Genomic DNA, 52,785 nt, shown 5'->3' with positions numbered 1-52,785 from the left:
TGTAATACCATTACATTTTAAAACCAAACACGATCACAATTGGGTTCAATTTGTTCCCACACTGTCAAATAAAAATTTCATTTCTGCTGTTTGCTGCTCCCCAGAGAAGAAACCCAATCAGCCGGCCTCGTCCAAGAATAATCTATGAAGTTGCCGTGCCGTGTCATTTTTCCTAACAAGTAAACGGACAAGTAGCCATGAACCAAGCGTCCCAGAGTCTGTGCAATAGCAACGAGCAAACTTCATCTCATCTTGGCTTCTCAGTGCACTTCTCATTTTGTTAAAAGAACAATAACCTTGGTTATGACAAAATCATTTCAGATGAATATGGAAAATGGAAACAGAGGGTGCATTTTTTAAAGCTGTTGTCATTTTTTTAATTTTGGCACGTCCTCGGCTTGTTCACCGTGGCCTACGGGGATGAATCAGTCTGAGGGTTGTTTTCTGTGTTAGCGCACAAACTCCTATACGTTTGGAAACGATGTCCCGCGAGCTCCAGAAAATGCATCACCTTACTAGAAACTAGCAGTAGCTTAACACTACGGCGCTGTCTCGTTCACTCTGCACACTCAAAGTCAAGGGAAAATCATATCTGGTTTAAATAGCTTCACAACACTGCGAGGCCTGAGGCCTGATGTTCAAAAAAATGTGTTTAATCAGTGTTTTGGCATCAGACCGCTTCGTCTGGCCAAGTGCAAAACAAACATGCACTTTTTTCTTCTTTTTTTTTAATCACATGAAACTCAGCAAAACTGAATACAAGATGGCATTTGTGTTTGTTTGGCTGCAAACACCTAGATTGATTAAGCCTTTGCATGAGAGTCGAACAACAGGTGTCTTTGTGCATGTGAGACTGCGGCGGGCAGAGCGGCCCGGCGCTTAAGGTTTCACCCTTTGAAACTGATATGGGTGAGCTGCTTTTCTCAGGCCTAAACCCAAATCTGCCGTTGATGGACAGACCACCCATCTCTCAGCTCTTATAGGCGCACAGTGGGGCCACTCACTGCAAAGGCAGCCCCCTGTCATTCTCCTTTGGGAAGGAAATGGATCAGCCGACTGTTTGTCAAGTACACTGTCAGGGTCTCCTCCACAATCAAACAGCCAGCATTACACTAATGAATACCACTGAAGTACACGCAGGGCTTTACAAACCCCGACATCAATGGTTGAAAATGTGACAGGACAAAAAGTCCATTTGTTTTGTCTATTTGTCGGAGAAACGAAATCGGTGACGTAGAATCCCTGTTGATAAATGACATTTTTATGGTGGTCTGTCCCCTCCGCCTCTCCAGCACAGTTCACAGCGTTTCCGCTTAACGTTACTGTGGGACTTTATGGGAGGTTTCTGCCCTGATTTCTGATCAGAGTAAAGATTCCCCCAGGAACTCGCAGTGCCAGAGCTGAGGATGCCAGAGTCATTGGTCAGAGGCGGAGGGCCGGGGGTCAGCCTCAGTGGGCTGCTCAGCTGACAGTGTGATGTGGCCAAGAGTGGACTCAGACTGAGACAAAAGATTCACACCCATCCTCTTCCCTCCAGAAGGATCCCTTCCCTACTTGATTAGTCACGGGGCGAACGAAAAGCCACCAAAAGACACAGGCCGTGATATTTGTTCCCAAAATGATCTTTGTGTATTGACACAAAGCAATCACATACATTGTGAGAGCAAGAAATATGGTCATGGAGGTAGGAATTTACTAACATTTGGCTGTTCTTTAGGAAAAGAACAACAAAGCGTTGCATCAGATCTCGAGCCAAAATGAGCTGCTCTACCTCGTGTCTTGGCACATCAGACTCGGTATCTTCTCACTGTTGGACGCGGCCCCTCCATCTATCTTTCTCCCAGATCTTTTATTTCTGTCAGAAGACATGTTGCTACACATGTACTCACACTGTGTGCCCAGTTAGCTAAAGGATGCAAGTTGTGTTTGGCTGGTGAAGAGGGCAAAGCCTGCACAAGTCCAAATCCTAAACATATGTTCCCCTGCTGGATGAGATCTGAGATATTGATAATTACTTTCATGGCTTTACTGGGGCAAGCTCTATGGGGAACCCCAATTAAAATGGGGCCCCATGTGTCTCTCCAATCAATAAAATGGGAACATATCGAATAGCTCAGCCAACAAACAACACTAAAAAAAAAGAAAAGGCCCACCTCAAGAGGGAACGAGAAACAAAAGTTGGTCTCTCGTTAGCGGGGCTTAGGTCAAAAATAAGTACACAATCCATACTCTTATGTAAGTGTGAAATGTTTCTATTATTTCAGAGCATGTGTTAAGCTTTGATTTGGTGACTTCAGTAAAGTAATCCAGCATCGCTGCCATGAAATAAATCAAAGCGCTGCCACATAAATCATACAGCATATTAAACAATGGGGTTGAGGAGGAATTAAGCCCATGATTAATTTTTCTCTGGACATTTTTGTCAAAACGCTTACTTCATCCTATACTTTGTTCATTACTCAAACACATCTGGCTGACAGGTGCCCCGTCTGTTAAACATTGAGTAATTTCATTCCAGCAAAGAGGAGCAAATGGAGAGAAGAGGAGGGTAAGGTACTCTATCTTCTATCTGTGATGACATCAGGGCTCGGAGAGCTTGTTAGAGATCGAGAGTTAGAGCAGCGTTGCTCGGTTTCTACAGACAGTAATCCAGCCCACCGCTGTCAGTGCCCTTTCGAAGCACTGATTACTCTATTTCCAAGGACCTAATCTCTGTAAACAATCTCTGTTTTCATTATCTTTTAAACTGATTAGCCCTATGAATATAACTTTCCAGCACTGGACTAGACAGAAGAAAGCCCTGCCATATTGATGCCAGCTGTAGCTGCATGACCTTACAAGAGAAATAAAGCTGTGATACAAACACAGATAGAGGAGCGGACAGGGCGGGAAGTTATACACGAAAAGTATGACAGACGTCGGACTAAAAAAGGGTTTTCTGAGGGAAAAAATCCTTCACTTGCTTGCGGTTTGGCACAATTTGCAGCTGAATATTATGGTCAAAGACATGTGATTGATCAATATCTCCATTAGGCTGACACACAATGGAGATTCTGCTTTACTCCAATGTGTTGTTTTTCACTGTAATACTTGGACATAGAACTGTGAAACTGAATAACAACCTGTCCCCTGTTATCTTTTCTTCCTCTCGTTTCCCTCTCTCGTGTCTGTTGTGTTGTTGGAAATTGCGTCTTCTTCTCCGCCCCATCCTTTTTCGCTCTCTTTCTGCACAAAGTGAGGTATCGTTTGCCAGCGCATGTCTCCATCTGTTAACAAACACTTCCAATATGTTGAGAACAACATCTTGGCGCTCGGTCTCCTCCATCAGGATGTGATGAACGCGCTGCACCTGTCTCAGCCTCCAGCCTTGTTTCTGGCACCAGAGTCACTATCTCGGCCTAACAACTGCAACATCAAAGACTGAGGAGTTGAAGACTTCAGATGAAAACAGTGGGTTTTCTCTGCTTTCTTTTTCATTTCAACCTCCCCAACACAAATCATCAACAACAATGCAGCCTCTGCCCCCGGTAGGTCGTTGAGTATTTTATCATTTGCCAAAAATCACTTGGATTTATTTGAAACATTTCTGGTTGAGGAACTCTTTAAAGTCAATGAGCACGCGAAAGACATGACTTCTGTTAATCCTAATTGGTAAACAAACTTGAGGCATTCTCATGCGAGGGCCCACACAGACGCCCTAAACTGTAAATCACTCTGGACAGTAAATTACCTCCACTAATACACCAGATCTGGGTGTTCACTTAAGTCAACAATGGAGGAGAGAATAACAGAGCAACGACGTCAGACGCTAAAGCAGCCTTGATTGCAGAAAACTGAGAAACAACTCATCCAATCACGCCAGGAGAGTCAGAGAGTTGGACTGCGCTCTGCCTTTGCACCGTGACACGGAGGAATGTTCAAGAATGAAAGCAAAAATTTCAAGAAAATGACAACATGCGTCACCGCGCTCTGAACTCCCCACTTAAATTAACTAATGTATCTCCATTTGTCATAGCGTGACATGTCATGATTCTGAGGCAATCTGTGATGTTGGCTGGACTCAGGAAGAAGAAAACATCAGCACCCTCTACTGACGAGCAGGCCGGCTTCAAGGCCCCAGTGGACTTTGGTTTTTTGCTTCCTTTCATTTGCAAGAAGGTTGTTTGTCGGATGACCGTCTTTTGATAAATGCTGCCGCTGATCAGACCAGGTCAGTCCTCTGAGCTGTACTTGTGCTGCCATGACAATGACAATAAAATCTCACTGAGGAGTCGCACTGAAAGCGGCAGCTCAATCTCCCCACACTATTTCTAGCAGCCATATGTTGGCTCGGTTCTCAGGGACTGCACAAAAATACAATAATTACTAACGTTCTCTTATCTGAGATTGATATTTTTATTTTATTCTCCCCCAGTGAGCTTTACACACACACACACACACACACACACACACATAAAACAATAAAGAGGGAAAAAAAATCATGTTAAAATGACATTTTTTCCCCCTCTTGCAAACATAATATATATGTTTGGCCTCGTGACAGAGCACAGAGAAAATACTATTTCTGTGAAGTTTGCTCCAATTTTCTCAAAGACAAAGGAAAATGTATTAACACAGGGGAGGGCCTGTCTACAACACCCAACTCTAATTTGTGCACAGCCCTGTGAGTACTCTCTGAACTTGACAGATGAGTTACATAAATCTAAATAACTCACTTTACAAATGGCTCTACTCCAGCTATGCACATACGAAAGGCCACACAGCCAAAATAGACGTGTAAAGCGGTTTATATCACCCCGCAAGATTAGTGAGAAAGCAAATATAAACTGCTGATTCCAAGAATAGTTATCACTATAACTCCTTCTCTCCCACATCTGTCTGGACCAGAGGGGGGACAATCCGTCAGCGTAGCAGGTAGAGGTTCCTGGGATATATTTGGCTTTTGGGGTGAAAAAAAGAGAATGACTAAATATAAAGTGCATGGGCACAGACTTGCGTCAGCACTGAGATATTCTCAGATATGGGCTGCCTGGCCTTTTTCATGTCAGTGTAACTGGACCTGCATCAGTATGTCACTGTCTCCTCAGCTAAACAAATTAGTGCGTTTGATTGATCAAAGTTTATATGAGAGCGGGTATTTGATTTCAAACAGTGAGGGGAGAGAAGCGGGGGGTGAGGAAGAGAGGGCATGTGAATGTATGGACAGAGGCAGAGAGAGAGAGAGAGGAAAAAAGAGAGAGACTGAGCAGCTGGATTGCCATGTAAATAGCTGTGCAGATAGGTAGGTTTGGGCTCAGAGCCAAAGGCTCTACAAAGGACTGCAAACATCTGTTTGAGGGTAGATTCCTGCTCTGCGTTGTAGTAAGAATAATAGTCTCGCTCTGAGGGCCTGTTCCCTCATCAGACAGGATCATGATCACGCATACACACTCTCTAACGACAGGCCGCAGTACTGCACGGCAAGGCCTTACGCCTGCTATTGCCGTTATTACACTGCACCTCAGTCATCGGCGCGCAGGGACAGGTGGAACATTGCTCAGATAGCGAGAGCTCACACATGAGCCGGCAATTAATTCAACTGGTTCTAGTCAGCATCACTACTGAAAACATCCATCCAAGAGTCCGAGACTGTGTCAAATACCAAAGGAAACAGGGAGAGGAAAAAAAACATTTAAAAGTAGTAATAACATCGCGGATAAGTGGGGAGTTTACCCCAAGACACACAGCGTTTAGTGTTCCAGTTCATACTTAAGTCAGCTGTCTGATGAAAACAGCAAAACCACAAGTTTGGTGTACGGATAATTAACTGCTAAACCAGAACGTTGGAGATGAAGTTAAAATATTCCTACCGAGGTTTTCCCATCGAGTAAAGAGAAAATTGTGGGACATCTCTGCTCGTGTGTCATGACAAGGATCTTTTTTCCTCTCCCAAGAACATATGCGAGCAATTTGTACAACAAATGTTGGTTTTAGGCCGTGTTCCTTGCATACTAGTGGCTTCTCAAAACCTGGAGGGCTCCGTTCGTTAGTGCTTGAAAGCAAAGCAAACAAATTAATTAACACTATCTTTACATGGGGTGGCCAAGGAAAGCAGGCGCTGAAACGTTACACCATTACCTAAATTCGCATGCATCTGTCTGTGTCCCCTCCTCCTCCTCCTCCTCCTCCCCATACAACCCCCCCACCTCCCCTCTCCCACCCCTCCCCAGCGCACACACGGCGCCCTTGAACAAGACCGAAGGACCACCTGCGTGAAAGAGGAGACCCTCTCTGTTATGTCTCTGCTAGGGAATGAAATAACATGGAATCCAGCTCTGCAAATAACTCACAGTGAAGATCATTTTCCACATGCTGCTTGACAAAAGGTAAAATAAGAACAGATGATATCCCCTCTCTCTTCTGCCTCACCAGGAGTTTGTGGCTCTGCTCTGCAGCCGCGCTCAACAGTCCAGTCACTCGTGTTTTGCTTTGCGTGCAGGCAGACGCAGGGGTTTGACCCCTTCGGTGGCCTTGTTGACCTCGCTGTATAAGCTACAAGACCACATTTGCTAATAGCCACCGATATTGACTCAGCCATTTTTTTTTTTCATGCCCTCCTCCCTTGGCCGAGGCTCAGAGGAGTGTGAGGAACCTGAACCGGAACCCGATCTGACGATTATGTGTGCGAGAGCCATCAGGAGCAGCAGGAGGAGGCCGTGAAGAGGAGGACAGTCACGGGCAGAAGATAATGCTTCTGTCCACTTCATCACAACAACATCACAGAACAGACACACACTCACAACCACCTATTCACGCACACCTGCCTTAACTGATTGTTAAATATCCACTCAGCCAATCACATGGTGGCAACTCAGTGTATCTCGGCATCAGAATGAGGAAGAAAGGTGACTTTGAACGTTTGTTGGTGCCAAGTATTTCACAAACCTCTGATCTACTGAGATGTTGGCGCACAACCATCTGTAGTTTTTCCTCACTCGATGTGAGGGTCTAAGGATAGAGGGTGTCCCTTGATGTACAGACTGTAAAGCCTTTGGGAGGCAAATTGTGTTCCTTGACTTGACTTGACTTGGTGTAGCTCTCTTGCCTTTGCTGCAAGAAGACTCAGGTTCACGACCCGGTCAAAACAAGGGCCTTCCTGCATGGAGTTTGCATGTTCTCCACGTGTGTGCGTGGGTTTTCTCCGGGTTCTCCGGTTTCCTGCCACAGTCCAAAAACATGCGACATCGGGATTAGGTAAATTGGACACTCTAAATTGACCATAGGTGATTGGTGTTTGTCCATGTGTGTGGCCCTGTGATGGACTGGACTTTTGCCATATGTCAGCTGAGATTGGCACAGCTCCCCTCGCGACCCTCATGAGGAGGACAAAGCGGTAGAAGACGGATGGACTTTTTCTACAGAAGCAGAAAAAGAGAAAACATCCAGTGAGCGTCAGTTCTCTGGGTGAAAAAAGCCTTGATGCCAGAGGTTAGAGGAGAATGAAGACAAGTCTGAGATGACAGAAGGGCAGCGGTAACTCAAACAATCACTCGTTGCGTCCAAGGTTTGCAGAAGACCAACACAGGTCCCCCTTCTGACCCTTTACTTGTGTTCTGTGAACCTAGTTGAGTTGAAACCGAGGTCATGATTGTGTCACACTGAAGGTATAAAAACCAAAGTGTGATTCTGAACTGACGGCCTAGCTGAACTTCTTCTTCTTCTTCTTCTTCCTTTGCACACTCCCTGTCCTCCTAAGCTGATATGACCAGCTGCAGGCCATTGCTTCATACTCACCGTACATCTGTCTCTCACCAAGAAAGAATTAATCTCCCAAGCTGTTGGACTGTTTCTCTGACACTAACTGTGACTCTGCAGACTGTGCACAGACACGCACCGCCGGCGTGCTCCATAATCAAATCTGAGCACATCTCAGTCTGCAGTTTAATTTGTCCAAGCGGACCTTTGCTCAACCCTCCGCAGAGGACACATATGAAGTCTGTCTAATCCAAACAAACAGGTGATGCACACATTAGCCCCAAATTCCCACTGCAAGTGTAACTTCATTTTCAATTTTCGACTCCCTCTCTGTGACTCATGGGAGAGCGACTTCAAAGCTTCAGCCGTGCACTTGAGGTCATTATCTTCATTTCTAAATCCTCTGCAGGTTCCGAGCATATGGGAACATTTTAACTGTGGAGTTTTGTGGATGTATGTGTGTGTGTGTGTGTGTGTGTGCGGCCATAAATCTGCCATGTCAACTATAAAATATGGCTGACCAGCAACAGATGTAGCTGTAATATCAACCAATAAATAAATAAATAAAAAAAATGTAGCAGCCCTAGATTTTTATTCTCACACTTCGAGGCCATTTAGATTGATTTGTGTGCAGAGGAGATGGACAGCGAGCGAAAGTCAGAACACGCTCACAAGGAGGGACGAAAAAGGGGGCTGGGGTGTTTCCTTTTAATTTTCTATTACTCTGTTTCGCCTGCTCACTCACTGTCTTTCTTTCTCCTCTTCTCTCATTTCTTTAATCCCTCTCTTTCCACCCTTTAGCTGAGACGAATCCTCCTTTCATCCTCTGCTGCAGCGAGGCCCTGGTGTCTGTTCGCACAAAGCCTGACCATCCCTGACTCCTCGTCAACCCCTTTGCCCAATTCATCAAGCGGAGGCCCATGGGCATTCATCACCCCCACCACCTTTCATATCCCGCACCAGCTGAAAGCCACTGTCCCTCCTCTGACTTCAATGCAGCCGTGACACACCCGCAAGATTTATAGTGGCATAATTAGTAGCAGTGAAAAAGGCCTGCATGCTTTGGAGGGTCAATCATACTGTATCCCAGTCAGAGGAGCCCTGAAAGACACTCACATCTGCTTCAGAATAGATTGCGCCGCCATCACAAAAGTTGATAAATTGGCCAAAAAACAAGGAGCCGAGAAATTCATCACAGGCCGACAGTGACGCGAGGACAATCGCACACACTTTGTGTAATTTAAACACACTGTTCGTCGTCACCATTCATTGGAAGTGAGACACCATCATAAATCCCATCTTTGCACCGCGACGCTGCTGCTGCTGCTGGTGATGAGCAGCTCATAGTGCCCCCTCAGGACGGGGGTTTCCAAAAACAGCTTGAAGGAGGTTAAAAATAACATGCCTAATAGTTAAAGTGTGTTATTGATGTAATCACACCCGCCCCCTCCTCATCCTGCTGTCAGTAATATCTCAAGAACAGTGAACTAATTAAAACACTTCTGGAGTTTGTTTTCATTTCACAAATAAAGTCTTCACTAAACAGCTCCATTTTTCTTTCTTCCTTTCATTTTTTTGAACAGGTTGGGACCTGTTGCCGCCGTTGTGCTCAGGAGAGATGCAAAATCCCCATCCAGTCATAAATCACAGATATTATTCATTATTATTTTTGTGGCTTTCTCCGTGTTCACTCTTCACGTGCACGGCGGCTCAGCTCGCTGTGCACCTGAAATATCAGAAACTGTTGGACGTCGGTGCAGAGACAGGCGGACATGTGGAAACGTTAATCAGTGGAAACAGGACATTCATTCAAACACTGTTTTTAGTGAGTGTTGTTATCCTACTGAGAGAAAGATGTTTGAAACTTATTTGACAGCTTAAATGTGGAAGGTGATGGGTAAACCTTCCATAGTTGCAATAAATGTAGATACAGTATAATTAAGATTTAATTTTGCATCTGTTTTTGCTCATGTTTGTACAGTTAATGCTTTTCTACTTTGTCATTCTTTATTCTTATTTTCCAACATTGGCAATAAAACATGATGGGTTTAAACAGCAATATATATTTATATATATATATATATATATATATAAAAACTCTATACAGATTTGCTACTCCACTTTTGAACAAACTTGTACATGTTTCTATTTCAAATGTTGGACTTTACTTAAAGCTTGAATTAGAATGAAATAAAAAGCTTCTAATCTTTTCTTATTCATGTACACTTTTTCTCACTCTGATGGTTTATGTTGTTACATAATAACTCGGCAGCAGCTCGTCTGAAACTTTGTATGAAACTAGTGAAATTAACATTTTAGAGTCTCGGATTGAATTACTTGTATCAAAACTCCTCTTAATCTCAGAGGTGAAGCAGCAGTCAGATATGATACTCCACGTCATCAACATTTGGATCCCCGTCCCCCGTCCCCTTTCCTTGTTGCCACTGGTGCATGTGGTGAAGCTGCTGCTTTGCTGAAGCACATTGCAAACGTTGTGCAGAGCTGGGCTGAGGAAGCACCTGCTTCCAACAAGGTGGTGGAGAAAATGCTCAGCTGCTCTGGTTGGCACTGACACTGGTGCGTGACACTGGTGTGCTCTGAGATTAAATGCGTTGGTTATTTTTTATATATATACATATATATATATATTTATAATCTTGCGGGAGGAAACGCTCACCTGAGCACCTGCTTTGCGGTTTTCCTTCTCCGTTTCCCCCTCTTCTCCTCCAGGAGAGGCCACGGTGCGACCATAAACCAGTCAGTGTAAATTATGGATTGCTCTTGTGGTGAAGTGGTTGTTACAGTTGATGATGAATGTCGTTTTGCGGCTTGGTGTCAGCTGCTTTTTGTGTTTTAACAATGATGGTCTTTGCTCGTGCATCTGTCTCGCATTTTTAATGCACCACAAGCTGTTGCCAGACTTTCCTGCGCCTGGAGAGGCGATGTGGTTTCGTCGGAGAGCCTCGGAGCGCAGCAGCAGCAGCAGCAGCGGCGGCGGCGGCAGCAGCAGCAGCAGCAGCAGAACACACTTCTGGACCTTGGATTTGTTGGATCTGAAGATAGACACAGCCTTGTGAGAGCGCGGCGACAGAAACGTGTGGACAGCGGCATCATCGACGCTCAAAGTTGGACTGGAAGTGGTTCTGACACGTTCAGTAAAGAAAATTGATGCGCGTAAAAGAAGGGATGCCAGCCAGGCGTGGCTTGTGTTTGAACATCCAATGTGAGAATGCGTGGGGAGTATGTATATAAAAGAGACTTTCCGTCTGATGAGCAGAGATATCAAACTGATGATTGCAGCAAAGGCCGATCAATAAAGTGAGAGGACTCGCGCTGATTTGGAGCAGCACGGCGCGCTGAGTGCGTGCATGGACCGGACTTGAGTGAAAACTTTTCTCCCTCTTTGATTCAGCGAATCATTTGAAATGCCGTCGCTTAATTTGACAGCTGTGCACACAATGGCAGAGGTCGGGAGTTTCCTGGGGACAGTGGACTTGGATTTACAAAGCTTTCCTGCGCTGGGGAATATGCCCATAGTGGAGTCTCCGGTGGGGCTGAATGAGCGGCTGGGGCAGATAGAGGGGAGGCTACAGCGGGGGTCGCCGACGGATTTCGGGCACCTGAAAGGAATCCTGAGGCGGCGGCAGCTCTACTGCAGGACCGGCTTCCAGTTGGAGATATTCCCCAATGGGACGGTGCACGGGACAAGACAGGACCACAGCAGATTTGGTGAGAAAAGTTCCAAAAATGTTAACTTTTGTATTTTCTCATTTGTCTCAGTTAAGAGCAACAGGCGTGGGTTAGAGTCTGCTGTGTTTATAATGAGTTCTGAATGAAAAGGTTTGAGGGGAAACAATTATCCATATTATACTTTTTTTTGTGCAGTTTTTGTTGGTGATTTACGAGCCTGTGTCCGTGTAATTCATCCTGCTCCATCAGTCTAGATACTTTCCACTGTTGTCAATCTAAAACGGAGAAGTGACTTTAATTCCCTCCTGACACACTTCCCTGGTGAATACACATTCGTGCGTCACTGTCACCTGGAGAGCAGCACACACACTCACTCACACGCACACAGGTATGCGCACCTACACTTGTTATGACTCTGCCTCATCCCTAACCTTAACCATCACCAGTTAATGCCCAACAACTCTTATCAAATCTTATGCGTAAACTTGACCACAAACGTCACCAGAAAATGAGGCTCTGGTTCATTTGTGAGTTAGTAACTAAAGTAATGAAGCACCTTTCACGGATTAAAGTCACAAAGTCAAACCCATTAAAATTATTCAGTGTCAAAATAAGTAAATACAATTATTTATTTATTTATTTTTAAGATAAAAGTTAAGGATTAGGACGAAGTCTCCATGTGGACGATACTGACTCTGAGAAGTTCTAGAAAAAAACAAGAAAATGTCCCCCACACACACATTCACACACACTTTTATTCTCTCTCTCCCTCTATCTATCTATTTATCTATCACGCACACGTACTCACTATCTCTCTCTCACACACACACACACACACTAAATCTCTCTCGCACACTCTCTCTCTCACACACACACTAAATCTCTCTCGCACACTCTCTCTCTCTCTCACACACACACACACGGACACACACACGTCCCCTGACAATGGGGGCGCAGGTGCCTGTCTCCTCAGTCGCTAACAGGTGGCGCGTGCGCGTCTCGCGGTCGCAGCAACAAAGAGCGCGCGCGGCTCTGAGTGAGGACTTGCGGCTCGCGGGAGAACGATAAACAGATGAGGTCAGAGGGCAGATACGCACACGCCGCCTCGCGCCTCATGTCCGCGCGCAGGTGCAGGAATAACTCCAGATTAAAGCGTGACCACTGCGGAATAACTAAGGGGAAGGTCTGGTCAGACCCGAGCCAAAACAAGCGGGTTTACAGGGATGGGTGGTCCGCGTGTTTGTCTCTGGCTTCGCTTTAGGTCTTTGTCAGAGCTACAAGGAGGACGTGGCTTTGATTAGAGGGATAAGAAACACACTCTTCACCCCGCAAAAAATTAGAGGGATCTTCTCTGTCATCCTCTGGCATCGGATGAGGTCGAGGAGATGGGGACCAGGTGTCTGTGAAGCCGCGGCCTCTGCCAGTCAGCGCCTGCAGCCAGCTGGATCCTCTCTGACTAACCTCTCCGCTGCATCACAACAGCCGATGGCTTTTAATTTCACCGGTTGTTTCCTTGACTTTGAAGTCGACGTTTCACTTTGCAGCGACTTCCTGTGAGTCAGCAGTTCACAAAACAACTCTGCCCACATCCCAGCTTCATAAAAGTCACTCCTCAGTCTGTATTAGTAGCCAGATGGAATCGCCAATGACACATTTATAGACACCACAAGCCATTATGATAGAGTGGTGACATGAATGTAAGGAAGACTCGGGACGGAAATCAAAGAAATCTCCCTCTGCTGTTCTATTCCAGTCTTGTACGTTTGTCTTTGGGTCTTAAATCTGCTTCTTTTTCAGCTGAGCTGTGCAGTGGCAGCAGGATGTTGGGTTTCTTTGAGCCTATTACAAATGATAGAGATTACAAAGCACACTTGGGGACACACGGTGACAGTGGGCCGACGTTCAGAAGTAGTAGGACAAAGTAAAACACCTGGAGTTTTCAATGCTCATGCATTAGTACTTAACTAAACTAAACAACTAAAGGGAATAAATAATACAATAGACTGAGTGTTAGTGTTAGTGGAATATGTGACCTGTGTGTCAACAACTTTCTTTGGACATTTGACATCTTGTTCTTAGACTAAAACATAGTCGGCTGACGCTTAAGAGGAGGCCAGGAAGGAGAGCGGGGGACACATGGACTGATTTGTGTGTGTGTGTGTGTGTGTGTGTTTGACCTCAGGTATCCTGGAGTTCATCAGCCTGGCAGTGAGTCTGGTCAGCATCAGAGGAGTGGATGCTGGACTCTACCTCGGCATGAATGAAAAAGGAGAGCTCTATGGGTCGGTGAGTCAACCTCCGCAACTCAAACACACACACACACACACAGACCCTAACCTAAACCTAATTCTAACCCTAACCTTAAAACCAGGACTTAACCCTGGGTGTCAGAATGTGAGGACGAGTCAAAATGTCCTCACTTTCCCATAATGTCCTCACAAAGATACCCATACAAGAACACACACACACAAACACACACATGGCAACATAGGTATTCTTCTTAGGACACTGCATTTGCTGTTGCTCAATTTAATCAGATTAAAGAAAGCATTACCCCCCAAACCCCAAATGAGGTTCAGCCTCATTAGGACAAGGTTCTGGTCTCCATGAGGACTACTGGACCTGAGAAGGTCGACATTTATGACACAAAAGACACACTCACACACACACACACACACAAAGTCACCCTTTTATTTACAACTAACTAAGTCTGTCACATGATACACATGACTATCAATCTGAGGGCGAGTGTCTTATCAAGGTTCCCATACTCGTGGCAGATGGGAAACCCACACTCAGACATAACAAGGTTACTACCACCACCATCACCCACACACACACACACACACACACTCGCATAATAATTGTTCTCATACTAATCTGGGAAAAGCAGCTTCTTCGCTCGCACTAAAAACTCTTCATTGAGTTTTGACATATGCAGAAATATTTACACGTTTTCCCAAAGTGGGGAACTGAATCATTCCGAGTCACTGAGTTTGATGGCGATTACGTCTCTGCGCACAGCTGGGCTCCAGTTTGGACTGCAGCGTTAAATATAGAAGAATTATTTTCTGTGTTTTTTTTCCACAGTAAATGTAGTCTGTACAGAACATTTGTTTTTTGGAATTTTCTTCCTTGTTTTTTTTTTCTCTCTTCCTTTTTTGGCCGACTTTCTCTCATATGTGGTCGGTATCTGGGGACAGAGAGAGAGAGAGAGAGGGGGAAATGGACGAGATGAAAACAATGAGGGGGGAAGTATGTACCTGTATCAGGTGTCCCAGGGCTTTACCTAAGGGCCTCTCAGAGCTCAGACTCCCCCCGGCTACAGAACAGAGGCTACTTTTAAAGCATGCCCATTATGTTGAAAAGTGCAGATATGGTTACTGGGTGCTATCAGAGTCTGGCATCCTGGAGCTTTGACCTTGGGGGAGGTGATAGTGGGAGGCAATGATTTCGGTGTGTGGGGGGTGCACACCTGACTGAGTCACCTGACTGACAGAGGGAGCGATGTAGACATGTCTGTCTGAATGTGAGAGGCCATGGAGGTGAGACAGGAGGAGAAGCGTGCTTCCGCCCCACAACCACCAGACCTTGACAGGCTTTTGATCTGATGAGGTTGTGTGTGTGTGTGTGTGTGTGTGTGTGTGTGTGTCTCTTATGATTAAACTGGCCTAGTCATGTGCCCCCGAGGCTGTGTTTACAGACAATAGCTTCACCACACAGCCACAGCCAAGCACAGCCTGACAGCCAATCAACAAAATTGCTGCTGCTGTATTAAACAAACAAGACTCTTGCACAAACTCTTGCAACAACCCCAAAAAAAAAAAGACACGTTAAAGGCAGAGATCGACTGCATTTATCTGCATTATCATTTACCAAATCCACGTGTGCACGGGGTCAGCGGGGGGAGTGGGACATAGCAACAGTTTGGGACAGTGTTTAGAGCAGTTCATGTGTGGGTCCTGGTCCTCGGTGAGCGGCTCCTCGACTCCTCTGGGTTCCGATCGTCTTTGTAAAGTGGCAGAGACTGACTGGTCTTGGCAGGAAAAGCAGCTCTCATTGTTCTCACACTCGCAACTCAGCCAACACACCCTCACCTGCTGAACCCACAGCCATCGTTCATGCTGTGCCAGAGAAGGCCGTGTGAGTGTGTGTGTACTCTTGTTCACTGTTGTATTACAGGGAGGGAAATAATTCTCCATGTGCAGCGAAAGGGTCACAGGTCAGAGGAGTGAGTGTGGGGCGTAAAGTGAAAAGCCGCCTGTAATGACTTCCCCTCATTTGTCATAATGAGCACCTGTCTAAATGAACCTCTGCTGCTCCGTTTCAGCGTTCTAGTGCAGTCCGAGGGAATTGTCGGACAAACATAAACTACTAACATCTGTAACAATAAAGATTCCGCATCAACAGCCGCCATCGTTCGTCTCAATTCCCACTGTCCTCCTGTATTTCTTTTCTCACTCAGAGCCGCACGAGCAGGACTCCGGCGCATGATTAATGTGTTGTTTTCTCTCTCGCAGAAGAAGCTGACAGCAGAATGTGTGTTCAGGGAGCAGTTTGAGGAGAACTGGTACAACACCTACGCTTCAACTCTGTACAAGCACACAGACACGGGACGCTTCTACTATGTGGCCTTAAACAAGGACGGCTCGCCCCGGGAGGGCAACAGGACTAAAAAGCACCAGAAACTCACTCACTTCTTACCACGGCCTGTGGAGATTGAAAAGATCCCTCAAGCATACAGAGACTTATTCCAGTACAGGTGACCAGTGCTTACGTCTGGAGAGCCGGTTACACTGGGAGGAACAGAAACTACACACGAGGAGAGAGGGGGTGTCCTGGATATTTTGGATATTTTTCTGGATCAGAACTGTTTACCCTCAACTCCCACTGAGGTCACTGAGTTTATGCCTCGGCCCACTACCAAGCCCGTACTGCACTGATCTAAACATTGTGCCGGTTCCTGGATGCTGCTTCCTTGTTTCTGTAGCAGAAGAGGGAAAGTTGCCTTGTAAAACCACTATGGACAAAGGACAAAGGACAAAGGAGGCCCGCGATGACTCCCCAGCTGTGGGTCGTTGTCGTCGTCGCGTGCCACGTTTTCTCAATAACCACTTTTTGTTTTAGAGGTAACTGCATAGATACTGAAGTGACACGCAGCGACAAATGGAGTTTTGAGTCACACTAAGCTGATGGGGAGACAAATCAAACGGTCGACCATGAGGAGCGCATGGAAGAGACTTTAAGAAAGCACCGCAGATGTCACATTTGTCATGCACTATACTCAGCCACGGTGACGGCACATTCTTCACAATACAGAGATACAGTAGACGGAGGGAAATATGCAGGTTAAAGCGGCAGGTTTGGATAATCAGGTACTAAAGAGTCTGTGAGGAGAATGTTTGTGAGAGAGAGAGAGCAAATGACGAGATGGAGTTTTCTTAGTCAAAGCTTTAGCAGGGACGAAAAATCTCTTGATGAATGTGTCATCGATGAAAGAGCACTTACTGCACATCCCCAGTCCCAGCTGCAGGCGCGCCTGCTCTCCCATGTACTTACTCATCAAGCCTAATGATGACATTCACCACATTAGAATGAAAATATCGAGCAGCGTCTTGTTGGAGTTGTGTGCAAAACAAGCGATTAAAGCTCGGGGACGAAAGCACTTCTCTGACTGTGGTTGTAAAGAATAAGAGATGCTTTTTTTATGAGGATGGTGACTTGTAATGTTCACAGTGTCGGGAACATTATTAAAAATGCAAGCAGCTGAGGTGTACATATGGGTGATCCTATTTATGAGATGTACAATATATTTATTTTCTACTTATAAAGTATAAATATAAATCTATATATTTATTTATTGCAAAGGCTTTATTTTGTAATGAACTTGAAGTTATCTGGACTGTAGATTCTACTGAAATTACACACACACACACAAGTAAAAAAAAGAAAGAAAGAAGAAGAATCGCGATGAACATGACAATAAAATTGTCCTGCTATCGAGAACTCATTGTGACAGACTATTTTTGCTTGGATTAAAATCTGATGTACCAATTAAAAACCAGATATAGCTATCCACGTATGTGAACGTTGCATTTCTTTCATTCCGCTTCCAGCCATGTTGCTCAGGTATTAAAAGATCCCCAGAGGATGAATCCTTTTAATATCAGTGCTTCCCTGAAGAGTTTTTTTGGTTTTTTTTCACCTGATAATGAACAAATCTTTGTAAAAGAGCTGCTTTAGAGCTTACTCATGATTGTTAAAAATCATATAAAGTGTGATGTCATTAAATGCAATGGTTTCCTGGCATTTGAGAGAACATTGTGCCCTCAGTAACCCTTTATCAAGTCATGTGCACAAGCCTCAGTATCCACAGGGTCTTGTTCAGCCTGCGTCGACCATGCAAAATCAAGATTCTTTATGCAACTGGATCCTGACACCTAATTGGCTTTACACATCAGCATGGATTTGGGGCCAGTGATTGGTTGTTCATGGCAGGGGCCTCACAGACTCCACCGTCAAGACTGCACTGGGTCTCTTGAACGGACAGAAACAGCTGCTCGCTGCACAGACAACCAGCGGGGATGTGCTGCAAACGTGGAGTGGTGGTAATCTGGGGCTAAGAGGGGATGGGATCAACATTTCAACATCTGCAATAGTTGTAATGTTTCTCCACTGGCAGATATCTGTAAGCTGTGAGAGCAAGCTCCCCCGGGGGGGAGGGAATGGAAAAGTCAAAGACATGCAGGGGAAAACCCTGGCAGACGGAGAAATGAAAACAATACCGGGAGAGGGAAAAATAGATGAAAGATTGAAGGGTGAAGAGAGTGGGACAAAAGGCACTTAGTGCAGTGGGTGTGAAATAAGGGACAGTGCATCAGGGCAAATCAGTTGGCTGCTCACCAACAGTAGAGGAGTAAATCTAAATTTAGGAATTCATTTGATTTCTTGCCAAGCTGAGAAGCTACATTCTGTTCTTCCTATATCTGCATGGTAAACACGAGGCGGGAGCGACGAGACGTTAACTTAGCCTAAACACGGAAAACAGTAATGTGTACTTTCACGCAAGCACAGCCAGCTCAAGACTGGATGTGGCTCTAAACTGAATTTGATTAGATCCTGCTATAAAAACCACCACCACCACCACCAATGCCTTGTTTCCTCCAAGCAGTACGGTTTGGTAGTTGATGCAATTACATGCATTTCCATTATCAAACGTTGAGAACGGCACCAAAATTAACGATCCGTACCGTCCCAGTGTTTGGCACCCTTCCGTTGGGGTACCAAGCCCAGTGATCTGGCTTCTACACGATGGAGCTAGAAACAGTCCACTGACCGGTCAGCGGAGAATCGTCACTTATATGTGACAGTAGGGAAAAATGATGGCGTTCTTTCCTGCAGCCGCCTCTCAGACAAAGTTTGTCCTCTTCTTGTGATAAACAGCCACGTGCCAAGAAAGAATAACAAACGCTGGATGTCCTCCATGGTATCGTTCAGAGATGGGTTTTTTTCTCTGTACCTCACTACACCGTGTTGCCCCGGTATGACGTCATGCTGTTTACGTACCTGACGAGGCGATCAGTGTCTAGCCCACACACCTTGTGTTGAAAACAGCACAAGCCAGATCAGGGTTTAACTGTTCCAAACCACACAGTGAAGTGCACTGTAACACGTGGTGGTAAAGACTTAGGAGTTGATTGAACTAGTATCCATTTTCAAATTGTTAACATAATAGTGCAACCTTACCAATAACATAATGTAATATGTTACAAAATACTCTGCCGTGAAACATGTCAGGGAGACACTTACTACAATTATTATTCAGGACAAGTCTGGACAAACAACGATGTCCATCATTGACGTAGTCGTCCAGTTTGAAAAGTGATGCACGGCACCGGTGCGATCGACAGCTGGGATCTTCCAATAGGTCTGTGCTAGTGAAACCGCAAATGCTACTCTGAGATTAGCATTTGGTAATCGACGATATTTTGAGGTTTATCCACTTCCCTGTTTCTAATCTTGTGCTAAACTTATGCTTTTGTCAAACTCCAACAAGAAACGGTTTCTTAAATTGACCATTAAAGCACATTTTCCTGCACATATTTTAGAACTCCACACAATCTCTTTGTCAAATGATACAACTGAAAGGTTGAAACCTGACCAGGGAAATGTCTCACCCTCTATCATTTCCCTCTGAAATCTCCCTAAGATATTTTAAACTCCTTAATACCTCAATACCTACCTCTACAATCCACCATGAGCCGAGCTTCACACACGTAACGATACAGGTGTGCAATAAAATGTTTGCCCTAGAATATTAAAAAGAAATGACCAAATACCAACATTCCCCACTGCATAACCTCTCAGTCAGTGCAGAGGAATGCAGAGCATTTAAAAACAAATAACTCAAACACAGGAGGTGCTCATCCTTTTGGTCACTTTATTAAATGTTATATTAAATACTTATCAAGATAATAGCAGATCAGATTCATGGCAAATCAAGTTGGTGGGTTTGCTAAAATAAGAACATTCTTAGAGGAGGGCAAAAAAAAAAAAAGGGTTTCTTTACACTCATGAAATACACCTTGTGCAAACACAGGAGCCAACGAGAGACAACATGCGTCTCTTCATGAGAAATGTACAAACTCCTCATGTTGAACAGTTACACCAGTTTAAGCATTTAGAAGCAAGAATGTGCCAAAGTACAGGTAGTCTTGGTGCCAGTCTGGTGAGAGACGACAGCGTCCACTTTCTCTCACAAAAGCAGGGGGACACACACAAATCAGCCAAATATAAGAAGATTTCCAATCTTTACTTCCTCCTGTCAAATCCTACCTGAAAAACACATTTCTAACAGAGACAGGCGAGTAAAGGGAAACGTTTTGGGCCCTGTTAATATATGGCTGCGGTGGTCACGCTTTGTGAGAACCAGTCAGTCACCTAAGCTTGGGATCAACACAAGTGGAACATAAAACAGTGAAAAGGACGCAGTGCTATGCTAGACAACACATGACGATGGGAGTGAGGTTACGAAAAGGGTCATAGAAACCGACAGGCAGTTTTGAACAACACAAGCATTCCATTACCATGTTCAGTGACAGCTAATGTAAACACTTAAAAGCATAATAGAAAAAGGCTCTCAACAAATTTCAGAACTTTACAGAGCTTTTTTTTTTTTAGGAAACAAATGTAAGGCCAATACTCCATTTTTATTTTTATTTTATGTTTTTGTTGATTAATGTTTATTCAGTCTCCCAAGAAGAGCAGGACTTTGCAGCACCAACAGGTTTTGATCATACCAGTGGAGGAATCTACCGCTGCTAATAATCACGTAGATACAATATGGAGTCCTGTCACCGACGACACTGGTCCCACTCAGGTTTAGTTAAGCATTTAAAACAGTATAAAAAACTGAGTTTAACTTATAAGGAAACCCTCTAAAAGGGAAAACAATACAATGCTTTAAAGCATTGGGGGGTAAAACGTGTTTGTCTTTAAATACATGAAAAAAAAAACAAAAAAACTAAGATATAGAACTTGAATAACATTAAGGCGTTATATACATTTGTTTTTACTGTTGAACTCCCTAACTGATCTTTCACACAGTCATTTACATTATATTCCACCCTCTCTCAGTGAACTACAGAATAAAAGACTGAGAGACTAACCCACTCGAGGCCCCAGTGGACAGCAGCCTCGTCTCCAAACTACTCCACCCACTGCTTGTTGCAGCAGTTTGCTTAGCGCTCACAGCTGTCTTACAATGTGTTTGTTACTGGGCCACACTTAGAAATGGGCCACTGGGAGCTGTCTAGATAAGGAGGGAGGAGGTGAAGGGGGTGCAGAGGAAAAGTCTCGCTGACCTACAGGCCCTTGGAGGGCCCAGGATTTTTGCCCATGCCTTGGCGGGACCCCAGGCCATGGTACTGCTGGTACAGTCCAAGTAGGTCCACCTGGCTGAGCCCGCTGCCTCCCATCATGCCGTTCTGCAGGGCCAGCTGGTTCAGGTAGCTTGCCTGGTTTGCCATGGCCAGCTGCTGCTCCTGCACCTTCCTGTTGGTGATCAGCTTCTGCACGAACATCATCAGCTGGGCAGCAACAAACATGCACACAGTTTAAGTAACTACAAACAGCAGCAGCAACAGACTTTACATGATTAACCCTTCTGTGACCATCGTGTTGTCGCAGACGGGATTCTTCTCATTGCCGTAACTCCTAGACCGTTTGTGATATCAAGAAAATTCAAAAACTATGGACTGGCGATCGGTCCAGGTAGCCCGCCTTTCGCCCCTATGTCAGAGATTGGCGCAGCAGCCCGCGCGACCCTCGTGTGGAGGATAAAGCTGTAGAAGACGGATGGATGGATACCGGAAAGCAGAGAAATCGAGCTTTGCGCCCATATACTTCCACGCAACGACCGTCCAATCACAGACAAAGATTCACCAGCGTGTCACACGTTTGTGACGTCAGCTTCTCAGCACCATAATTCCTAAACGGTTGAATAACTGCCAGCTATTCAAAGTGAAAGTTTGAACATTTTTAGACAATTCTACAGCCACAAAATCAAAATAAATCCAGGTTGGCCTGATGATGGTGATGGTCATAAGAGGGTTAAAGCACATGTAAAGATATACATATGAACACATGGATTGTCAAAGTACAATTAATTAAATATTGACAGAAATATGAGATAAATTTGTATGTGCAGACGTGCAAACATATTGTGATATTTCATGGCAAGATACTTGAAAATTGCATATTATTGAAATACTGACAATATGACAGTGCTTAAGTGTTCAAGTCTCCGACTGCAGGAGGTTTTCAGCAATTTGACTCATTACTCCTCTACCCACTCCTCTCACTAGACAAAGAAAACTTCAGTTTGTGTTATTTTAACTATGTGAGTCTTTCTTAAAAATAGACCACTATACGGGGGATCATACAAGATTAGTTTGACACCCTTTTATTGGGGAACAAACGATAAAAACACACACATGCACAAAATAAATAACAACATATGCTACACATTTCTCTCAAACAAACCTGGTATTTTCCTTGTGGTAAAGAGCCACCATTATAACATGCTGTTTACTGTGTTGCTTTCTTGCTTTCTTCATGGAATCTATTGGAGGGCAACATTGTGTCGTGTCAGTGACACATCACGCTATTTATGTAGCTGAAGCAGCTATCCTCATCCAGCCCACACACCCCGCATTGGAAATGCAAGACAGACCAAAGTGGGCCGTTACAAACTACACTTGTGCCGCTCGGTGGAAACAAGGCTTTGGACACCACTACTAGTTTGGTAGTTAAAAATGGGGACAGTCTAAAGTTGTCCTCAAGTTATCAACCACTGTGGCTTACCGTCTGCTGGCTGGAGAGGACTTCTCTGTAGACCTGTTCCCTGCGCTTGATCTCCAGCTCCACGGTGGCCTGTCGTGACAGAGCCATCGCCTTGACCTGACTCTCAGTGAGTGCCGGGTTCTCCTTCCACTGTGGGGGACAGACAACAGCTCACACTGGTTCACATCAACCGCCAACACACAGTTAAAATCCTACTCTACATTAGTGATGCATTACTTTTGATTATTGCTCTTAAGATTGTGTATCTTATTTTAATGACGCGTTGCTGGGGACTATTCTTGTGGGGCTAATGCTAAGCTAATTATAACTAATGTTTGAATCAAGTGACACATTTACAGAGGTTACCAGGAGATCCACCTTCCTTGGTCACTCTGCCCCACCATTTGTCCTCCTTTTCCGATACAAGATGGGGACGCTGGACATTAATGTCATGCAGATTTTACACTCGAATTTAAATATTTAAACATGAAACAAATAAAGGGAATTTTGCATCTTTCAATGATTCACATCACCCTGCTCATGTTTCAGTTTTGACTCCTCACACATACAAAAGAATGATCATCAAGCCTCCATTAACTGATGATTGATGAGTTTTATTGCACTCGTCTTTATACTCACCAGTCTCGCGATGGTGTCCTCCACCGACTCCCGTGGTAAACACTTTAATGCGTTTGTTGCTTCAATTACTTTCTGTCGTCCCTGGTTTATGAGCTCCTGAGGACAAAGTATTTCAAGTGTTAAAAATGTAAAAAAAAGCAGATGAGCTTTTTTCTCAATTGTAACATAATGGAGATGAAGTGGTTTTAATGTTGTAGCTGGTCAGTACACAAGACTTTCGATAGGTTTGTATTTATAAACTGACTAACTCACTCTGCACCAAATATCTGACATGTTAGGGCTTTCACACCGGCACAGCTCTGGTTTACAAACCGAAAAAATTGCTTTGGAACCTAAAAAGTTGCCAGACTTTACGTCATCAGTGGTCAGTGTAGACCAAAGGAAGACAAAAGTACATGGCGGTGAAAATGGTGAAGGGAAACGAAGCATACTCAGTGATCTCTGGATACATTTTGAATAAAGAGAAGGAAAAAAGATCGCAGACCGTGTCACCACTGTTATGTTTACTTCTGCTCATGTTGTGTATTGAGTAACAGCTGCTGTTGATGACATAGGGCAGTGGAACTTCAGTTGAATTCAGTGAATACGTGCTGGAGCACCAAGCTTCTGAAGCCTACACGGGAACCATGCCAGCGTTTGCCAGTGTGAAAGCAATAAAAAAAAACAAAAAAACACCTTTGATTGCTCCATCATTCAATATCGTGTCCACTTAAACTCTATCATTATGTTTGACTACAAGCTTCAACAACTGTTGTTTGTATATGCCACAATTACAAGAACAGACGCCAACACACAGTAGCGTTACGCTCACTATGTTGTGATAAAACAAAACAAAACACAACACAAATCTCCTCTTGGACTTTGTGTCCTCAGAGTCAGATGTGCCGCAATGTATAAATAGCCGCTGCACCATAACAAACTGTTGGGTAGAGGAGTGTGGCAGACTGGGCTTGTTGGCTAGTAGACCGTTGTCACAATTAGCAGTGGGGTCTGAGGAATGTGGGGCGCCATGCCGTGAGGGAAGGAGAGGGCGGAGTGTGAGGCAGGAGAGGGGCATGTGGAGCTCATTACATACCTCCAGCTGCTGGTTGGACAGGGAGGCCAAAGCCGCCACGTTGTAGTTGAAGTAGCCGGAGGCGCCCGTGTCCATATTGGCATATGTCTGGTAGTTGGTCCTCATGGAAAGACCCTGACAGATAAGAGAGAGAAAGAGAGAACAGCAGGATTAGTACACATTCATTAGATTAGGCAGGTATTTAAAGCTACTCGAGGCATGATGTGATCATGGGAGAGACTGTGTCAGCGTGAACTAAAGATTCACTTTGGATGACAAACTCATCCACAAAGTGACTAGTCCTGCTCTTCACTTCATGTTCGGTCAAAAAAAAAAAAGCCCACAAGCATTGAACTTGTTCCACTCAAGAGCAGCTTGTCGTTTGATAACAGCCTGCTTCTCTTGTAGTAAAGTGTGTATGTGTGTTTAAGTAAGAGGGCGAGTGAGGGATGCAGAGTGATGTGATGTAAATAGTCCTGTCTCAGTAAAGGACAGCAGGATGCCAGTGTTTGTGTGTAATTGAGCCTCTGCTGCAGATGGTTTTCCCGTGCCTTGTAATCTTGTCATCCGGTATGTAGAGGTGCGTGTGTGTGTGTGTGTGTGTGTGTTGTGGGCCACTTTAGGCCTTTGGACCTGGTCAGAGGCAGGTGTTCAGGCCTAAACAGGCCAAAACCTCAAAACAAGCACAAAACCACAGCACACATAAATCCACCACCAAAACACACATTTCACTTTTGGGTTTCTCTTTTAGAAGCAACTCCTCTTAAACCTCAGCTGCATCTTCAGATGCTCTGCAGACAGACGATCAGATATGACTATTTTTCTTCTTCTTTTTTTGAAAATAAGCCTTGTTAAGCGTAGAGGGCTCCTTGTTATTATTTTTTTTTTTCTGAGTTACAAACCTGACATTTTAACACACAGCTTTTCCTGGCTCCCATTAGCCGACTCTTTAAGGTACGGTGCAACATTTACAAGGGTTTATGGGTTGTGAAGACATTAGCAGAGACCACATTTTGTTACAGTTTTTTTCTCAAACCCAGCTCAGAGAAGCGTGATGCATGATGTCCAACAGTAATGGCTGGGTCCTGCTCACAATTGAATTAATAAACGCGTGAACCAGCCCATACTGAAATTAACAGTTTTGGGTTAGGTTCTGTCGTGTTGGCCTGCTTTTTTTTATTCTATATGCTTGTGTGTATTAACAGTAACTCACACCGCACATGCCTATGATCTGGAAAACCAAGCAGTGACCATGTAACAGGGTATCACAGAAACGCAGTGAGCGTATATTAACCAGAAATAGACACCCTGGCTAGAACTTGGTTTGTTCCATCTCAGATCAAGCTGTGGCTGTAGCTCACAGTTAAGTTTAGAGGTGGAGCATTTCATGACTCTCTGTGGGGGAGTTCACATTTATCTCTTCACTTCGACACACCTTTGGGGACTGAAATGTGGCACCAATTGATAAAATATTGAAAAAACAAACAAACAAAAACTACCACCAGCCCCTCATGGATAAAATTGACTACTTCTCCATCTTTCGTATATGACTGCAGTGGTGTGAACGAAACTGAAATTCTCACATTCAACCCCATCTCCCCAGTTTTCTGAGAATGGGAACCCACTGTTCTCTTGAGAAGCAGAGGAGCTTGGAGGGAAAAGCCGCTTAAGGCACACAAAGGGCAGAGGAGGGAGTGTGTGTTGGAAAAATAATCATTAGAGTGAATTAGAATCTAGGATTACACAGGGGGAGCAAGGAGACCTGCTCCTGCTACTTTACAACCCTCAAGCACCCCCGCACACTTCTCCAAATAAACCCCACTTATTGTCCATTGCTTTGTTCCACAAGAAAGGGAAAGGAGGGTGAGGGATGAACAAGGGGCACGGAAAGAAAAGAGTTACACCGACAGACAGGAGTCCCTAAACCTTCACTGACCTATGTGCTTACAGTACGTTTGGACCGCAGATCGCCAACCTGATGGTGGGCCAAAATGGCCTTCACCAGAGTAGAGGGAGGTCCTGTCATCTGCTCACTCTGAGTGATGAAAGGATTATCCAGATACAACACTAACTCACACATCCTGACAAACAAATGTGGGGCCTTGCTAAGCACACCTTTGATGTGAATGAGTAGGAGAATGACGGACAGAGGGGTGTGGCGTTTTTGAAGTGGTGGACATGGCGGTTACAACACGTATGCCTGTGTGTCTCCTTTCTTACCTTTTTCTCGGCTTCATACTCGGCCCAGGCAGCCTTACGGTCCTCCTCGCTCAGGGCTTCCTCCTCCTTGTGGTCCAGCAGGGAGTCGTGTTCATGGTAACACACAATCTGGTCCTTATTGTTCTTCAGCATTTCAGCCAGGAAGAGATCCTACATCAAGGAAGATGTCAAAGAGATGAAAAGGGTCATGGTGGGTTTAAATTCATCACTGAAGGGGAGGGAGAGTTGGATCTGGGAGAGCTGATGAAGGCCACACGGCCTCCTGAGTTAAAAAAAAAAAAAGCTTTCAGACTTTTAGCACAAGTCCTGATTTTGGCATATAAAGATAGGAATCCGATTGCTTTTATCAACTGCCATTAATTAAGAAAAAACTAAACACACTCACGCACAGAGGTAGATCTACTTTGAATTAAAACATTGTGTCCCTATTGTGTCTTTTTCCTGTTCCCCTAGACCTTTCAAACATTCACAAAAATATTTTAGAAATCATTTGTTTGAAATTCAGCTTAAATTAAGAAAGAAAAAAGAAAAAGAAAAACCTAACTTGGATTAGCCTGTACAAGGATTCAAAGGAAATGTAAAAAATAAAAAAATAAAAAATAACATACAGAAATAAATAAATTAAGGATTTTGGGGGGTCTGGTTTCCATGACTACAATGTTATTGAAAACAATACCTGAGTAAAATTAAGATTGCTGGGCCAGGCTCCACTCACACAAACATGGTTTGAATTACTCTGTGCGGCATGTTTGCTTTTCTTTGTCTTAAACTTAGCTTTACATTAAATTGGAACTTCGCATTCTGGAAAAGAAACGTCATACAGACGTTGCATCACTAACATGCACATGGCCCGATTCAAAGAGGGCGGGCTTCATCATTCTAAATGGCGACAATGAGTGTTAAGTTGTAAACAAAATTTATCATAGATGTCATTGGTATTAGAGAGGAAAAAACACACAACAGAAACAACACACAATGAAATTAGGCAGTGATTGCAAACCTGCATCGAATAAACTGAAAATAAACACCAGGCCAGACGGAGTGAAACTAGATCCTGGGGTGAGCAGCAACAAAACTACACATGAACCTATTTTTAGGCTCTCCGCACACCGGAGAGCGACAACTAAGGTAGCTGAGACAGGTAGATGCCCAAGAGCCTCTCACACATATACTCATCAAACTTCACGAACTTGGGATCTGGATCTGATTTGCTCCTCATTGACACATGTTTATGTTTCGCAGCCATCGCACTCAATCAGGACAAAACCAGGCCACCCCTTACCACCAGACATTTCAGAGCCGAGGCACAGCCAGCGATTCAGCTGCTCCTTTGCTCTCTAATTAGGACATAAAAGCATGAGCGAGCCTGTTGAACTTACTCGGATAAAAGGCATCCATCATGGTTTGTTCTGCCAAAGTAGGTGAGCACAAGGTCAAAGAAAGTCCACGGTAGATGCCAGCACAGGCAGTTATGTTATTCAGTCACTGGTATAGACACAACAAGCACGGGATGACAAAGCTCGAATCAGACTCTGTGGTGACAGTAAGGATTATCCAGTGGCCAATTAGATTCATCTGGGCAAGTTGATCTTTCATGACAACCTACAAATTTCCATCGCTCTACTTAGTGACTGCTCTGGCATCTTGTCTGACGAAGGAGATTTATGGCAGCTACTTCTAACCATGGTGCAAAAACAAATGGCATATTTTGCATTGTGGAAACATGAATTTCTGCAGTTTGAAAAGGGGACGAGTTTGTTCCTTTCATACTCTCCACAGTGTGCACCAGGGCTGCTACTATAAGTCAGGTTAGTGTTAGGGTTAACCCTAATCCATAATGGCCTATTCAATTACAAAAAAACATCAATGTGGAATTTTAGTGTTGAAAGATTTTCTCACCCAATTACCAGGTCTCCTTTAAATGGACCGGCTCAATGAAGCTCTGTGAAAATGTCACAGTCTTCACTATTTTGTAGCCTTTTCTTCAAACTCAATGGTGAGTGAAGGACTTCAAAAAGTTGCTAATAAAATTAAACTTAAGATTGAGCACTGTCCCAGGTGAGCTCCACAAAAACATAGTAAGCTATGCCAACAGCCGGAAGATGAATGTGCGTCACGTGTTGCTGCCAAACATAAAGCAGGCAAGGTGTTCAGCCCGGTCTTGCATTCTCACTAATGCTGACCAGATTAGACCCGATAAAAACCTGTTTGCATCGCAGTCATTTGACCCAACAGTGAATGACGTTTAAATATGTTCCCACAGCAATGGTGCAGGGGTGGTCCGGTCCATCTCCAATCCTGCTGCACTCAGTGTGTATGTGTGTGTGTCGAGCCAGCACTAATGATGGAAGGTAACTTGACCTGGCCTATTGTCATTGTTATAGAGTTGCATGGTAAAGCCCATCACTTAAGTGCAAGGGGGAAAAAGGAAGCAAGTAATGCTGGGTGGGCATATGTGCAGATAGGGGTAAATGATCCCACTCAAGTCAATTTGTGTTCCCCCTGAGAAGGAGTATGTCAACAATTCCTGAAAGTGTGAAATTTAGAAAATGATTCTTGCATTTTGCTGCACAGTATGTACTGTATGTTCAGATGTAACATACAGTTCTGATATGAAGAAGCACAGCCACAGCAGACTGTAGTACCAGGCAAGAAAAAGGGTAAGGAGGAGGTAAAAAAATATTTTATTATACAATATAAGCAAACAAGGCATTAAACATGAATGACTTGTATGACTATTAAGTCCTTTCCCTTTTACTTCTTAGGCTCTTTTGAGGTTTAATTCCTGTACATATAATGCATGAATTATGAAAATGGCTAAACCGCCACAAGTCCATAAAAGATGTAAAGCACTTTTAAAACTAGGCACCTTACATCACAAAGATGAAAACTTGGGAGCCTACATAAGCAGACCTCATATAGACTTTACAACTTGGCAAAGGCACCCACATGTACTTTACCAGTAGAGTTTAAGTGACGCTGAACTGTAAAGGGTCTGATGCAATTAAACGCCCACCTGCATTAATAGCTGCGCGTTACATGAAGGCAAGATTTTTGGCCGAGTTTTCATATACTTTCTCGAGCACACCATGCAACCACGTTAACTCAATTTCCTGCACCTAACTGGCCACTTACTGTGTTAAGAATGCTTTAACCGTGCCTCTACAGTGACTGTTTTATTCCTGCCATTGCCACAACAATAAACCCTCAAAAGAATAAACCACACAGGAGGCATTAAATGTGCAAGAGAGGAGATGAGAGGCAGTCAGGTTTCGGAAAAATACGGTGGGAAAATAGACCCTCACTTTTGTGTCTGTGGTACAGAGGGACATGGGTACAAGCCGTCCAGAAATTCTCACAGTATTAAAGGTTGCCGTGTCTTTTTGAAACTGCTTGAATGCACAGGTACATTAACCACAGCAACAGAGGGGCCAAAACAGGAGAAATGAGAGTGGTTGACATATTTGTAATATCTAAACATAGCATGACAAAACTCCCTCTCCTCCAGCTGCAGACAAATGATACACAAAACCCTACTGGCCCACTCTAAACAGCTCCCTGCAGGAAATATGGGTTTAGTAGCTGGACATCAGTAAGCTTCTCTTGCCCTCAGGACTACGCTGTTTTTATACGCTTCAGGACCTTTGTACAAGTCAGAGGTTTCATCCAGATGCCAGCCAGTTACAGACAAAATTGAACATATCACAAATGGCTTAACTAAGACTTTGTTTGGACCTGGACAGACAGGTCAGGAGGAATTCAGAAGCAGTCAATGGAGTAACATCACTGGGAGGTAAGAAGTCAAAAATGGGAACTGGTTTCTGAATTACTTTTAAGAGAGAAAATAAAATCAGACTGTGTACTAAACAGCTGTTCTCCAAAGGGCAGTGACTCATAGTATGGGGTACGGGGGGTTGTGGTGTTGAGGGATATGTAATATTCAACTTTTATTATTATTTTTTTTTTTTTATACTTAATTTGCACTCGTCAAAAAAGTAAACAGGAAAAAAAAATTATGAACAAGACAATATACATAGGAATGCAATACCTAGTAAAAAGTGACAAGACAATTGATGAAACTCTGTAAATAAATAAGCAATTAAGAATACGCTGAAACAAACTGCCCTGAGGATGGAAAAAAAGAAGCAGGCTGTCAGTTGTTTTAGATCTTATTGCAGGTGTGCAATTTAAAAAAATTTATTTCAGTGAAAACAGTGCGTTCAACACAAGCCTATTCATTTTATCATGTTTGGTAAGTGTCGTATTAAAAGTGGGTAAAATGGGGATAATAAGCGGTAGAAAACCATGAATGACCTTATAAATAAATAAATAAATAAATACATAAAACAAAGTCTTTATGAAACCTTACAATAAAAGAGGGCTATATATGCCTTATAATTCACAGTGAAGAGTAGGCTACAATAATTATCACAGGTAATAAATCTGAGTGCAGACTCAGGAGTAACAGACATTATCCAAGGGTTTTAGTGTTAATGCAAGGTGAGCAAACAGCATCAGCATTAGCCCCCTACACCACAGATTAATAAACGATTTATTGTTTCAGCTCTAATCTGTACAGTGAAAAAATGACAGCCATACTAAAAAATTTCAAATTATACAGAGATGAGTGGTATACCGAGAGAGTCAGTAATCCCAACAGACTAAAAACTGCAAATGAGGCCCAGCGCTCAAAGTCTTGCTGTTCAGTCATTAACGCTCCTCTCTCCACCTGTAACTTAACAAGCTCAGGCAGGTTTCTGAAAGCTGGCAAAAGGCATTCTGGGAAGTGTAAGAAACCACTTACTTAGTATGGGGAGTAGGCAGAGAGTGGGTACACCACAACAACTTGTGTCACAAAATAAGTCATGGATTCCGCTGATCATCCCTGACCAGTATACTCTACTAACTGGTATACACTATTCAAGAGGTCATTTTCCTTTAAGGTCAAAGACACTTCCTAACCCTAATGAGACAAACATGGTGTCTCGTCTGCTCGTGTCTATGCAGAGGTTTGAGTGCACTACCTTTCAGTTTACCTGACGGAGCCTAATGAACACTGTAGCCGTCACCTGCTGAGAGCACATACAGTGAGGTACGTCTATCGTCCACCAATATGACTGACAGTGTATACTGCTTAGTTGTACAAAAACTGTCTCAAACTAAGCATTTTTCTATTGCGTGTAGATGGCCACAGACAAAAAAATGGAACTGGAAGATATAAATGTGATGAACAGAATATATTTAAAAGTGGGTGAGAAGTCGAAATCTCACGTCTGGGACATGGACCTTCTTTGTCATTAGGGGGAAGTACGCCCGCTTCTTTTGTCTCCAATTAGTTTCTCTGAAGAGCACAGAGACATCTTTAAAAAGAGGGGGTTTAAATAATGACCCTTCATCACGCACGGGAGGGCCAGAGGGAGAAAAAGAAAAACATCTTTACTGAGCTCGCTTTGAACATTAAGAGTCAGTGTGTCGAGTCCAGGCAACAGATGGTTGTGAAGATGGCTGAGAAAAGCTGGAGTGGGGTAATGGTGAACAGGGGGAAGCGAGTGGGGACATCAGAGGGACAAGTTGGACGGGGAGTGGATACCAAAGGTAAGCTACAAGGTGAGCAAGGTGCAGTCATGACTGTGGTAGGATATAAGCAGCTACAGGACATAAAGAGTGGCTTAACACGAGAGGAGGGCGGTGGCAAGACAACAGCGTTTCACTCTACTCCACAGACCAGAAGGATTGTGCTTCCTAACTTTAACCACTGCCTCTGTGTCCCTTGTGACTGTTTTCACAGCAATGTACCCTCTCCTGCTGAGAAAAAAACACTTCCCAGTGCAAAACCTAAATCAGTCTCTCCTTCTGTGCAGCAGAGCAATGTTGGCTCCAAGTGATGGAGGGTGTCTGACTCATCTTCACATCATTCCAGACAGCAAATTCCTTCCGTAATACTGCAGCCCTGCTGCCACATCATAGTAAACCCCCTGGCCAAAACAGGTTGGCTTGTTAAAGAGCTTGTCAGTCTCTCCATCTTTAATACCGTGTCACATAAATGTCACTGGGCTCATTAAAGATCATACACATCTAACAGGCCATAGCTTAATGAACACATCTTTCCTCTCCTTCAAATCTCCAACAGTGCTCTGGTGCACTCTAAGAGGGCGACTCCTGCTTTAGAAGAATATGGAAGGTGAGAGCAATGATATCAGCTGATCGCTGAGTGGTTTCGCAAAGTGCTCCTACCTGTTAACGCTCATAAAGGGAATAACAATAAAGAACTTATGACATCGTTAATGAGTAACAGATTTCTCCATTAAGGTGCACTCAACAACCTTTTGAATGTCCAGTGGAAGAGAAACTGTGTTGGATATACAGTGTTTCATTTATCCATTCTGTTTACAGATTTCTGCATAGTAACCCAGGTCAGACCAAAACAACGAGGTAAAACCACTTAAGTGGATCCGTATAAACCTCAAAGCTGCAAAAAGTGAAGGAGGAGGAAAGGATGGAAGTTATTCAGAGATCAGCAAAAAAAGTAAAAGATAGCAAGGAATTAATGAAACCCCAAAAAAGAGTGCCGGTTTATAACAGGGCAGCAGCAATGTTGCAATAAGAAGACTATTTAGTAAATAGCAGTAAACAGATTCATCAGTGCAGCTGTGCGGGGTTGGATGGGCCATGTAAGGGATGTGTGTTCTTATTAAACCCCAGGGGGCCAAAATAGTGACACTGCACCTGCACATTGGAGAGACGAGGCAAGCAAAGGACTATGGGAAAAAAACAGAACGATACCAAAAAGGCCAAGCAGGACACAAGCTGGCACCGTGTCTAAATAACAGTTTATCACTCAAGTGCTAAACTTCAAAAGAAAGAACATACTACTTGGTGCAAGTTTGGAAAAACAAGCTTGGCATTTAAAAAGACATTCTGTGCCGTTTTTGTTGAAGGCTAAAAGAGTATTTTACTACTGTTAATAGGTTACAGCTTGCTTTTCTGCATTTCCTTTGGGGATCAGCCTAAAAAAAACAACAACTATGAAATCTGAGGTAGTTGTTGGTCAAAGACCAATTACACATCTGATTTGTGCTAAATCTAATTACAAAAAAACATATTTGTCAAGCATGAAAAGACATTTGTTCAGTGTGAATAAAAAACAAAAAATGAATAAACCTGTGCATGTTTACCTTAGGGAGCACAGGCGTGGCTTTTTTGCTCTTCTTGTCTGAGGGATCATCGAGCATGTCTGGCTCGAAGTTGTAGAGCTCGGTCAGCTCGTTCATCGTGAAGTGCCTCTCAATCTGCTGCTGGTCCACCACCCGGAATGACAGAGACTGCTTGGTTACCTGCCGCTCATAAATCTTCTCCTCCATTGTACCCTAAAAGAAGACAAGGCAGTGAGCATGAATGTCAAAGACTCGGTTGGTTATTGTTTGAATTGACAGAAAATGTAGTGGCAGAAATGACATATTATGCGTTTAAGCCTGACAGAAATATTCATTTGATTTACATCGTGTATATTGATATTGAATGATATTTTTAAAAAATTGTCGTGATCCCTTAGCCTGTGACTTCTTTTGTTTCCAGTTTGTTCAAGTTTGACAATGGAATATAGCAAAAAGGCCCCTAGTGTGGCAAACTGAGATTACATTACTAATGACACCATGTAGCCCATTTTCAGAAACAAAAATATTAAAAAATGGAATGAGTCTTCATGGCAGAAACCAAATTACCCTAGACAAGTCTCACAAGATTTCTGTGCTTAAAAAAAAAGAAAATGAAACACGTCTAGAGACTCATGACACTGCCCAACCAGTTGCGGTGGAGCCTGCTAGAACCTTTCTCAGATTGCTACTAGACCAAATTTATTAATATGGACGTTGGCGTAGTGTACAATTAAATGTCACGCTAGCTTGTATTCGACCTGTTTTTCCAGGACTTCTGCGGTGAGAATCCAGGGAATTGGAGGTCAAAACCCCTCTCTGATGCTTGTCTGACTCAGTGGAGCTCTAGGCTGGTTTCTGAGTACTGTATGTACATTTTAAGGACCTGCATTATTGGGGTGTGTTTGTTGTGAATGCATCACATTTAAATTAGATTTGCCTATCAATAAGCATATCCATGAATAAAAAAAAAAAACTGTGAAACTCACCTGGGCAAGGAACCTATAGACAAACACAGGCCTGATCTGGCCAAAGCGGTAGACTCTGAAGATGCTCTGGATGTCGTAAGAAGGGTTCCAGGAGGCATCAAAGATGATGACCCTGTTGGCTGCCACAAGGTTGATGCCAAGTGAGCCAGCTCGTGTAGAGATGAGAAACAAACGACCTCTGGCAAAGGAGAAGGAGACAAGTGGGAATGTTATTAAGGACTGCATTGTTTCCATCAGTCTAGGTTTTTTGTTGTGCTGTTAACTATAATTGGGCATTTTTACCTTACGTTACTGGTGTCATTAAACTCTTCAGCCCACTTTTTTCTGGTAGTGGCATTAGTGGATCCATCCAGACGATAGTAGTCAATGTTCCTGAACCACTTGCCTTCACCTTGAGAGATACATTACAGTTACACAAGTGTTGACGACTTAACCACCTCCATTTCTGCACCGCAAACCTTCAAAACAACACATGTCACCATCAACAAGGCCTTTCCCTTGTCAAAAAGACTTAGTTTGGGTTTTAACAGACATCAGATAGATGACTGTGTTGGTTAGAGGCCAGCCGTGTTTAGCCTTCAAAATGGCTGCCCCCCCACCAGCCTTCATAACAAACATTTCGGTATGTTTCCAATTACGGCACTGTGATCTTTTCATTACAAATTACAAACCCTTGAGCAAACATTTTTTTGTAGAATAAAAAGTCAAGGTCTAATCATTTTCAAAATGAAAGTAAAAACAGCTGCTGAAGTTTAACTAGGAACATGACCTGACACCAGCGGCAGTGTGTATGCGTGCGTCTATGTGTGTTCAGTGGTAATAAGCAAAGCAACGATTACAAGGATGCATGTTGTATGTGGGCAGTCTTATGGGCGTAAAGACATGCATTTCCATGCGAGAATACTTCAACCTTTTCCAAAGCAATGTTAAAGTTTCTGAATAAAGTTGAACCAGAAAAATTAACATTGGGCTCCTCCAAGTCCATAAGAACCCTGCTTATGCAAACAATGAATAGTTGCACATCATGAAATCAAGCGCAGCCTTACAAATACGAATATGCAGAGGAATGCGATTGTAGGCAAATATAAGACGATTCAGTGGAAGTCATACGCTGCACACAATGAAATCCTCTTGATTTAAACAGGCCACGTTAGAACTGAAGGTGGAAACTGAAAATTAACAGTATCTGTCATGGCAGACTTCAAAGAAAAAGGTGCTATGGTTGCTAAAGTGATGGTGACATGAAGTCCACCATTGCTGGTGGACATGAACTCTGACTCTGATGAACTCTGACAAAAACACCAGCAATGAGGAGCTGTGTTCCGAGTTTCATTGGCTACCACTTCTGCTAAAATATTTGCCTAACATGATCTGATCGGCCGGCACTCATGCTCGGATTGGAAAGTTAAACATGTTGTAATCTTCTGTCACATTCGATGCAAGAAAAGCAAAGAGGCCCTGAATCTATAATGCAATTCAGCAACACGCAACGCCCCCCCACCATTCAAAGGGAATGAGCATAATTCCAGTTCTTTCACCATGTACCTGTGAGTGTGGCGTAAACATACCTTTGTAAGGTGATATTTTGTCCTCATCTTTCGCTCTGCATGCCAATTCAAGGAAATCCTCGATTAGGTCCAGAGAGATTAGAGATTGACTGAACACCAACCTGAGAAGACAAGGACAGATGTTAAGACCAGTATCCCTTCACTACATGTCACCCTGATTAACCTCAGCACATTGTAGTCACACTGAGAATCAAGTGCACAACATTTGAAATATAGACACTTACACTTTCTCCTCCACCTCCTCTGCCATCCGCATGATCTCAAAGAGGAGCGATATCTTTCCAGAGTGCTCCAGAATCTCGGCGTCAGCGTCGGTGACAAAATCTCTGTGCCAGTCAGCACAGGGGCTCCCTGGTGCTGAGCTAGTGGTCCGTGCTGTTTGTGACGTGCAAGGTTAGAGATTTATCTTCATGGAGCAAGTGAACTCTCACAACAACAAAGACAACATTTCAGTACAGAGTTCCACTGCTGCATGTTGTTCCTCTACCCCGCAAACCCATCTCAATCCACTGAGATATAGCATATATCAGCATGTATGACGACTGGAGCCAGAGACCAAACCCTACCACTGCCGACCACAATTACTGGAGCTGTTAATACTTTTCAGCAAACTGGGTCCCTCCTTCACACAGAAAAATACTTAATCAAAAAGACTTAAACATTATGCTGTGTTTATTGTTGTCATTCAAAAGTCCTTCGAGTCCCAATATGGAGGCTTTCAGGTTCAATCAATTCTAAGTGGACATTTTTCAGGAAATCCACAGACAAAAGTCGAGGTTCTGGCTTCTGCAAAGTTACTTTACTCAATGTGTGGAAATAAATGGTGAGTGGCATCACTTGTATTTTAAGGGAATGCCCCAGACATAACGCTCAATGTGGTAATTACGCAAGACTTACGTTCTTCGACCGGCTCTGGTCTGGACCTGCTCTCTCCGTTTTTGCCCCGAGAGCTGGTGTTCCACTCCTTGATGACCTCCACCTCATCGCTGTCAGAGTCATCAGATCCCTTCTTTTTTCCCTTCTTCTGCTTCTTTTTCCTAACGGGGTGGAGGAACAGTGGAAGAGCCAGGGTCATCAAGAGTAACAGATGCAATAGAGAAGGGCAACTAAATGAGGTCATCTCTACTTATAACGTGCAAAAAGAAAGAGGTGTATCTGACTTTACCTTTTAGACTTCTCGTCCTCCGAGGTCATGCTCATTGAGGATTCTTCTGTTTCTGAGGCGATGAACTCGTCCATACTGTCCTCGTCAAAGAATCCCTGTGAGAGAGAGCACATGTGTGAGGCTCAACTGTGCAGTGACACAGGTCAGGCAAACAGTTAAATTGTGGACTGCAGAAATTGTGCACAACAAGGAAAAAAGTGTGTTGCTCTCCCCTGAGGCATGGCCTGTCAGCACTACCTTTCTATTGCTTCCCCACAGTGTGTGTTATTTGTTTGTATTCCCAGTATTTGAGTTAGTGTTTAGTGTGGTTTCGTCTTGTCTTACGTGGCCCTACCCTGTTTTCTTTACTGATGTAGTCCAGCTGAAGGCACCAGGGATGGGTCCAGATTCTGCTGAGCATCTGGAAATCCTGGAAGAGTTTGGTCCCTGCACGGCCCCGGCCTCCCTCCAAAGCATTCCCCACACCTGCACACAAGGGAAAGAGTTTGGGGAGGAAGATGGATGTGTGTTTGATTTATGTACTTGAAAGCATGCCCTAAAATCTCGTTATGCATGCTGACGAGTGTGGAAATCGTAGTACAAGACTCAAACCTTGATCTCTACACAATATAGACAAATTGCAGTAAAGTTGTTCTCAAGACAAATCAAACCAAGCAACAAGTGTCAGTCTTTTGATTGACAGAAACACCAAGTCTAGAATGTGTGTCCTGTGATGAGGTCAATCACATCATGATTTACAGTGACAGCTGCTGAAATGTTGATATTTTACCTGTGATGCACTTAATGGAGGCCAATAGTTATGGTGGCTTTAACAGAAGCGGAGGAGAGGGGTGGGGAGCTTGTGTGGCGATTCCCACCCTGCAGAGTGACTGGTTGTCTTGGGTCCAAAGATATAGTTGTGGAGGTCCAGAGCCTCAGACACAACATCAGCACTGTGCCCCGTGGACAACCCAGCCTAATGAGCCACAGCACATACCACCAACCCCCATCACTCCTCCTCTTCTTACATACCGGCTTTCCTGTTCTTTGTTTTCGCTTTTGGTGTAAAACCTCTGGCCCCTTCTGCTTCGCAATGTCTTTCCCCTTCCTTTATGCCCCCACACCCACCCTCCACCCTCTGTTCCCTCTCTCCCAGAGCTCTTCATTAGGGAGACGTGGGAAACTAGGCTTAAACCCTGCCTGCGGCACTCTGCCAGCTGCCACTCTTAGACACACACACACACACACTGTGGGCCACATTCAGAGAGCAAAGTCCACCAAACGACTTAACAATACGGCATGAATACGTGAGACCAGAGGCCTTCCATTTATCCAAAAACCTTGTCTGGACAAATTACACCCAGCCAAAACGCCACTCCTGTAGTAGGATTTAGCCTCATCCTAGACTGCATGTTTTCCAGTGGAATTTCAATGGAATTTAGTTTTAGTCCAAGACTAAGCTAAGTCTATGTCTAAGCAATCAGACCCGATTCTTTTAAAGCCCTGCTAGCAGCCCCTAGTGGCTTTGCTGCTCATAACACCACAAATGATCACAATAGTTAGGACCAAGCAAGAAAGTGCCAGTGTCATTCTGAATATCATTTGCTTTTAAGCAACAATGAGAGCATTGTCCTCACCTGTGAAGTGCTCCACATAGTACCTGTAGAGTTTACACTGGATTGGAGTCATTCTTATCGACAGCACATATTCATGTTTCGGAGGCAGGAACTTGGTGAGTGCAGTGTAGTCCTTCCTCTGTGGGAGGTAAAATCAAATTAACACTTATAAGATGACAGCGAGATGACAAGAGTATGTGGTCAAAGAGAATCTGTGTCAACTATAGAAGGTGTTCATTTGTTTGTTTTTTACCTGGACACAGCCAGCCAGCATCTCATAGAGGATGTGAGCTCTCTTCTTCATGATCCGAACATCTTGTAGTGTGGAGTCGGCGCACTGACCATTCTGGATGGGGTTAATGAAGCGATTCCTGAACTCTTTAACTGATCCAAGCAAGTTTTCCTTGATGAAGTTGACCATGCAATGGTCTTGTAAGGAGACAAAGACTAGTGTTTAGATACATCCCCAAACCCCCACAAGGATTTTCTACATAAAATCTCACTGTGTGACTGACAACAACTATGTCTTTACAAGCAGGGATTCTCACATTCAATAAGGTTGTTTTGCAGAGGGGTTCCAGTCAGAATAACTCTCCTCCTCGTCCTGATAGAGTTCATTGCTTTGGACACTGCAGACGCCTCATTCTTCAGGATATGACCTTCATCACAAATGACCAAGTCTGGACCTGGTGAACGATAAAAAAAAAAAATCACTTTTTTTGTCACAAGAGAAACACTTGAAAATATATGTGAAACACGATAATTCATCATTGGGCTAGTTAATATAGTCACAACAGAAGGTTTATGGAATTGTTTTACACCATTACAGAATCATGCTACGGTTGTCATGTTCAATAAAAATGACGCTTTCCTAGCTTTACATTTCACTTCAGATTAAAAAGGATACTTTAAGCTTAACAGAAAAATTTATGGGATTTATACTGTATTGATAAACAATATATATCGATATCAAACTATAGAAATTTGAAGTTTATACGAGAAAGCAAACTAAACTCGATTTACAAACTATGATTAGCTTTGAAATTTTGTGGCTTCCAACCAGGTACTATCCTCCAGCAGGCAACATATTCTGTCAATATGTTTATTATTATCTATATCTGCGCTGCTTTTTCTTTGTTTTGACTAAGAATGGATTTGACAGAATTGAGGAGAAAGATTTTGAATTTACTTCCACTGATAAGACAACAGGAGTGTAAAAATAAAGTGGTCAGTGCATCATTTGAAACAACCAGGAGTGCAAAGAAAGAATGTGTTGAATATGAAACATCTACATGGAATTGGTGACTACTTAACACCAAGTGCGATAAGGTATGACTGCTTCCATGACATAAGAAAAAGGTGAGTGACACAAGAATTAAGTGTCGCACAAAGACGTAGAAACCAGCTTGTGTTGCTGTTTTTTATACAAGGGTGTAAAATGTCAAATCTTATTTTTAACCCTACACATAGTTGAAATGCAGCAGATCATTTTTTTCTTTTAACTTAATCTCTTGTATGAAGCAGTTCAAAAGACAGCACAGTACCTGGATCTACCAGTGTCTTCTGAAAGATCTCTTTGAGCTTTTTGCTCTTGATGTTCCTGCCCTGTGTCAGGTTTCGGTACATCTCGTAGCCCATGATCATAACGCCTCCCGATTCTTGCCATCGCTGGAGAGCATATGATCGCTCCTGTGGCCTTTTTACTGTGGCCAGCTCAGTCACCTGTTAAACACACCAAAGACCATTAAGATGCGCATGGATTTTGATATGAAATAAAAGAAATAATGTCCATACAAACACACAAAAGACATATACTGTAATTAAGAAAAAAAAGTGAAACTGATAAATAAATAATAAAAAAATAAAAATTACCTCTAAACTCTCCTCATCTTCCATTCCTTCTTGCCACTTCTCAAACTCATTGAGCCAATTCAGGACAGTGTTCAGGGGACAAACCACCAGTGCTGTGGTGAACTCCAGCTTCTCACAAAGCAGCAAAGTATGAAGGAATGTCACCACCTACAGGGCAAAAAAGAAGCTTACAGTTAACCATAATGACAACACACAAGACAGACTCCACTCGAAATGTACCAGCCCATACAGACAACATTTGACAACTATTTTAACATTAAAAATTTAATTTTGGCTGAAGGGCTTCTAAATACAGGTGTATTAACCAATACAGAAACATAAAATGTTTTCTGACAATTACCAATGCTGTTAATTTAGGGCAGCTGTGGCTTTGGGAGGTGGTCTAATAAATGTGTTTAGCACTGTACATAGACACAGACGTGAGCATTACAGTGATTGTTTTGTTTATTTTACCTTTTTTTTGTCATTTCAATGTGTGCAGTTTTAGTTTAAAACTCTCTCCTTTTTACCTGCAGAGTTTTTCCCAGGCCCATACAGTGAGCGAGGATACAGCCAGAGCCAGCAGACTTTTCAATCTTCTTCATAGATTCACAGCAGCAGTCCCACATGAACTGCACCCCTGGATCCAAACACAAAACACATAGGGGCCGGATTAGTGAAATTGCATTTTGCTTTAAATGCTCATCCTATTACCCACATATGTACAAACCATTCCTCAAAATTACAAGCACAACAAACAAGAAACAAGAAAGGTCCTGGCAAGAAACCACCCCTTCTAAAATGAAATGTAAGGTCGAGTATGCGTGCCCAGAATGCTGCTCTAACACAGACCTTTGTTTTAGTATAAATAGAACCATGGCCATTCACTGTATGCATATGTGGACATGCATAGACATGCATCTGCACACATGAAATGGGTAAAGTGTTACCCAGTCCTTCTGCCCAAATGTCTCTACGGACTGAAATGACTTTGTACCTACCATCAACCTGGTGAGGTTTCAGCTTCGTGACAAGGTTCCTGTGCACCTGCACCAAAGGCTCCTTGGTTTCTTCATCCTCATCCAGCACTAGTTTGGTCGTGATGGGACACGTCATCTGGGAAGACTCCTTCACCACAATCACCTGAAGAAAGATCCGAGGCAGGGAAGGGGGAGTCATGAAATGAAAGAAAAATTTGATTTGACGACTTTTCTTTCTTACGTCCTAATACTCAGTCGCGCTTTTTCAAGTTCACGTTATTATCACTATATATACACACAAGTGTACCATTATATTATATGATTCAATAACTTCTTATAAACAAAGATTTCAAGAATGACTCAATTTAAATTAAGACCCACAAATGCCAGAGCCTAATGCCAATATGTGAGATTATGGAGTAATACATGCACATATTGGCACGTTTCCCGTGCAACAGTTCGGTACAATATTTATTTATTTACGGTATCTTACTCTTTGGATACCGATTGGGCGACAGAAAAGCTCATATAAATGTACATGTAAATATACATACATACATACATACACACACATATACATATATATACACATATTTATATACATATATATAAATATATACACATATATAAATATATACACACACACACACATATATACATACACACACATATATATATATACACACACACACATATATATATCTACATATATGTACCAGTAAGATATAACCCGTGTTTCGTGTCAACATTGGGATGTCTCGTCTTTACCTCTCGAAGTTTCTCCCTCAGTGCCTCCCTCTCGGCTATGCGTTTCCGTCTCTCCTCCTCTTCCTTCAAAGCATCTCTTGTTTCTGTCCGCAGCTTGTCATCCTTCAGGATTTTCCGAAGCTTTTTTCGTCCTTTTTTACCGTCTTTATCATCGTCGTCATCACCTTCTTCCCCACTCTGTGAAAATGAACATGAAGTTTAGACTTTAGTTCTTCAGCCCACATGAAAAAACATAACACATCTTATGCTCAGCAGCCAAGCAGCCCCATGATTCATTCGAGTTTTCATTATGATCCCCACAAAACAGCCTCAGGAGGGAGTTCAAATAACATTTTGTGTGTGTCATGTTTGACTTGACTAGTAAATGTTATTTAGGTCCATCTCTTGCACCTGGCATGTACCTTCTCATTGCTGGAGGAGGAATCCTGAACTTTGATTCTACGACGCTTCTTCTTCTGCTTGTAACTCCGTTTCTCGTCGTCCTTCTTCTTCGCACTTCTACAAATAAAGCAGGAACAAGGACATGAGATTACTCTAGATTGAGTGGCAGTGAAATAATGTGCCACATTTGGTAGGACGCTCTCGTTTCTCACCTTGTCTTTCGGCGCTTCCCGTCATTTTCCGATTCACTGACCTCCTCGCTTACTGCCGACTCTTCACTGGACTCTGACTTCTCAAAGTCTGAGTCTGCAGAGTCATCGCTGCCCACTGATAGTCAAAAGACCAAGTAACAGGTTGACTGCCAGTTTCAAATTTCACATAAGCGTATACATTGTTTAATATGACATATAGAGCAAATGAAATAAAATTGAATACGAACCTTTACGAGTTGACTTCTTGCCACCTTTGCTCTTCTCTTTACTGGAAGCTTTCTCCTCTCCTGATTCACCTTCACTCAGTGAGAGTTTATGACGAAGCAGTTTATGGCGGCGACCTTGTTTCTTCACTTCAATGTCTGAACCTGAATCATCTGAATTGTCATCATCTGAAAAAAAAATAGAGGAAAAAATAAAAATTACAAAAACACAAGAAAAGGGTTATTTGGAAAAAAAGAAAGAAAAAGAAGTCTGTATCAGCAAATGCTTGGTACCTTGCTGCTCTTCGTCGTCGTCGTCATCATCCTCATCATCATCATCCTCTTTTTTTGCTTTTTTAGAGGACTTTTCATCCTTATCTTCTCCTTCATTATCAGAGGAACTCTCTGCTCCCGAAGAATAGTTGGATTTTATTTGGGCTAGAAGCATTTTCTTTGCAATCCTTTTAAAAAGAAAATAAATTAAAAAAAAAAATCACAAGATTAACACTGCTTCCTCAAAAGGAACAATATAAAAACCATATGATTTGTTTTATGTAACATTTACTTTATAACTACTAATAATATACCAATAATATCAGAACTGACTGAGGAAGCATTCGCGTGTGCAAAGTGTAAGTGTTTTTTTAAACAATATTGTCGCCGCTGCCTGCAACTGTCATGACATAAAAAGAATCACTGCCTTTGTGCAGTGCAGCCGCACAACGACAATATCTAAACACTGTAACTGAGGAACATAGTGAGAGTCACATGGAGCTGATGGGCTTAAACAGCATTAGGTGAACTCATGTGACAATGGTTTAAATGTAACATTTCTAAATATTTACGCAGTTTTGAAGTATGTACCTGTTTTCAGGATCATCATCGTAATCCTCTTCACCAACCTGAGAGTCTTCTTTACCCTCCATTTCATCACCTACGCATCAGAATAAAATGCACACATTAATGTTAGAACTTACAGTTTGAAGTAACAGTTTGATTCCGTTCAGACCAGGTGTTAATCATCTTGGCCACATGACATTGATGCACTTACATTTATTAGATGTTAAATGCTCATGGGTGCATTTTAGAGTAACTGGTGGGCAAAAATCTTCACACCGCTGAGCTAAACTAACCATTTACTTGCAGCACAGAAATGACAAGCAGCTCAATATTCTTATCTAGGTCATAGCATGCAAGCTAATAAGTCGAATTCTCAAATTAAACATATGAACATTATTTTCTTTCAGGTGGACCAAACTGTGTTTATTAGCCAGATGCAGAGCCGAGCGCCACATAACACCTGACCCTTTAAAACTAAATTACCTGAAGACTGATGGAAGGGTCCGTTGCCTCCCAGCACATTATCCTCCACGATTGGCTTGATCTTTTGCTCATCGCTGTCCTCTCCAGAGCCACCTTCATCCTGCTGCTCCTCATCATCCTCACTGGATGATGACTTCAGCTTGAGGGTTGATCTGGAGCTCCTTTTCTTGCACTTTTTCTCGTACGACCTTTTCCGATCTGCTGCCTTCCCCTCAGGTGAGTTTTTATCTTCCTCCTTTGTTTCATCTTGTTTCTTAACACGGCTTGATCTTCTCTTGGCTGTGCCTACTTTACCTTTCGTCTCCGAGTCAGAGTTGGAGGAGTTGGAGGAGTTTTGTTTCTTCTTCTTGGAAGTCTTCTTACTCTTCTTCTCCTCACCGGAATCTGAGCTTTCAGACTTCCTTTTTCGTTTGGATGCTTTGTCTGCATTCTCTGAGACTGTGTTGTTTTGCTTAAACAAACGCTTTTTAGCACTTGTGCTTCCCTGTTCCTCATCCGAACTGTGGCCTTCTGCCGCTTTTTCTAGCAATATGTGAGGAACTTCATCCGAGTCAGAGTCCACTGTATTTTTTACTGAAGCCATTGTCTGCTTTTTATCCTCTTTTTTTGAGTTTTTGGATGGTTTGGCCTTTTCTTTAACATCTTCCTCAGACTCTGAATCAGAGGACTCTTCCTTGCAATTGTTCTCAGCCTGCTTCCTCAAGGGGGTGGTCTTAACTCTGCTAGAGCGACGGCTAGCACGTGGGCTTTCAGACCCATCAACTGTATCAGCAGACTCCTCCTTCTCCTCTCTTTCTTCTTTACACTTTTTCTGCACTTCTTCACCTTTTTCTCTGTTTGAGGACCTGGAGGACCTTGGACTACGGGTTGTCACGACTGGTACGGGAGTCAGTTTGACTATAAGGTTCTTTACCTTGGGCTGGGGGTTTTGAGAGTCTGAGTTTCTATTTGATCTTGCATCAGTGTTTGGAGCTGCGTCACTCTGTGAGAGCATGGTGGAATCTGCCAGACTCTCCACCATCTGAAAAAGTTCTTCAGGCACAGACGGGGGCACAGACATGATGTCGTGATCCAAGGACATTTCCCCACCTGACACTAGTCCATCGTCACAGACCTCGGTTTTTATCGTCTTTTTGGTTTCATCAATTTCTGTTTGGCTGTCTTTCATTTCAGCCGGACTTGAAACTTGATCATTGTCCACCACGCTCTCATTATGCTGCTCGTCTTCTGGCTCCTGGTCCAGAACTTGTTCTGGCCCTTGATCCAGCTTCAGGTCTGAATCCTCATCCACCTCTTCATCTAGATCCTCAGCCACCTCCTGATCCGGATCCTCAGCCACCTCCTGATCAGGATCCTCAGCCACCTCCTGATCAGGATCCTCAGCCACCTCCTGATCCAGATCCTCAGCCATCTCCTGATCTGGATCTTCAGCCACCTTTTGGTCTGGACCCTCATCCATGTTCTGGTCTAGTTCCTCAGGTGTGTCAGCATCAACAGCAGCCGCCACCGCAGTATTCATGTGGTCATTTTTTACAATGGCCACAGGACTAGTAGTCTTTTTCACAACACGTTGCCCTTCGTTCCCATTCTGGAACTCCATGCTTCTGAACTCAGGCTCCAAAGCCTCCTCCAAAGCAGTGTGGGCCTTCTTCAAATCAGCAAGTACGGCCTGGAATGCTTTCAAATGCCGAAACCTGATGGATTTATCTCCCTGATCCACAGCCGACTGCTGAATGAACTGGATGAATGTATTGTTGAGACCAGTTGTAGTTTCAACAAGTTTTTTTGTTTTCTTTATTAGTTCTTTGGGTACCTGCAGTTTTTTGTAGGTAAAGGACATAGTCCCTGTGGCTTCTGTGTGTTCTTTTCCATTGACAACCACTTTGTGCTCATTACCTGATTTATTCTTGTGTCTCTTGCTTTCGCGTTCCTCTGTTTTATCCGATTTCCTTTGCTTGTGTTGCACAACTTTCTGTTCTTCCATAATAAGGTGACATTTAGAGGCCAGATCCTGAAGGGGATCCGACCTACAGACATAGCAGTGCCATTTTGAGTTCTCATCAGTAATGACTGACAGCTCCTTCCTGCCCAGGTTGCGCAAAATGCACTTCTTGCAAAAAGCATTGTTGCAGTAATCACAGCAGATGAGTTTTCCTCCTTCAGCACACCACCTGCAAGGGAGAAATTTATTTTAGTCCATAAAGCAAATAAAGAATTTGAAATATAAAATCGCCCAGATCATGTACATTAACTTTTCCAAAACTATAAGCAAAGATCAAGGCAAAATTTATGACTGAAACAAGCAGATATGTCAAAATATAAGCAGTAATAAAAATATGTATACATTTCATTGACAGACACTCTTAAAAGGGTCATTCACACATCAATATTTCTTATGTATGCAAGCTGTGTTTTTTAGATATGTCATCTATACTTTGTGATATGTAACATATTTATTGTATATTTGACAAATACACCATTGTATTTTGTTTTGTTGGGTGTTTCTTGTATACCTGCACTGTTCATCCATCCCATCAGAGTCTTTGCTGATGTCATCACTTGTGTAATACTTGTAGCATGACTACAGAAAAGGGAACAGATATGATCACTGATAAATTGTCAGAAAGGTAAGGAGGAACGTTCAAAGAAATGTCAATAATGTAAAATAATTAAACATATGTATATGGGGTGTTCCTACCTTGCAAATAAGGACTTTGAGTGCAGGATGCTCATACACAGAGTTGCGCTGGAACTGGTTTACTTGTTTTCCACATGCAGTGCAGTTAACCTTCTTCTGCAGGGCATCATCTGTTATTAGAACAAAGAAAATCAGCTGAGACCATTCTTTCTTTTTCTCACTACATACATAATTTATTACTCATTCATGAAGATCCCTGCACAACGTTTTCTAAATAATGTAATACACCTACCAGTATTTTTATGTTTAAAATCCACTCTGAGCTTCATGGCACCTTTATTTTCATTGCCAGCTGGCCTCATCACGAGAGTGCCTGAAGAAAGACAGCAAAATTGTATCAGCGTCCGATTAAGCATCAACAATGCAGCCACAGGCAGAATGGATTGCTATGGTAAATACAGTAGCTGCATTGGTCATACCTTTAGACGTGTTATTGTCTGAAGGATTGTCAGAGCTTTCACCTTCATTTTCGCTTTCAGCAGAGGTGTCGGATTCATTAGGTCCAGTGTGCTTCGCTACAGTAGTTGGCTTCCTAAAACGAGTTAGCACAAAAAATATAGATTTTAAACAATGTGAGATATGCTTTTGGAAAAACATGATAAAAAACATTTAAGTAAGCTGGCACTCACCTCCTGCTGCGAGAAGAGGATGGCTTCATGTTTTCTGTTGAGCTACCAGGCTGACAGGGATTTAAACATTTATTTTACTACCACAATGGCAATAATAAACAACATACATTGTAAACAGAGATGTAAGCACATCATTTGTCTGCAAAGAAGCGGCATACTTACTTCCTCTGCTTTTTCTGCCATTTGATTAAGGTTTGAATCAGAAGATGCCAGACTCATATTACCTAGAGAGACATGTGAAGATTTGTTTCCTTTAATAACACATCAGTACTCATTGTACCATAATTAAAGATTAGACTACATATAAAAAAAAAATATTGTACATTTACTGTAAACATGCAAAACAAAAATACTACCAAATATTTTGTTTACTGTCCAGGTGCTGATCAGCACTTCACTTCTTGTTTGTTTTTTTCCTTTAAAATGAAAGAATGTTAAACTTCAGAAGTTGTTGTCATTTTCAGGTAGCTAGACTCTACAAATGTAGGGATGCAACAATTAATCGATCATTAATCCAATAGTAAATCGATCACCTATTTTGATAACTGATTTGCCAGTTAACATTTTCAGTGTTTTATCAGCTTCTTAAATGTGAATATTTTCCAGTTTCATGTGCTCCATTTAACAAATAAATCACAAAAACTGAATAATTTTGATTTGTGGACAAAACCAGACATTTGAGAATATCTTCATTTCTAGGTTTTTATATAGGACCTTTTATGAACCAAACATGGGACAGATTAGTTGATTATGAAAATAACCGTTAGTTGCGGCCAAATATGTAATACACATCCAAGATATTCTAAGGTAGCCCTCTCAGATATTGTTATTATCTGTTATATTTATAAAATATGGCCAAACTGCTCATTATGTATTATGTCGGGGTGTAGGCGGTTGACAGCGGCAGAGTTTATAGTCTCATAGGAGGACACGAGCAAAACCCGATTCGGAGATAAGACAACAATGGAAGAAAACACACTGAAGTGTTATAATACCATAATTGAGCCTAGCGGTGCGCTACCTGCGTAAAACACGTGCATTTATTTTCAACACATTACACGGATACAGAGGTACCCCAGTTTAACGGCCGTTCAGCGTCATCATAATGTGCTGTTTAGAACGCCGAAAGATGTATTCAGCTTACATTCAGTCCTTCTCGCAGTAGCCAGGCCTGAAATATGTGCAAAACCTAGTGGCATTCCTTAAAAACAGAGCACACTCGCCCAAACTAACAACTCCCACTCATACATTTGCTGCTGCTCGCACCTTCGTCTTCCACTGTTTAGACAACACAGGAACTCCTGATTCGGGGAAGCTAAGCGCAAGTTGACGCTGCTAACATTAGCGGGTTAAGCTGTTGTCGCTTAACCAGGCGAGTCGTTCTCAATGCCCAGATTTTCCTGCAACATGACTAATGTATGCATGAGAAAGAACATGAGATGCACCGAAAAAATGCATGCACGGGCCTTCCGTGCCTGTGACGATACCGTGGCGCGAACCAAACAGCGCAGTAACCGCAGCCTGTCACTTCCTAGCTGCATCCTAAGTAGCAATCCAACATTTGCCTACAGCAAAAAAACAACATATTATATAGGCACAACAATCACTTTTTTATAAACACAACCGCACTGACAACACCCTCGAATGCGCACATGTGCCGCTACATTTGCGTGTGTACGAACTTGTATGTTGCCGGTTGCGCAGCTAGTCGCTAGCTGCAACTCGGCTAGCATAGGTTGCTAAGTTGGCCCGGTTCGCCTCCAGTGAAAGCGGCACAGTTATCAACGTGAAATGACTTGTGCAAACAAACACATGAAACTGCGCTCCTACCTGCCGATCGCCGCCGTCATTTCTTGAGGGACAGAGGCGCGTTTAGTCTTTGTTGTTTTGTTAAGGAAACAGTTCGATCGAATTTGCGATATCGGCGGTATGATGGCGAGAAAAGCCCGTGAATACCGAAACAACTCCGGTCAGGGCAGACAAAGCCAGGTGACCATCTTGCCGGATGGCTGTGGACGCAGTAAAATGGCGCATCTATCCTAAATCCTGTGTGATTTCCTATTGGCTGAGCGCTGCAGACGGTCTCATAATCGGAATGGTTCGGGTTCACCGAAGACCACCGACGTCTCTGTACGTCAGTTTTATATATACATACATATATAAAAAATATACGCACATACGTTCACATCTATACATACATGTATAGATGTATATGTGTGTTGAGTGTGTATGTATATATAGACATTTACATACACATGTCAAATATAAGAAATGTTACATGTTTTTTTGGTGCATTTAAATAGAAAAAAGAGAGAAAATAAAAATGAAAACCTACGATACAAAAAAAATCCATACAGTGACACACACAAGATATTTACATAAGGTGCAGTGGGTTAAAAGGAATTCTTATATCTCAAATATGCATTTGTCAACATTAATATAATGACAGCATATGTAAACATAGTAGATTAAAAACAAAATGTATTCCTATTTACTTCACTTTCACAATTTCTAAATTAAAAGAAAAAAGTAAAATACAACACAATTGTGTAGTTATACAGAGTGAAACCCAGTTGTGTTCTGTGACTTGTTGGTTCAGTCTTTCAAATCTGCACAGGATGTGAAAACAACTTGAACATCTAACTGCATATAACACATGCCCTATTATCTATAGATTTATAATTTTGTTATTAATGTATAATAAAATAATAAAATGTTGTATGTGTTATTAGAGTCTATGGATTAAAATGTAGATGCATTAAACCAGGTCTAGTCACAATGCAAAAAGGGTTTGGAATCATTGGACTATGCAGCATATCACATAAACCTGGAGCAGGATTCTAGATGAATTATTGTGCTGTGAAGTTTAATATAGAGAAATCATAACTCTCCACGTCAGAGAAACATAATTGCTGTACTGACTGTGTCAAATAAAGTGCACTGCTGTGAATATTGTGAATCTACGTGATATTACCTGAAGATGGGGCTCTTACTCAATGTTTGTGTGTTGGTGACACGACAATGAATCTCCCACAGCATCAATGGTAAATGTAAAATGTGTTGTGAATGTGTAAGTATTGGCTGAAAATCCTGTTTTACTGGACAAGTCAAAAGAGAGTTTATCTATGACTCTGCTTTTTCTGTTATAATTCAAACTGTAATTATGTTTTGATATAAGTGCTTAATTTATGCATGTAAAATTTAAAAGTGCCAACATAATTAACAAACGTGTATTTATTATTGTTATTATTTTCCTATCACCCAGAGTGAAACTGGGTCACATTTTCCTCCTCTTACTAATGTGTGGAGTTTAGAACTTTTTTCCATATTTATAAGGACATTTCTAAAGGTGAGAGACCACAGATCACAGAAAAATGAACAGCATCAAGTATAAATGTCACACCGTTTTCCATGATCAAAATGGCACCCACTCTTCATTTTAAGAAAAGGCTTGTGCATGATATGCAAGTTAGCACTGATGAAAGTAAAAGCCCAACAGAATTCCCCTACAGGAACCCTGAGCAGACAGTCAGTCAGTCATCATCTAACCGCTTTATCCTCCACCAGAGGGTCGCGGACCCTGAGCAGACAAAAACAATGAATTATAACAATAATAATTTTTACTATAATAACAATGGCAAGGATGTGAATAATTACGTTTATTAATTAAAAAAAACAAAACAAAAAAAACCCCATCAAGTTAAAACCATGACAAGTGCCTACACACTGACACCTCAGTCATTTAGCAGAGACAGGAAAAGCCCAAGTGTCACCAGTGATAACCTGGTTACATTAAAACATGCTGGTTCATTGAGGAGAGGCTGAACACGGGTCATCGTTCATTTGACCATCTTCACCAGTGTTTTTTCTGCTGTTACACTTCAAAATGTCATTATATTCAACTGTCATCACTTCACTGTGAAATCATAGTATTTGGTCATTACATGAGGCGCGAACCCCTGATGTGTTCTTATTTTTTCATCTTCAATATGAGGAAACTTTGAGGTCTTCACCCAAGATAATGATCAAGTACTTGAGCTGATAATTAATAGCTGCTTACTAATACATAACCAAAAAGCCCATGTGGAAAATTTGATAGTAAAACAGATACACATCATTGGTTTCCTCCTCTGACGTGTGATGTGCTGTGGTCTGTGTGTATATGTAGCATGTGTGGAGCATAGTCAACTCACTCTGCTCATCTTGACAGTGTTGACTTGTAATCTCGATCATAGACATGAGGAAATTCACTGTCCAGTGCTTTGCAGTGATGATGATGGTGATGATGATGGCGATGGCTGAGGCGGGTCGCGTAAAAACACTGAACCAGCGGAGAGTCGTTCGTGAAGAAGCAATCGCTTTGCAAAACAAAACGATGGCGACGGGGATGGTTGAAGCGAATCCTGTAAAACCTGCGTACCTGCTGAGATTCATTCATGATGAAGCAATGGCTCTGAAAAACAAAACGGTGAACTGCATTTCTATATCTATCACTTTGTTGTTTGTTTAATTGTGTACTGACTTTCTTATTCTGTTTTTTAAGCTGCCAGATGTATATGTGACATATAAAAGACACAGTGGGATATGCTGGG

The 52,785-nt window shown here is 42.7% G+C and overlaps 2 protein-coding genes across 4 annotated transcripts; one reads left to right on the top strand and one right to left on the bottom strand.

Annotated features, from left to right (window-relative positions):
* Positions 1-10,720: 10,720 nt before the first annotated feature.
* fgf16 (fibroblast growth factor 16) lies at positions 10,721-17,498 on the top strand. 2 transcript variants are annotated; one of them, XM_044039807.1, is made up of 3 exons: positions 10,721-11,463; positions 13,607-13,710; positions 15,948-17,498. In XM_044039807.1, exons 1-3 carry the CDS (start codon positions 11,160-11,162, stop codon positions 16,188-16,190), a joined length of 651 nt encoding a protein of 216 aa, XP_043895742.1. In that variant the 5' UTR covers positions 10,721-11,159; the 3' UTR covers positions 16,191-17,498. The 2 variants fall into 2 exon arrangements, with proteins under 2 accessions (XP_043895742.1, XP_043895741.1); XM_044039806.1 differs by having other exon boundaries at positions 10,725-11,463; positions 15,945-17,498.
* A 2,352-nt stretch (positions 17,499-19,850) lies between these two features.
* Positions 19,851-50,229, bottom strand: atrx (ATRX chromatin remodeler). 2 transcript variants are annotated; one of them, XM_044039891.1, is made up of 34 exons: positions 50,024-50,229; positions 48,356-48,417; positions 48,194-48,243; positions 47,984-48,096; positions 47,797-47,877; positions 47,565-47,674; positions 47,380-47,447; positions 44,867-47,037; positions 44,408-44,477; positions 43,838-44,004; positions 43,568-43,732; positions 43,341-43,455; positions 43,149-43,245; positions 42,748-42,924; positions 42,001-42,142; positions 41,530-41,639; positions 41,021-41,167; positions 40,693-40,870; positions 39,697-39,834; positions 39,402-39,577; positions 39,170-39,287; positions 37,888-38,018; positions 37,554-37,648; positions 37,286-37,425; positions 36,613-36,763; positions 36,389-36,489; positions 35,103-35,211; positions 34,821-34,998; positions 33,856-34,047; positions 26,681-26,830; positions 24,482-24,595; positions 23,407-23,502; positions 22,789-22,917; positions 19,851-21,512 (listed from the first exon to the last, which is right to left on the bottom strand). In XM_044039891.1, exons 2-34 carry the CDS (start codon positions 48,410-48,412, stop codon positions 21,288-21,290), a joined length of 6,261 nt encoding a protein of 2,086 aa, XP_043895826.1. In that variant the 5' UTR covers positions 48,413-48,417; positions 50,024-50,229; the 3' UTR covers positions 19,851-21,287. The 2 variants fall into 2 exon arrangements, with proteins under 2 accessions (XP_043895826.1, XP_043895827.1); XM_044039892.1 differs by having other exon boundaries at positions 48,026-48,096.
* Between the last annotated feature and the right edge of the window lie 2,556 nt (positions 50,230-52,785).

Source organism: Solea senegalensis, linkage group LG12 (genome assembly GCF_019176455.1).
Source record: "Solea senegalensis isolate Sse05_10M linkage group LG12, IFAPA_SoseM_1, whole genome shotgun sequence".
NCBI classification, from domain to species: Eukaryota; Metazoa; Chordata; class Actinopteri; order Pleuronectiformes; family Soleidae; genus Solea; species Solea senegalensis.
This window is presented reverse-complemented; position numbering and strand designations above follow the sequence as displayed.

What these genes read in the sequence shown, in the direction of transcription:
- fgf16 (XM_044039806.1), top strand. Translation starts at nt 11,160, where the DNA reads ATGCCGTCGCTTAATTTGACAGCTGTGCACACAATGGCAGAGGTCGGG. An exon ending in ACAGGACCACAGCAGATTTG is followed by an intron (nt 11,464 to 13,606) that starts GTGAGAAAAGTT and finishes GTTTGACCTCAG; the next exon opens with GTATCCTGGAGTTCATCAGC. An exon ending in AAGGAGAGCTCTATGGGTCG is followed by an intron (nt 13,711 to 15,944) that starts GTGAGTCAACCT and finishes TCTCTCTCGCAG; the next exon opens with AAGAAGCTGACAGCAGAATG.
- atrx (XM_044039891.1), bottom strand. Translation starts at nt 48,412, where the DNA reads ATGAGTCTGGCATCTTCTGATTCAAACCTTAATCAAATGGCAGAAAAA. An exon ending in TGGCAGAAAAAGCAGAGGAA is followed by an intron (nt 48,244 to 48,355) that starts GTAAGTATGCCG and finishes AATCCCTGTCAG; the next exon opens with CCTGGTAGCTCAACAGAAAA. An exon ending in AAGATGAGGAGAGTTTAGAG is followed by an intron (nt 40,871 to 41,020) that starts GTAATTTTTATT and finishes TGTGTTTAACAG; the next exon opens with GTGACTGAGCTGGCCACAGT.